Below are 72,089 nucleotides of genomic sequence, written 5' to 3'. Positions count from 1 at the left end.
CACCCCCTGCCCTCCGAGGTGTGAGTCCTAGAGCCAGGGCTGTCTTCATTAGCCCACTCCCTCTTCTTTTAGAAATGTAGAATCCTGAGTCAGAGGGGGGGAGTGACTTTCCCCAGCTCACAAAGCAGCACAGACTTCTGCCTGCAAATCTCCCTCCCTAAGGAACTGGGGTGACATGGAGGAGGCACAGGCCCTTAGAAGCCATGATCTTGAGCAAGTAATGTTGGCAAATTCTGAGACCTTTAGTTCTTTGATCTATAAGAGTAGGCACTGAGGTGTGCTAGTTGAGGGAAATAAGGTCTGTGACGTGCCCAGCCCTTGGCAGCCTCACTCGGGGATGTTCTTCTTCCTGGAGATGCTGCTGTGAGCTGCTGTGGCTACCTTTGGTCCTCCCTTGCCCCATCCCACCAGACCTCTGGATCCTCATCCCCACAGGGCTTGCTCTGTCCAATTCTCAGGGGCAGCCAGTGAAGGCAGAGTCCTGGTAGCACTGTCATTTTGGCTAGGCCACTGGACGCTTGGCCTTGGTTTTCCCATCTATGAAGTGGAGAGGGCCTTCCTGGTAGTGGCATTTGGGGTACTACTAGTGTCTCTATTGTAGGTGGCTGGGGAGTCTCCACAGTGTGTGGGAAACCCAAGGTGATGGGGAAGATCTACAGTAGCCTGGACGTAGCCTGGCCCATTCCAGACCACTGACAAACACCCTGATTTCCCATTGCCATAAGAGGAGCTTGGGAAAAGTGGAATGAAAACACATGTACGACTTCTGACCTCTGAGCCTGCATGATCAAGTTAAAATGATTATGACTTAAGTGTGTTTCACTCTCTGAACCTCACTTTGCTCTTCTCCCAACCCAGCTCAGCTATCTACTTTGTTAGCTTATTAGGTGAACTGAATAACACAGGAAAATAATTATCTTTTTTAAAATTGAAAAGGAGAAATGTAGGCAAAGACTTATGAGCAAGTGTCTTTATTAAAGAAAGGAGTGTTTATGGTTGGGGGAAATGCTTATGGTGCAAAATTAAGGGGAAAAAGAATATATATTTTAATTATTTGTAGGGTCATAATTTGGTACCGTGTTTCTCAACAGAGGTGCTACAGGCATTTTGAACAGAGCCTGTCTTCATTGGGTGGGATGTGCCAGCATCCCTGGCCATTGCCTAGTAGTGTGTCAGGAACAGTCCCTAATCATAGGACAAACAACCATGTTCCCAGCATTCTCACACCACATATACAACACATACACACCACACATACACCACATTTCTCACACACAGACACACACATACACAGACACAGACACACACACACACACACACACACACACAGACTGTTACTCCTTGAGGACAGAAACCCTGTCTTTCTTGTTTTAATATCCCAGCCTGTGGCCTGGGCAGGGCCAGGCGCCTGGTAGGTACCCCACTGCTGCCACCCTGGTCCTATAGACCATCATTTCTTGCCTGGACCTCCAGACAGGTTTCCAAGATCTCACCCTTTGTGCTATACTTTAGTCTCCACATAGCTGTCTGGGTGTTTGCTTTAAAGCAGGAGTCATGCCAGTTCCCTGCTCATTAATCTCGGTGCCTTCTTATTTATACCTAGAAAAGAGTCAAAACTCCCTACCTTGGCTCTCAGGCCCTGCATAATGTTGGCCCCTACTCCTCTCTGCTCATCTCCTACTACATCCCTCACCCACACCATCCCAGCCAGCAGGCCTCCTTCCTGCTTGAATATGCCAAGGCCATCACCACCTCAGGGCCTTCACCTTGGCTGCCTCCGTGGCCTTGCTTGCTCTCCCTGCTAACCTTGGCATGACTCATTTCTTTACATGTACAACTCAGCTGCTCCTCTGAGGAGTTTTACTTGATCATATGAGCTACAACAGGCAACCTGTAATAGCACATCTCCCTCTTTTACTTCCTTTACACCACTTCTTAGATCTAAAACAATTTGTCTTATTTACTTCATTTACCCTGTTGATGCCAAAAGCTCAGCTTCTCTGTACACCGGTGCTAAATCAAATCTCAGAGACAGAGTTTTGGATGAAGTAGAAAAGGATAGCTTTCTTACTTTGCCAGGCAAAGGGGGACACAGCAGGCTCCTGCCTCAAAAAACTGTGTGTCTACTTGGAGAGGATAGTGAGAAGTTTTAAAGTAATGGTTCAAAGAGGGCATGATCAGCTCTTAGACATTCTTCTGATGAGGTGGTTGTGAGGTAAGTAGGAGTCAGCATCATCGTCCTTCAGGTTTCAACTGGTCTGAGGTCTACATGCTTGTGGGAAGCATACCATTGTTAGTCATTAACTTCTCCCACCTGGAGGGGGGTCAGTATCAGAAAACAGCTCAAAGATATTGCTTTGTGTATCCGTTGATGGGGAGCCGGGACCTTGCCCCAAGGCTGCACTGTTGTTTCTCTTGAATGTTTCTCACTGGTCTCGCATCCCCTCCTTTCCCTAATTAACAACTGCTTGAATCTGCCCAGTGGAACTCAGAGAAGGTCATGGAGGCTGAATGAAGTCTATTTCCTGTAATCAAAGAAATGGGGGACACAGAAAGGCTTTGTGCCCAGGAGACCCACAGGCCCCTGCTCGGTATCCCTGTCTCCCCCAACTAAGAATGTTCCTGTGTATCATTAGTGTCTAAAAGATACTGAACACAAGGACAGAGGAATAAATGAGTGATTGGATGAGAGGGTGGATGGGTGAGGCGTAGGTGGGAGGATGAGTGGGTGGAAGGGAAGATGGGTGGGTGGGTGAAAGGATGGTAGACAGAGATAGATGGAGTGAGTGGAGACGGATCAGAAGATGGGTAAATGGGCAAATGGATGGAAGCGTGAGTGGATGAATGGGACATGAGGAAAGGGGAAAGATAGGAAAATGGATGGAGGAATTAGTGGATGGATGGAAAGGTTAATGATAGACACATGGAGAGTGGGTGGGATGGTTTGTGAAAGGGTAGGTAGGTTGGTGAATGGTTGCTAAGCACCACTGAGTGGCATGTGTTGGTGGGATTTGCCTTTTTCCTTTGTGGAATAGGAGAGGTGTGGTCTATTGCTATGAGGGAGGTGGAGGGAATAGGATGAGTTTGGAAAAGTTTGAGAAAAGGAGGAGGGTTTACTAGGCATAGGTAGAAGACTGAAACAGTGCTGAAGGCTCAGCTGTGCTGAGAAAACTCCATGTTGAAGTGGTGAACAGTAAGGCAGAGTAGCCTGTAGCTAAGCCACAGCACCCTTCACTGATTTCCTCCTTATCCTCTCAGCACCTCTGCTCGAACCCTTCCATCTCCAGGAGGTAAGGTGGGCTTCATTGAGAACAAGTTTTGTAATATATTATACGGACTTAGAAAAGGCAAGAACTTCTCCGTGCATGAGGACATGTTGTGTGCTGGGGACTTCTCGACAGGAAAGGTCATCTGCCAAGTGAGTAAGGTCATTTCTGTTCTTCCCTTGCCTGTTCTCAGGGCCTCAGTTTCCCTGGGAAAGGGGCTGTGTTGACTCTACTATCTTTGTGGAGATCACTGGGACTTCCCATTTCCTCCCTCCACATATCTTCCTGGGCTCCATTCCTTGGCAGTGTCCCCCAGGATAGCCCTTCCCTAAGCCCCTTGCACATAAGGGCATCTACTGGCAGCACCCTCAAACAGCATCTTTTTATGAGGCACACTTTGAAGTTTTTATTGAAGTATAACATACATACAAAATAATATATTCATGCTGTTTTCATAAGTTGGATGAACTTTCACATAGTGACACAACACATGACCAATACCCCAGAGATCCCACTCACACCTCCTTCCTATCACCAACACCCAACAGAAACCACCACCTTCACTTTTGACAACTTAGATTAGATTCTGAATATTCCATAAATAGAATTTATTTCCAGTTGTCAATCTTTCGTGTCTTTATATTTGTGAGATTCATCCAGACTCTTAAATGTAGTTATAGTTTGTTCAGTCTCATTGCTCTACAGGACTCTATTGTGTGAATTGAATTCTATGATCAGTTCTACTCTTGATGGGTATTTTAGAGGTTTCCAAGTTTTTCATTTCTTTTCACTTCCAAATGTTTTATCTTCTATTTCACAGAAGCCCTTGAGTAGAATTGTTGAATTAAAAGGTATGTGTATATTCAGCTTTGGCAGATATTTCCTAACATCTCCAAAGTGGTTGCACCATTTCCACTCATTCCAGCAGTGGATGAGAGTTTAATATTTATTTATTTTCCTTATTTTTTTTGGCTGTGTCATGTCTTCTTTCTTTTTTTAACATCTTTATTGGAGTATAATTGCTTTACAATGGTGTGTTAGTTTCTGCTTTATAACAAAGTGAATCAGTTATACATATACATATGTTCCCATATCTCTTCCCTCTTGCGTCTCCCTCCCTATCCCACACCTCTAGGTGGTCACAAAGCACCGAGCTGATCTCCCTGTGCTATGCGGCTGCTTCCCAATAGCTATCTATTTTACTTTTGGTAGTGTATATATGTCCATGCCACTCTCTCACTTTGTCACAGCTTACCCTTCCCCCTCCCCATATCCTCAAGTCCATTCTCTAGTAGGTCTGTGTCTTTATTCCAGTCTTGCCCCTAGGTTCTTCATGACCTTTTTTTTTTTTCTTAGATTCCATATATATGTGTTAGCATACGGTATTTGTTTTTCTCTTTCTGACTTACTTCACTCTGTATGACAGACTCTAGGTCCATCCGCCTCAGTACAAATAACTCAATTTTGTTTTATGGCTGAATAATATTCCATTGTATATATGTGCCACATCTTCTTTATCCATTCATCCGATGATGGACACTTAAGTTGCTTCCATGTCCTGGCTGTTGTAAATAGAGCTCTAATGAACATTTTGGTACATGTGTGTTGTGTCTTAGTTGCACCACAAGGGATCTTTGCTGAGGCATGTGGGATCTTTTGTTATGGTGCGCTGTCTGCTCCGGTTTCTTTCTGGTTGTGGTTCTCAGGCTTCCCTCTAGTCGTGTGTGGGCTTTCTCTCTCTAGCTGTTGTGCATGGCGCTCTGGAGTGCATGGGCTCTGTAGTTGTGGCATGCGGGTTCTCTTGAGTCGCACGAGCTCATTAGTTATGGCACGCTGGCTTAGTTGCCCTGCGGCATTTGGGATCTTAGTTCCTCAACCAGGGATTGAACCCTCATCCCCTACCTTGGAAGGCAGATTTTTTACCACTGGATCACCAGGGAAGTCCTGGATGAGAGTTTATATCCTCGCCAAAACTTAGCACTTTCCATCTTTTCTCATTTTGATAGCTTATGGTGGTTTGCAAGTCCCTGATGACAAGTTAAATATACTTTCATATGTTTATTGTCATTGGATATCTTCTCTAAAGTTTCCCTTCAAGATTTTCCCCCCTCTCACTTTTCTGTTGGGCAGTCTTCTTTTCCTTTAGGGGCTCTTTGTGTATTTTTACATATTCCAGGTATGAGTCCACTGTTGGATATTTGAATTGTAAACATTTCTTTCCTCTCTCTGTAATGCCCAATTTTAGAGGTGGGCAAACAGGCCCGGAGAGGGAAAGTAGCTACCCTAAAATAAGACAGCACAACCTGGTCCCCCGTATTCTGACTCCAAGCCTAACCTGACCTACACCATATCCACCTTAGGGCCCAGCCTCCCAAGCTGGCATCGTGTGCGGATCTCTTACATAGATGGCATTGTGGAGTGGAGGGGAGAGTATTAGGGTTCTGGAGTTAGAGACACTGCTCTGCCCTGAAGGTCTTTTCACCTTCCGAGCCCATGTCCTCATTCATAGTGTAGGATTCTTAGGCCTCCTTCATGGGACTGTTGAAAGGATGGTGTAGTGGGTTGGATAGTGTCCCCTAAATTTGTAACTATTTGGAATCTCAGAAAGTGACCTGATTTGGAAAAAGGTCTTTGCAGGTTTGATTAGCTAAGAATCTCGAGATGAGACCATTCTGAATTTAGAGTGGGCTGAGAGATAGACAGAGAGACACTTGATTTCAGACTTCTGGCTTCCAGAACTGTGAGAAGAGAAATTTCTGTTGTTTCTATAGTTACCCAGTTTGTGGTAATATGCTTTGGCACCCCAGGAAATGCACACAGGAGGGATAGGATGCACCTGGTCCTTGGGAAGGCCTCATGGACAGCTGTTTTCATGGCGGCCCAGTGGAGCTGCTGAGCCAGAGGGAAGAAGCTTGGCCACATGCCCACCTGGTAGGAGGTAGATACAGGTTTCTTGGTTCCCAGTCAAAAACCGATGGCTGTCTGGCCTGGCCCATCGTTCTCACAGAGTCAGCTGCACCAGCAGGTGAAATAAAGGGCTCAGACCCTCAAGTCCCCATCTAGCTGTCATGGTAGACCTCCCTTCCAGCCTGCAGAGGTCATGCCCATGGAGTTCAGGGCTGGAGCCCTTTGTCTGCTTGCCTGCTGACATCCATAGTGCCCCTTGACCCCACCCCCTCTCATTTATCCCCAGGCTGAGGACACCATTGAGCTGGACACCCAGGAGCCCCAGGACATGGCCCCTCCTGCCTCCCTTAGCCTTTCAGTCACCACAGCCTGTCTGAGAGGTTCCGTCTAGATTCATCTTCTGCCACATGCCTGCTCTGGTTCCCATCCTCCAACTGGGGGTCTCTTCTCTCCCTGAAGTGCACAGGGCACCCAGAAACAGGTCTTTGGAGAGACAGACCATAGGAGCACTCAGTGCTCAGATTGTGGGGCAGGACAGACCTTGTTCAAGTCTTCAGTCTGTCATTTACTGAGATTGTGACCTTAGATAACCCATGAAATTGGGTTGTCAACGGCCTCCACTTAATAAGGTCCTTATAGAAAATTCAGTACTCTGCCCGGCATTCTGTAGGTGCTTAACAACTGCTGGCTTTCAATCTCCTGGGCAGGTCTGCCTCCCTCTATCTGTATTGTACCTGTTCTTCTGGGCCTGTCTTAGACCTGTCCTCTCACCCAAGGTAGAATTCATTGCTCTGGCCCTGCCCAACACACACACACACACACACATACACACACACAAACACACACACACAGACACACGGTTTGCTGTGTGTCTTCAGTAGTGCAAAGTGCATCTCACTTTGCATGGGATACATTAGTGTTGGGGCTTCCTCTGCCTTCTGAGAGCTCCCCAGGGGCCAGGAGGCTATTGGAGCCCTTTCCCTCTCCCCCGGACTGGCCCAGAATCCATCATAATGTAGAAAACCACATGGCTTATCTGCATGAATCCCTGAGGCCTGGAGTGGACAGGGACCAGGCCTTCCCCTGGCCTTGAACAGCTTGGGGTGGGTACACTGTGGGGAGGGTCAAAGGCACACCAGCTAGGGAGCACAGAGGGGAAGAGCTGAGGTGATGATGGCACATTCCCAATCTCCAAGAAGACCCCGTGTATGACTTTCTTGGGTCTGCAGTGACAAATCACCTCAAAGTGGGTGGCTAAAACAACAGAACTTTATTCTCTTACATTTCTGGAGGTCAAAAGTATAACATCAAGGTGTCAGCCAGGCTGGTTCCTTCTGGAGACTCTAGGGGAGAATGTTTTCTTGCTTTTGCTAGCTTTTTCCAGGCCACCAGCATTCCTTGGCTCATGGCCCCTTCCTCTGTCCCCAAAGCACATCGCTCCTACCTCTGCTTCTGTCATCACATCTCCTCCTCTGACTCTGAACTCCTGCCTCCCTCTTTCTGCATGAGGACCTTTGTGATTACATTGGGTCCACCCAGATAATCCAGGATAGTCTTCCTATTTCAAGATGCTCAAGTCCGTCACAGCTGCAGATTCTCTTTTGCCACATAAGGTAACATAGCCGAAGGGTCCAGTGATGAGGATGGGCATCTTTGAGGGTTATTTTTGGCCAGCTACAGCATGTACCCTTCTCTCTCCTTCAAGCCGCCACTTCCCCCACCCCTCCCTCTCAGGTGGAGACCTTCTTATTTCACTGAGAACGCCAAATCAATCAATCAGACTAAAGCCCATTCATCTTGCCAGCCCTACTTTCCCCCACCCCAGTATCTTCCGTCTCTCCTGAGCCTCATGGCCCATCCCAGCCAGTCCGTCCTGGAGCTCTGGGTGCCCAGAAGCTCCCCCGCTCCACGTTTTCTGTCTCCCCCTTTCTTGGCTCCCGTGTAAACGTGCAACAGTCATCTCCCTCCTGCTATTTCCCAATTTGTCTGCCTTCCTTCCCCAAAAGACCCAGAGCAGCACAGAATCTAACCCACTCTACCCAGGAGTGTCGCCAATGTGTGACCAGAGCCACATGACCAACATCCCCAGGAGCCTGTCTTGTCAGAGCCACCGGTGGACCTGAGTCCTCCTCTCACTCAGCACTTCAGAAACTCTCACTCCCATTTCCTGGGCACCAGGACTAGCCAACTACTCTGCTCTACACCTGGTCCCCTCCCCTCCCACCTCTAAATGCCGGAGACCCCAGGGCTCCATGCTCAGCCTGCTGCCTCCCCTCTGCAGTTCCTCCCTGGTTGGTGAGAAAAGCTCAGATTTGAAAGGTCCTGTTGCCTCCTTCAACATATTGCCCCAAATCTGACTGTTTCTTACCGCCCTGACCCTCCCCATCAATAATCTCTCCTTCTCTCCTGTAGCTACCTCCCAACTGGTTCATTCTCCACACAGCACCAGAGTGATCCAGGTGCTAGACATAACCTAGTCAGTTCTCCATGGGGGTCAAATCTAACCTCCCACCATAAGGCCCTGTGACCCCATGTCCCATCTATCCCCCTTGATCCACACACATCACTGCTCTTCCTCCCCACCACCTGGCTCAACCCTCCTCTCCTCATCTGCATTTACTGCTCCCTCTTCTCCTGCATCAGAAAGTTAGGTTGTTTCTTGCCTGTAGTCTCAGCACAGGAAAGCTTTGTGCCTCCACCCTATGAAGTGCACTTCCCTTCCTGTCCTGTCCCTTCCATGGCTTGTTTCCACATATCACAGCTGACAATGGCAGGCTAATTGGCTTATTTACAAAAGCACCACAAAAGAGGAGCCTTGTCATTTCACTGCTGTGCCCAAAGGCAGAGGCTGCCCTGGATGCTTGATGTGCGTGTTGGACAGGTGAGTGGAGGAGCACCAAGCATGGCTATGGCCCCTGCTCCTCCACCCCCACCCCCAAGGATGGGACCTTCATTTTGGCTGATAAGTGAAGGGATTTCCAACCAGACTGTCCTGCCCTGACAGCATTTTAAGACTCCAGCAGCTTTCTGGGGACCACTGATCTTCTCCCCAAGCAAAACAGGCTGCCTCCACCATGCCTGGGTATGGGCATTTTCTGAAGTTGCTCAACCAAGAAGTTGAGAGAAAAATTAAAGGCCTAACTAAATGAAAGAAAAAGGAGGAGGAGCAAGCATCAGAAGCAGACTCAATTATGGCAGACATATTGGAATATTCAGACCACAAATATAAGATAACTATAATACTACGGACTCCAGTGGAAAACGTAAGCAACATGCAAGAACATATGGGTAATATAAGAAGAGAAATTTAAAAAATCTAAGAATTAAAAGTAAATGCTACAATGCAACATTGTAAATCAAATACACTTCAATATTTAAAAAAATTTTAAAAAGTAAATGCTAAAAATAAAAAGCACTGTAACCAGAATAAAGAATTCCTCTGATAGACCCATCTGTACACTGGACACAACCAAGAAGAGGATCCATGAACTTGAAGATATGCCAAAAGAAACTTCTAAAATGAAATGTGAAGAGAAAAGAGAATGAAAAAACACAACAATGTATCCAAGAATTGTGGGATAATTATAAAAGATGTAATATATGAGTAGTGGGAATACCAGAGGAGAAAAAAAGAGAAAAAGGGACATAAAAGATATTTGAAGTGATAATGACTGATAATTTTCCAAAACTAATAACAGCCATCAAACCACAGATACAGAGATCTCAGAGAGCAATAAACAAGATAAATACCAAAAATTCTACACTTAAGCATGTCATTTTCATACTGCAAAAAAAAAAAAATCAAAGATAAGGAGAAAATCGTGAAAGAAGCCAGAGGGGGGGAAAAAAACACTTTACCTGTAGAGGAGCAAGGAAAACAATTACATTGGATTTCTCTTCAGAAACTATGCAAGCAAGAAGAGAGTGGAGTAAAATATTTTATATGTTGAAATAAAGAAGCCACCACCATAGAATTCTGTATTCAGCAAAATTATCCTTCAAAAGCGGGAGAGAAATAGAGACTTTTTCAAATGAACAAAATTTAAGGTTTTTTTTTGCCAGTAGTCCTGCCTTGCAAGAAATGTTAAAAGAAGTTCTACATAGAGAAAGAAAATGATATATAACAGAAAATCAGATAAAGGAAGGAAGAATTTTGGAGAAAAAATAAGTGAAGGTAAAATACAAATGTTTATTTTTCTTATTCTTAATCAATCTAACAAACAGTTTGTTCAAAATAGTGATAATAACTATGTATTCAGTGATGGACTATAGCTTATGGATGAATGACAGTAATGTTATAAGGAACAGGAGGGAAGAATTGGGAATACTCTGGTACAAAGTAGTTGCACTACCCATGAAGCAGTATAATGTTATATGAAATTGAACTTAGATTAGTTGTAAATGTATAACACAAAATCAAGGATATCACTAAATGTTTATATATATATATATATATATATACACACACATATACACGAACTATTGAGAGGAGAAAAAATGGAGTCATAGAATGCTCAATTAAAATAAGAGAAGGGACCAGAGGGCAGACAGCAGAAGCAAGAAGAACTACAATCCTGCAGCCTATGGAACAAAAACCACATTCACAGAAAGATAGACAAGATGAAAGGGCAGAGGGCTATGTACCAGATGAAGGAACAAGATAAAAACCCCAGAAAAACAACTAAATGAAGGGGAGATAGGCAACTTCCCAGAAAAAGAATTCAGAATTATGATAGTGAAGATGATCCAGGACCTTGGAAAAAGAATGGAGGCAAAGATCGAGAAGATGCAAGAAATTTTTGACAAAGACTTAGAATACACTAGAGAGAATCAATAGCAGAATAAATGAGGGAGAAGAATGGATAAGTGACCTGGAAGACAGAAAGGTGGAATTCACTGCTGTGGAACAGAATAAAGAAAAAAAGAATGAAAAGAAATGGAGACAGACTAAGAGACCTCTGGGGCAACATTAAATGCAACAACATTCGCGTTATAGGGGTCCCAGAAGGAGAAGAGAGAGAGAAAGGACCTGAGAAAATGTTTGAAGAAGTAAGAGTTGAAAACTTCCCTAATATGGGAAAGGAAATAGCCACCCAAGTCCAGGAAGCACAGAGAGTCCCATACAGGATAAACCCAAGGAGAAACATGCCGAGACACATAGTAATCAAACTGGCAAGAATTAAAGACAAAGAAAAATTATTGAAAGCTTCAAAGGAAAAACTACTAATAACATACAAGGGAACTCCCATAAGGTTAACAGATGATTTCTCAGCAGAATCTCAACAAGCGAGAAGGGAATGGCATGACATATATTAAGTGATGAAAGGAAAGAACCTACAACCAAGATTACTTTACCTGACAAAGATCTCATTCAGATGCAATGGAGAAATCAAAAGCTTTACAGACAAGCAAAAGCTAAGAGAATTCAGCGCCACCAAACCAGCTCTACAGCAAATGCTAAAGGAACTTCTCTAAGTGGGAAACACAAGAGAAGAAAAGGGCCTACAAAGACAAACCAAAAACAATTAAGAAAATGGTAATAGGAACATACATATCGATAATTACCCTAAACGTGATGGGATTAAATGCTCCAACCAAAAGACACAGGATTGCTGAATGGATCCAAAAACAAGACCCATATATATGTTGTCTACAAGACACCCACTTCAGACCTAGGGACACATACAAACTGAAAGTGAGGGGTTGGAATAAGATATTCCATGCAAATGAAAATCAGAAGAACGCTAGAGTAGCAATACTCACATCAGATAAAATAGACTTTAAAAAAAGAATGTTACAAGAGACAAGGAAGGACACTACATAATGATAAAGGGATCAATCCAAGAAGAAGAAATAACAGTTATACATATATATGCACCCAACATAGGAGGACCTCAATGCATAAGGCAACTGATAAGAGCTCTAAAAGAGGAAATCGACACTAACAAAATAATAGTGGGGGATTTTAACACCTCACTTACACCAACGGACAGATCATCCAAAATGAAAATAAATAAGGAAACAGAGCTTTAAATGACACAATAGACAGGATAGACTTAATTGATATTTATAGGACATTCCATCCAAAAACAACAGAATACACTTTCTTCTCAAGGGTGCATGGAACATTCCCCATGATAGATCACATCTTGGGTCACAAATCAAGCCTCAGTAAATTTAAGAAAATTGAAATCATATCAAGCATCTTCTCTGACCACAACGCTATGTGATTAGAAATGAATTACATGGAAAAAAACGTAAAAAACACAAACACATGGAGGCTAAGCAATACGTTATTAAATAACCAAGAGATCACTGAAGAAATCAAAGAAGAAATCAAAAACTACCCAGGGACAAATGACAATGAAAACAAGATGATCCAAAACCTATGGGATGCAGCAAAAGCAGTTCTAAGAGGGAAGTTTATAGCTATACAAGCCTACCTCAACAAACAAGAAAAATCTCAAATAAACAATCTAACCTTACACCTAAAGGAACTAGAGAAAGAAGAACAAACAAAACCCAGAGTTACCAGAAGGAAAGAAGTCATAAAGGTCAAAGCAGAAATAAATGATAGAGAAACAAGAAAACAATAGCACAGATCAATAAAACTAAAAGCTGGTACTCTAAGAAGATAAACAAAATTGATAAACCATTAGCCAGACTCATCAAGAAAAAGAGGGAGAAAACTCAAATCAATAAAATTAGAAATGAAAAAGGAGAAGTTACAACAGAAACCGCAGAAATACACATCATCCTAAGAGACTACTACAAGCAACTGTATGCCAATAAAATGGACAACCCAGAAGAAATGGACAAATTGTTAGAAAGGTATAACCTTCCAAGGGTGAACCAGGAAGAAATAGAAAATATGAACAGATGAGTCACAAGTAATGATATTGAAACTGTGATTAAAAATCTTCCAACAAACAAAAGTCCAGGACCAGAAGGCGTCACAGGTGAATGCTATCAAACATTTAGAGAAGAGTTAACATCCAACCATCTCAAACTCTTCCAAAAATTTGCAGAGGAAGGAACACTCCTAATCTCATTCTATGAGGCCACCATCACCCTGATACCAAAACCAGACAAAGATACTACAAAAAAAGAAAATTACAGACCAATATCACTGATGAATACAGATGCAAAAATCCTCAACGAAATACTAGCAAACAGAATCCAACACCACATTAAAAGGATCATACACCATGATCAAGTGGGATTCATCCCAGGGATGCAAGGATTCCTCAATATATGCAAATCAATCAATGTGATACACCATATTAACAAATTGAAGAATAAAAACCATGTGATCATCTCAGTAGATGCAGAGAAAGCTTCTGACAAAATTCTACACCGATTTATGATAAAAAATCTCCAGAAAATGGGAATAGAGGGAACATACCTCAACATAATAAAGCCCATATACGAGAAACCCACCGCAAACATCATTCTCAATGGTGAAAACCTGAAAGCATTTCCTCTAAGATCAGGAACAAGGCAGGGATGTCCACTCTCACCACGATTATTCAACACAGTTTTGGAAGTCCTAGCCACGGCAATCAGGGAAGAAAAAGAAATAAAAGGAATAGAAATTGGAAAAGAAGAAGTAAAACTGTCACTGTTTGCAGATGGCATGATACTATACATAGAGACTCCTAAAGATGCCACCGGAAAACTATTAGAGCTCATCAATGAATTTGGTAAAGTTTCAGGATACAAAATTAATGCACAGATATCTCTTGCATTCCTATACACTAATGATGAAAAATCTGAAGGAGAAATTAAGGAAACACTCCCATTTACCATTGCAACAAAAAGAATAAAATACCTAGGAATAAACCTACCTAGGGAGACAAAAGAGCTGTATGCAGAAAAGTATAAGACACTGATGAAAGAAATTACAGATGATACCAACAGATGGAGAGATATACCATGGTCTTGGATTGGAAGAATCGATACTGTGAAAATGACTATAACACCCAAAGCAATCTACAGATGCAATGCAATCCCTATCAATTTACCAATGGCATTTTTTACAGAACTAGAACAAAAAACTTAAAATGTGTATGGAGACACAAAAGACCACAAACAGACAAAGCAGTGTGCAGGGAAAAAAACGGAGCTGGAGGAATCAGACTCCCTGACTTCAGTCTATACTACAAAGCTACAGTAATCAAGACAATATGGTACCAGCACAAAAACAGAAACATAGATCAATGGAACAAGATAGAAAGCCCAGAGATAAACCCATGCACCTATAGTCAACTAATCTATGACAAAGGAGGCAAGGATATACAACAGAGAAAAGACAGTCTCTTCAATAAGTGGTGCTGGGAAAACTGGAGAGCTACATGTAAAAGAGTGAAATTAGAACACTCCCTTACACCATACACAAAAATAAACTCTAAATGTATTAGAGACCTAAATGTAAGACCGGACACTATAAAACTCAGGGAGGAAAACATAGGAAGAACACACTTTGACATAAATCACAGCAAGATCTTTTTTGATCCACCTCTTAAAGTAATGGAAATAAAAACAAAAATAAACAAATGGGATCTAATGAAACTTCAAAGCTTTTGCACCACAAAGGAAACCATAAACAAGATGAAAAGACAACCCTCAGAATGGGAGAAAATATTTGCAAAAGAATCAACGGACAAAAGGTTAATCTCCAAAATATATAAACAGCTCATGCAGCTCAATATTAAAAAAACAAACAACCCAATCCAAAAATGGGCAGATGACCTAAATAGACATTTCTCCAAAGAAGACATACAAATGGGCAAGAAGCACATGAAAAGCTGCTCAACATCACTAATTACTAGAGAAATGCAAATCAAAACTACAATGAGGTATCACCTCACACCAGTTAGAATGGGCATCATCAGAAAATCTACAAACAACAAATGCTGGAGAGAGTGTGGAGAAAAGGGAACCCTCTTGCATGGTTGGTGGGAATGTAAATTGATACAGCCACTATGGAGAACAGTATGGAGGTTCCTTAAAAAACTAAAACTAGAATTACCATATGATCCAGCAATCCCACTCCTGGGCATATACACAGAGAAAACCATAAGTCAAAAAGACACATGCAGCCCAATGTTCATTGCAGCACTGTTTACATTAGCCAGGTCATGGAAGCAACCTAAATGCCCATCTACAGACAAATGGATAAAGAACATGTGGTACATATATACAATGGAATATTACTCAGCCATAAAAAGGAGCGATATTGGGTCATTTGTTGAGACATGGTTGGATCTAGAGACTGTCATACAGGGTAAGTCAAAAAGAGAAAAACAGATATCGTATATTAAACGCATATATGTGGAACCTAGAAAAATGGTACAGATGAACCGGTTTGCAGGGCAGAAATTGAGACACAGATGTAGAGAACAAGCCTATGGACACCAAGGGGCAAAAGCGGCGGGGGGGTGGGGGTGGGAGTGTGATGAATTGGGCTATTGGGATTGACATGTGTACACTGATGTGTATTAAGTTGATGACTAATAAGAATCTGCTGTATAAAAAAATAAAATAAAATTCAAAAAGAACCCCATGGATTATTTAGAAGTGTGTATCTTAATTTCCAGACGTTTGGAGGCTCTCTACTTCTCACTCTCATTTTTATACAATTTAAAAGTTAGACTTTGGACACAGTGGAATAAAATGCAATTATGTTTGTTTAGTTACTTTATAGAGGTCCTTCAAATATCACTGAACTGAAGTTTTGAAATATTAATTTTACATAGTAGTTCTCAGTCTTTTGCACATGTAACCATAAGTGAATTCCCAAAAAATATGTAACCCTGGCTGCTGGAGTCATGTTTATCAGGGGAAGTTCACAGACACAGGAATAGTGGGGAGTTTGTGGGTCCCCACTGCACACTTTTTTCTGGGCCAGCACACAGGTATCCAGTAGGGATCCAGGGTCCAGGAGAGGGACCCAAACTTTGGGCTCTGGTGCTTTATGTGTCCATGAAGTCTTGAGGAAGGCTGGCCTTCCTCCTACAGGGAGGCAGTCTTGAACAAGTTAGCCCTGTCCTCTCACTACTTCAACAGCCATAATTTTCATTACTCCCTCTTGGTCTCCAACCCCACTCAGACAAAAGCATAGTTTTTCATGGGGTTGCCAACCTTTTATTTTTCAAACATTATCAACATCATTTCATAAAAGGAAGGACATTCGAACCCCAATTAACTAAGAAGCACATATTGCAGAATAAGCTCGTTTGCCCTAAAACAAGACCCTTAGCTATTTCCATGGACCATCCTTGATTTCTCCATTATGCTGCTGAGTAATGCAAAGCTGGTGCTCAAGAACACCTTGGATGATGGTGTGCTATCAACAGCTGCCGTGAAAGAAAGAAGCTGGTACCCTCGGTGGCTATATGGGCAGAGGAGTTGAGGAGACAGTAGGTGATGGCTCTGTGCTGTCAGTGACGGCTGTCCTCTGCCCGCACCCCTTTTAATCCCTTTGTATCCCTACCACCTGAGGAATGAAGGCAGGGATGAATTACTGGCAGAATTGCCCTGTCTGATAAGAGGGTCACCTGCAAGCCAGAGGGCCCAAATCCTCCCTGGAACACATCACTCCCTACCCACCACTTAACAATTCCCTTCAAACAAAGGTGCAAATTTGTAATAGCTGTACCGTTAAGATATGCAGTCTATGATTCGGAAAACTGTGACTCCTTTCAATTTTCCTTTTGGAAAATTGTGCCCTGTTCTTGGAGAAACATGGCATTTTGTAGGGAGAACCCAGGCCAGGTGGCCAAACTCTCTGTCAAGTCTGTTTCTTCAGCCAATACTTTGATTTCAAGTGAGGGTGTTGGAGATGAGTGCACCTTCACCATGATAGCCTTTCCCTGGTATCACTGGCCAAGGTTCCCTTTGGTGTATATTACATACAAAACGTTGCCCAGCACCTGCCTTGCTGCTGCTCTTGGGATTAGGCACCTCCTTTGCACACTCTGTGGTTGGTGGTCCTTTCTCTGATTCTGTGAATGTGTCACTTGTTAAACTATTATTTCTTGAGGCCTGTAAACTATTATTTCTTGATGTCTGTGCAAGTTTCAATTCTGCAATTTCTATTTTGTTCTTCTTACAGGTTGAAAAACACTAGTGAAATTCCTCATCTTACAATCTATGCTCCTTAACATTAACCCTAGTCTTCTTAAAGTCCTTGGTCTTGCTCTCTCAAAGGCTTCCTGGGGCTTGATTCCAGTGGGCTGGTGACGTGGACACCACTGAGCTTGACAACATGTCCTACTCCACCCAAGCCTGGAGATCTCCGGTGTCTGGGGGAAAAGGCAGGGGCCGTGAGACAGGAGACAAGAATGGAGGTAAATTCAGGGGTAAAGCCCAGGGAAGAGTCCATATGTCAGTTGCAGGTCAGCTATGTGCCCTCTGTCTGAGAAGATGCCCCTCAGCTTGGGATGACCAGCTGCTCTCAGAGAGAGCGAGGCTCCTGGGCCTGGCTTCTCATGTGATACTGGGCAGATCCTATGCACAGAGGCTGTGGCCTGCAGGGGTCGTCTATCAGCACCTCTGCAGGAGTGAGGGGCCAAAGGGGGCCATGGGCAACCTCTCCCAGGAGAAGTCACCTGTCCTGCGGCTGGGGCATCAGTCCCTCAGACCCACACCATCTACCTTTCTACCTGGGTTCCAAGCCCAGCAAGGCACAATCCTGACTTCCCCAGTGTAGGATTTCCCCAGTGTGTGACAAGCCAGGCTGTGGCCACCTACTCCAAGGGTATAGGTCAGCAGGGCAAAGCCCATCACTGCTCCCTGGTGAGGCAACTACAACAGAAAGGTGAGCTTTTGAGAGCAAGGGTCAGGTGTCAGGGAGGAGAGGCAGAAACCCAGAAGGGACCCATCGCCTGAGGCCACATCCTTGTCCACCTCTGTGGGGTCAGTCAGCCTCCAGTGTCTGCTCTGAGGTCACAAGACCCCACAGTACTGGCCATCACAACCACCTGCCTCAGAACAAAACAAGAGGGCACGAGAGCAGGAGGCCCATATGAAAAGTGTGGTCCGTTGAGGAGGTGCTCCCTGGGCCAAGTGACAAGACATGGCTTCTCATGGCACAGCTGCCCCCAGACTCAGCATAAATGTCTGGGCTGTGAGCCCATTGATTCTGGAAAGGGTACCAGCACAAGGTGAACAGATGCTCCATACTTTGAGCCAGGCAAGCCAGGAGCCAAGCACTGACAATCAGCCTGCATTACACCCTCATGTTTCACAGGGCAGGAGCCTGGGGGCGGGGATGGGGCCTGCCCTGAGGTCACAGCAGAGAAGGTTTGCTGCTGGAGGGCCATACACAGGACAGCTGTATAGAATGTGATCAAAGGCTCTCTGGTGCTTCATGCCATTCAAAACCAGGGGCTCTTAAACAGCCCGAGGGTAAGATACCGCCAAATCCTTGCTGAAATTTCTGAGTCCATCCTCAGATCCCAAATTTTGCACAGATTGCCAAAAGTTCCATGGACTTCTGATCAAGGACCCCATTCATCTGGACTGCTCAGTGCACAGCAAGATTGCCAGGACAGGGCCTAGGGATCTTGCCCATACAACCGTCCCTGACATTTGCTCCTGGAGAACCACCTGCCCAGCTACCGACATCTCCTCCTTCCCTCTAATCAGGCTAAATGCAACTGGGAGAAAGGCAACACAAAAGGAGGCAAATGTGGAAAAATAAACCCGACAGTGCTGTCTCCCCCAGCCAAGACTAACAGTCCATGAGTCTACCCACTGCACTCACCTGAAAGCCCCCACACATCACCAGGAGCACAGAGAGCACACAGGCCATCAGATACACCTGACCTCAATTTCCTCCTGAGAGAGCACTCAGGGACCTCCCTGGGATTTGGAGGTGTCAACAATTCACTGCATTGTGGCTTATGCCACAGAGCAATTTTGAACAAGGATTATAGTACCAGTAAACTTTAAGCACTGCTTTAAGTCCAATCACTTTACGTTTAAAGAGAGAGGAATTGGGACTTCCCTGGTGGTGCAGTGGTTGGGAATCCACCTGCCAATGCAGGGGACATGGGTTTGATCCCTGGTCTGGAAAGATCCCACATGCCGCCGAGCAACTAAGCCCGTGCTCCACAATTACTGAGCCTGTGCTCTAAAGCCCACGAACTACGACTACTGAGTCCGTGTGCCACGACTACTGACGCTCGTGCGCCTAGAGCCCGTGCTCCTCAACAAGAGAAGCCACCACAATGAGAAGCCTGCTCACCGCAACTAGAGAAAGCCTGCGCACAGCAACGAAGACCCAACGCACCTAAAAACAAATAAATAAATTAATGAATTTAAAAAAAGAGAGAGAGGAATGGAATATTTTAAACAGAGACATATGAGCCCTTTAAAGGGCAAAAAAATGTTGCTTGCAGCTTTTCAAATGGGAAAGGAAACAAAAAATGACTGGGTTTGCTGTTTTTCTTGAATTTTTCTAGTACTAGCACTAGATAATATTGATGATCTTCATGCTTGATCACAAACAACATGATGCTGTAATATTCAAACTGTTGGTGAAACTTTTTTAATCTCATGATTTACTCTGGAACAATTGTGTTGACATAGGTACTGATGGTGCAAAAGCAAAGGTGGCAGAAGTGCTGGCACCTTAACCCAAATCAAGGAGTGGCACCAAACTGTACTACTTGGGCTTCTATTCACTATCATATACTTGTATTAACAGTGCCAGTTCCAGTTAAGAATGTTCTGTCTTCAACAGTAAAAATGATTTATGTTAGTAAATCTTGACCATTGAAATTGAATATTTTATAGTATATGATGAAATTCAACATACAAACATCACACATCTGTGTATCAAAGTGAATGGGAAAAAGTTAGATCAGATACTGATAAAGAGGAAGTGGATGACATGGATAATAGATGTGAAAAATTAGCTAAAATGTAGCACAGAAAAGAAATGGTCAGAAATTATGAATGAGAAGTTTATGGACCTAGAGTCTGCTGGTGGCTTGATTTTGGACTTTGCATCCTCCAGAACTGTGAGAAATAAACGCCTGTTGTTTAAGCCACCCAGTCTGTGGTAGTTTATTATAGTCCCTTGAGCTAAGACATATTTTGGTACCAAGAAGTAGCAAATACCTAAATATGTGAAAGTGGCCTTGGAATTGGATGGTTGGTAAAGGCTGAAAGAGATTTGAAGTGCATGCTAAAAAAAAGCTGAGATCACCATAAAGGCCTTTTAGCCCTTACCTATTAAAAGTGATTCTGGCGATGGCTCAGAAAGAAAAGAGGCACACTGGAGAGAAAATCTCCATCTTTGTAGAGAATACAGAAATAATCATGAACAGATAGAAATATGGACGTTAAAGGCTATTCTGGTGAGGTCTTAAACAGAAATGAGGAACACGTTATTAGAAATTGGAGGAGAGGCAATTCTTATTATAAAGTGGCAAAGAACTCGACTGAACTGTGTTTTAGTGTTTTTTGGAAGGTAGACCTTGTGAGTGATTAAACTGAATATTCATCTGAGGAGATCTCTGAACAAAGTTTGGAAGAAGTAGCTTGGTTCCTCATCACCGCTCACAGTAAAACACATCAGGAGAGAGAGAAATTGAAGACCAAATTGTTAAGCAAAATGAAATCAGAACTTAGAGATTTAGAAACTTCTCAGCCTATCCATATTTGAAAGTGAGAAAGCTTGTTCTGAAGAAAACTCGAAGGGTGTAGCAGGAGTGTTATTAATTTAATTAGTCATCTCAGCAGAGGCCAGGAATAGAGAAGGATTAAACCAGCAGGGACACTGCCAGTTTGAACTACCAGGGGACAGAGAAAGCCAGGCAGAATGAGGGAAGGCTGTCAGAATTCTTGGATTCTACAGAATGGGAGACTAGAGCAATTCGGCTGTGAATGTGTACTCCTCTTGAAGAAAAGGGAAGAAAGACCCCAAAGGTGATTCCGAGGTCATTGGGTCTGTCAATCCCACCACAGGCCCAGGGGGCCTCAGTTTCAAAATGTGATATTGTCGCCCTCACAGAGAGTCATGGTGTAGGTGGAGGCCCTACAGAGAGCTGCAGTGTGGGTGGCACCCTACCAAGCTGAAGGAGTGGGGCTGCCCCACCGAGCTGTGGGGATGATGTTTCCACCCCAGCGGGACTGGGGGGCAAAGCATCAAACCAAAGAGGCTTACTCTCATACCTTAAGATCTAATGGGATTGGCCTTGCTAGGCTTTGGACTTGCTTGGAAACTGTCACCTCTTCCTTCTTTCCTATTTCTTCCTTTTCGAGTAGGGATGTCTATTATATGCCAGTCCCACCATCGTATTTGGAAACACTTAACTTGTCTTGGTCACAGATTTACAACTACAGAGGAATTTTGCCTCAGGATGAATACTACCTCCAGTCTCACCCATATATGATTTAGATGGTGTTTAGCTCAGACTTTGGACTTTAAATTTTACAGTTGATGTTGGAATGAGTTAAGGCTTTTGAGGCTGTTGGGATAGAATGAATGTATTTTGTATACAATAAGGAAATGAATTTTGGGTACCAGGGGCAGAATGCTATGGACGTATATCCCCCCCACCAATTCTTACGTTGAAGCCCTAACCTTCAATGTATTTGGGGATAGGGCCTTTGGGAGGTAATTAGGTCATGGGAATGGAGCTTTCATAATGGGTGTAGTGCCCTTAGAAGAAAAGACACAAGAGAGATCCCTCTTTCTCTCTGCCACGTGAGGACACAGTAAGACAACCATCTGAAAAGTAGGAAGAGAGCTCTCACCAGGAACTGAATTATGGCACCTTGATCTTGGCCTTCCAACCTTCAGAACTGTTAAGAAATTACATCTGTTTTTCAAGCCACCAGGTCTATGGCATTTTGTTATAGCCGTCCAAGCTGATGAAGACATAGAGAATATATATAAGATGGTCTAATATACATATATCCAGGGTTCTAGAAGTAGAGACAGGAGAGAATGAGTAGAAGTAACATTTGAAAAAGATAATATTATGTTCTGGATGAGATGAAGAATGTGTATTATCAGTTAGTGAAGCAAAATAGATTACATGGAGGATAAATTTTTTTAATCTGAAACTAATCACACATCAAGAAACTGGAGAACACAAAAGACAAAAGACAAACTTAAAAAAAATAATTAGCAAAGAAACTGATCACCCACCATGAAACAGTGTACTGATGGCATAATTTGAAAAAACTGTAACAAAAGCCATATTCGATGGAATAAATATTCAAAGTTCTGAAAGGAAAAGCTTTTCCTCTGGAATTGATTACCCTGTCACATTATAATTTATAAAAGTTCACCAACAAGGGAACTGATAAATTATTTTTAATGTATGCATACAATGCAAAATTATAAATAATTAAAAAATTAAAGAACATCTAATATATCAATTTGTCTTAAAGTAAGAATATTAAAAGAAGAAGCCAAAGGCAATATGATTTACATGACACCATATATAACCAAAAATATTATTATTATACATAATTTTGATTATCTACAGCTGTGCTGAAAGCATAAACATTTTTATAATATGGATACATACCAAGTTCTTGATGGTGGCTATCTTTCTCATTGTTGGTGAGAGTGTAAAATGGGACAACCCTTACGGAAAACAATATGAAGTTTCCTCAAAAAATTAAAAATATAACTACCATGTGATCCAGCAGTACCACTTCTGGATTTGTATCCAAAAGAATTCAAAGCAGGATCTCAAACAGATATTTCCACACCCACATTCATCATAACATTATCCAAAATACCCAAGATGTAAAGAAACCCAAATGTCCATCAACAGATGAACGGATAATGGGGCCTATAAATGCAATGAAATATTTCCTTCCTTGAAATAAAAGGAAACCATGTCTCATGCTACAACGTGGATAAACCTCTAAGACATTATGCTAAGTGAAATAATCCACTCATAAAAGGACATATCATAGCCACTCACATGAAGTATCTACAGTAGTTAAAATCATAGAAACATACAAAGGTGATTGTCAAGATCTCAGGGAGGAGGAGGGAGAATTAGGGAGTCTTTGCTGTCTCAACCCCGCCTGGGTCCTGGGGAAGGAATCAGAACTCAGAAGCAGGAGAAGAGGCTTTGGCCAGCAGGGAAGGGGGGTGAGGCCCAGGGCGGGTTCACAAAGGATCAGAGCATCTGAGTGCATTAGGAGGAAGGGGCTTCAGAGGTGGGCCAGCACAGGCTATGATGGGGGCTAAGCAGACTGGGAGGGGGGGCAGTTCGGGGAGACAGCAGGGGTCTGCTCCCTGCCCCTCATTGTTTGCTTGTCTCACCCTTATGAGTGGGTCATTTCCCCTACTCTGATGATTCGAAGTCTCTGCCGGCACCCACAGGAGGATGACTGAGGCCTCCACACTCCTCAGCATGGATCCCAGCTCCCACCCAGATCTGGGGCCACAGACACCTCTCCCCCACCACTGCTGCCCCTGTGAGCAAGCTGTTCTTGTGAAATGCGGTCATAGTTTGTTAGGAGGAACTGTTTTATATGGGAATACAAATCAGTGTTGATACCAGTACATACACATGTCCAGCCATGGGTGGAAAGGGAAGGGACAGTATAGTTCTGGGGTGTCTTTGCACACCCATAGGCCCCTAAGGCCAGTCCCCACAGCCACAGCCAGATGGGTCCTCCTCCCTCAGTTGAATGAGATGCTGCTGCACAGAAATCCCACAAGTTCCACAAAGGGGCCCAACTGTCATTACCCTTATACACACCTTTCACGGGTGCCCCATGAATTTCCCCGCACCCATTCCCCTTGTTGCATCCTCATTGGGATTAAGAGGCAGCTGCGTCCACCACTCTCCACATTGCAATAATCCCAGTGGGAGTAGAGGATGCTCCCACTACGACGAGGCAGACAGTCCTGTCCCCATGGCCAAGACTTTTCCTCTCTGGTCACTCCCCCCACACAGGAGACCCTGGATGAGTGGAGGGTCATCCCAGCGCCGTCACCTGGCCACTTCAGGGAAGCAGAGAGAAGCTCCATAATGACAAGGGCTGTCTCCAGGCTCCATCCTAGAAACTGGTGAGTGTCCAGAGGGCTGAAAGGAACAAAAGCAGCTCTGCCTCCCCAGAAGGTTCTGGGATGCAGAAGATGGTACAGATGCCCCAGAAGGCCCCTAGCCAAGCAGGCTTTAGATAAGGGGATGATGAGGGGGTCCCTGGGGAAAGTGAGAGCTGTGTGTTCCCAGGGGCAGCCTGAGGAGTCCTTGTCTATGTGGAGGAAAGGTTTGGCCACCTGTAGATCCAGAGCTCCTGTGGCCTCCCTCATCCTTCCTTCCTCTCAGGATCACTCTCTGTGGAGCAACTCAACATGAACAAGATGACAGTGGCCTGAGAGCATTTCCCACCAAAACTATCTTTATTCACAATTTATATACATCACTCCAAAGGTCCTGCTCCCACCCACACCTGGCCACACCCACCTCTCCCACCTCCCTAACCTCCCACAATCCCGCTCCCTCTCCCCACCCTGGTGGTCCTGCCCTCCCTCCCTTCCCCCCACATCATCTAGGATCCGCACTGGGATGACAAGGAGCCCCTAGGCTCCCCTGGGAGCCGCCCTGGAGGGCCGGCCCAGCTGTTCCCTACTGCCTGCAGTGCTTCTTCTCCTCTTCTTACTCTTCTCTGTGACACACAGGTCACGCTTTCTCTTTCTCGGCTGTGAGGGGAGAGCCGGCCCCAGAGCCAAGGCTGGCCTCCCAGACACCGGAGGCCAGCCCCGGGGATGGGCAGCTTCTCAGCAGCGGCTGGGTGTCCAAACAGAGCCCGCTTCCTCGACTTGGGAGCAGCTGGTGGAGCTGGGCTGGGGCCTCTTCTCTGAGGGGAGGGGGCGTGGGGAGCACTCTGGGCCCCCCAACCTCCAGGGGAGGCCAGGCCTGAGGCATGGGCAGGACTCTGGGACACCCAGCAGGGAGCCGAAGAGGAAGGCCAGGCTGGGGAGCTCCTCCTCGTCCTCACCGGCCCCGTCCCTGGGCCCTCAGGCCTCCCGAACAGGAGAGGCCTCTCTGAGCATAGATGCATCCCTGGGTCCCCGTAGAGGGCCAGCGTGCCTTTGACCCTGGGGAGAGGATGGAGAGACCTCCTGACGTCCTCGAGAGGAAACAAAGGCTTTGGGCCTGCACAGGCCAGTGTCTCTTTGGATGAGCCTACAAGGAGCCTCAGAATCAATCTCTGGTGGGCAGGCTTCATCACTGACCCCTAGATGGGGGTCTTGGTCGTGCCTCTGGGCACCTTGGCCGGCGTCGGACTCAGAAGGACTTGAGCCCATTCCGGGTGCACTGTGACTCGGGGCTGCCCGCACACCCTCATCCTCTTTCAAGGCCAGGAGTTGTTTCTGCACCAGCTGGTAGGAGGGAGGAGGACAGTGACGGACAGTGACTCCAGAACTCGAATCCAAATACAGACACTGTGACATTCCTGCCATCCTCCTGCACCTTATTCCCAGCTTTGTGCCCTTCCCTCCCCTCCTGGCTCCCCATCCTCTCCTTCCTTTCACCCTGCACTGCACCCACCCCGGAACGGGCCCTTCCCCATGCCAGGCCTCCCAGGCAGGGGAGGGATGGACAGCGCCAGGTGGCCCTCCAGTTCTGGGGCCCTACCTCTCCCCTGTTCACTGGGGTCCCTCCGTGCCCTGGTCTTCCTGGGTGTCCCTTGTGTCCCCTGTTCTACCGGGGATCCCTCCCTCCTCTGGCCCCCCTGGGTCATCTGGGTTCCCCTGTCCCCTGGATCACCTGGGGTCCCCCTCCTGTGGGGTCCCCTGGCTCCCTGAGTGTCCCTCTCCCTCCTCTGGCTCATTTCTTCGGGGGTGAGCCCTTCCTCCTGCTCCAGCTCCTCTGCTAGGGCCAAGAGATCCAGCTGTGGGTCTGGAGAAAGCAATTCTGCCAGGAATCGAGGGTGAATGACTGCCTCCACCTCGGACAGAAAGAAGAGGCTGTGAGCATCCTTGGCCAAGAGTAGCCTGTGAGACAAGAAGACCTGGAGGGAAAGTGAAAAGCAGAGACCCACCCCACTCTCCTCCACAAGGCGGGGATGGTCAGCACACACACACACATACACGCACATACACACACAAACATGCACATACACAGTCACATACAAAAGAGCACATATACAGAGGCACATACACAGACACACAAAGGCATACACACAAAGAGGCACAAACATGTACACACATACATCTGCGTAAACCTCCCCTAACACCAGGCTCAGGAACAAGGAGCTGAGCTTAAGTCTCAATGGCCTGAGCAGAACCAGATCTTGGGTGCTGAGTGTTCCATGCCCTGGCATCTTGTAGACCCCAGGCTCCATGCCTATCCTACCTTGGTGACAAAGTCCTCCTGGGAACACAGCTTGTCAATGTAGCTCAAGAGGCCCGGGTCCGAGTAGGTGCCGTCCTCTTCCTGCTTCAGCTCATTTCCGTCCTCTCCACCTTCTGCATCTGACTCGCCTGTGGCTGAGTGGACGGGCCCCACCAGTGCCTCCATGATGTCCATATACTCCCTCACAGCCTCAGGGGGAATCTCCTTGGGTGCCTTGGGCTCTGGGGGCCGCTGGGACCTGTGTGGCTTTGGGCGGGAGGGCTGGGCCCTGGGGCTGGACATCCTGGGAACACAGGCTGAGACAGAGCAGGAGGAAGGGAAGGAAGGTGAGGGACTCCCGGTCCACCTCCTGACCACCAAGCGCACGTTGGTGAGGGCATTGCTTGGGGGACATTGATTTGGGTGTGGGTGGGGTCAGGACCACCTGAAGCCTCATGCACTGTTGGAGAGGGGAGGTAAGGGGGGCATCTAAGAGAGTCACAAGTAAGGAAGTGGGGAACCTCCAATTTTCTAGGGGTCTGCCCATCAAGCCCACTTCCTAGGCAGACTTTGTGTGGGGTCCTTTGACAGGGAGGTGTGAGAGGAGTTACAAAACTGACCAAGTCAATACCCCATAGTGACAAAGGGCAGCTGAGACCCCACGCCCCCACCTCCTGCCTCGGTGGCTGTTTTGGTTGAAAGACCAATGCCCCTGTCTTGAAGGAAAAGGATCCACGTGGGGACAGTGGCCAACCCTAGGCCCCTGTTACCTGTGCCTTCAACTCCAGTGGGAACCTGGGTGCCTGGCTGAAGGCCCACTTTCGGGGCTGGGGGCCCCCGAGGATCCAGCTTCGGTGGGGCTGGAGGAGGCAGGTCCTGCGCGCACTGCATCCACTGCCACTTCTGAATCTGCATCTCCTCCTCGGCCTCAAATTCCATGAACCTGGGGGGTGACGGAGGCACAGGCCACCCTGAGCAAAAGGCCTGGGTTCTGGAGCCCAACAAAGGCAGCCAAGAATGAGGGATTGGGAGAGGATATGCCTTGAGGCTGTCAAGGCCCTGTGAGGTGCTGTTCACAGCAGAGAGCTGCTCCTGGAACTGATACAAGATCTGGGACCCTTCCTGCCTCACCAGCACTGGAGGGCATTCAACAGCATAGACCCAGGTCGCTGAATTGAACCAGGTCAATGGGACACGTGGCTGACCCAGGGGGCACCCTCCTCATGCCCCCCGACCCCACTCATAACCACATGAAGGGCTGACAGCCAGAGGCTGGAACAGGCATGTGTTCCCCACAGGGGTCCTTGCCCGAATCCAGAACCCTGGGCTGGGACTGAGAGTCCTGGAACATAGATCTGGAGACAGGGCTCAGGAGAGGCTGGACGATGTGGATGCTGAGCTTAGAGGAGAGGTCTTCCTTTCCTCTGAGAGGCGCTCTTTTGTTTGGTTTTGTTTCTTAAACCAAGGGGATTACCATGGAGCAAACACTGGAGGGGCTAGTGACCCTTGGGTTGATGACAGCTGGCTTTCCCAGCCTCTTCAGGGATGCCAGGGTACCCACTCAGGCCACTTTTCATGAGGAGAGGGGGTCCCAAATCTATGTCAGTGGCCGCCAGCCACCCACCACTAAAGAAGCAGCAGGCTGGCGGGTGGAGCTCTTTCTCCGGCCCAGCCCATATGGCCGGAGTTGGACCCCTACTGGACTCACAGCTTCACCCTGCCCCGTCCTGAGACCTTCATGTCAAGGCAAGGGTAGGTCAAAATCAGGGGAGGGCAGAGCTCCTGGTGGAGGAAGGACAGAAGACCCAAACCCTCAAGGTGAGGGAGGGGTTTCTGGAGGACAGTAGGGCCTCTGGGCTGTGGGGCCCCTGTTCTGGGTGACAGCCCTCCTCCTTTGTCCTCTCTGATGAGCACCCCCACGGCCAGACCCTGCCCTCACCCACTCGCCTCACCCTCCACGCAGCCCCTGGGCCCGGGACGCTGACTCACTTTTCCACCATCTCGTAGTAGATCATCCGGTCAAAGTTGCTTCTGCGCTGCCATTCCTGCACGGCCCTGCACAGTGCCCCCTCCAGCATCATGGTGGGCTTCAGGCGGGCCACGGATCGAAGCACTGGGCTGTAAGACCTTGGCGTCAGTCTCCGTGCCCAGCCCAGCCCCCACCTGCCTGACCCCACCGGCCAATGTGGACCACACATCACTCAACACAGCATGACTGAGCAGCAGGAGGGTGAGAGGCAGGGGTCTGGGAGGGCAAAGACAAGCCTTCCCGGCCACTGCTGTCACCGCCTCACACTCACCGAGGATGACCATCCACTCCCAGGCTACAGCTGGGACACTGTGCCTTGGGGAGCTCTTTTCCTTTTCAAGGCTGCGAGTCTTCTGCCCAGTCCTCTGAGTGAAGTGTGATTGTCCCCTTTTTACGAGGGACCGGAGGTTTAGGATGGAAATGCCTGCCAGGCTCACAGCTCTAGTGGGAGAGAGCCCACGCCCTTAGGAGAGCTCTACCATCACCCTGTTCCTAGTGGAATTCTCCACAACAATGAAGTCGAGGCGTGCATTAAGTGCTCTCCTGGGCCCCGCGCTCCTCCCCCTCCTCCGAAGTGACTTCCCCCGGCCACGTACATCAAGTCCTGTATGAAAGGAGACGGCACCACAGGAGACTGCGGCATCCACTCCTTGGCTCCTCACCTTACAGCACGACCCTCTCTGACTGCAAGTCTTCAGTCCATATTACCATGAGAATCATGGAAGAGCAAGTTGGCTAGACTCTCAGGGTGGTGGGGTCAGTTGAGAAAAGGCACATTTCAGTCATGATGTCATGGACTGGCAGGCTTGTGCCTTCCAGTGACCGACAATGTGCCTTCTCATAGCATGGACATCGCCCTCAGACCTTGCTTCCAGTATCCCTAGAAACCTAACCTGCGAGTCCATCCCCAGTTCCTCTTTATCTAAAAGCTCCAATAAGCTCACGACCCCCTGAGTGTTCACTCACATGAGAAAGCAGGAAAGAGCTTCTGCATCAGGACTCTGGGGAAGGTGTCTCCAGGCCAGTTGTTTGAGGCGCTGCCAACGTCGGAAGTTACTGTACATGCTCTGGGGGTTAGAGCAGTCACCGTGCGAGGCGTAGGACTGGTTGGTGGCCAGGCTGCCCTCCCTGGAAGTGCCATGTGGCCAAGGCCCATAGTTCACTGGGCAAATGATAGGGGCCAGCTGGGCAGCTAGTGGTGGAGCTTGAGGAGGAAAGCCTGGGGTCCAGCTTCCCTTGCCAGCCTGAGTAACTCCAACAGCTGGAGCAGTCACAATGGTCTCCATCACAGGGGTTGCTAAGAATATGGGTGCAGGACATGCAGCACTCCTGCTGAGGGCCCCTGGAGTGCTCCAGGTGAGGGGGCCCTGAGTAACGATAAAGGTCTGAGTCTGGGGGGCCTCCACTGGACTCCCTTGTGACCTGACTTGGACAGTGAGGTTGCAAGCCCCAGGGGCACTGGGTCCACGGCCACCATTAGCCACCAAAGGCGTCGTGGGGAATCAACCTGTCATCCTTGCTGCCATCCTTTCTCCATAGCCAGGGAAATTCCTCTTGATCCACCTCCAATGACCCCTCCTCCCCAGTGCAGTCTCAGGTTTCTTCAGGCTCCCCAGTCTCCCCAGATGAAATGTGCTTGTGTTCAGTGCTCTCTTCTCCCTCTACTTCAGTCCAACTATGTGCCCACAGTGAAGTGTCACGTGTGAACCCGAAGGATGTGAGAGATGGCAGGGTCTCTGAGAACACACCCCCAGCCTATAGGCTTACCTCCTTCTGAAGCCATCCTGCAGGCTTGGGCATGGACTACTGCTGCCTGGTAGCCTCAATGAGAAAAGTCAAGACCAGGACCCAGAGAGTGACCTGCTTTAGCAGTTGCTCAGGATCCAAGTAAAGGAGGGACAAGTTTGAATCTAAATAGGAGAATGTGGGCTGAAACATTCTGCAGTGGGGGAGGGGCAGAGGGCACGTGGGTCTTGGTGGGGTGGGGTGGGGGGACATTTCACGAGGGCTCTGGCAGGTAGGCAAGAACCAGAAGTTCCTTCCACCTCACACAGTGGCAACACAATTGGCGTGTGCCTCTTTAGGCAGTTTATAAACTGGTTTTTTGATTCACGGCACCGACGTTGGACGTGACGGTCCCTTCCTTTCACGTCTTTATCCATCAACCTAGTTTTGTGTCCCTCAACACACTCTGCTTCCTACCTGGCTCTTGACTTACTTCAACAGAGACTAGACTTTCTGAACAAAATACCCAAGTGTTAGTCTGATAAACACTTGGGTATTTATGGCCACATGGAACTGAGTATTTGAAATTAGGATTGTCTCAGCAGATCCAGTGTCTTTGACTGCTGTATGTACATCACTCCTAAGGAAGTGGTCCTTGTGCTCCAACCAACATCCAGCAGGACCAGCCTTACTAATGATCCTTTGTGTTGGAAAGCCCCCGTCCATCAAAAAACTGTCATGCAACCCCCATGTCCAAGAACAGAATTCACTAAATGTCTTTCTCATAGTATTCCATGGCTGTTAAAGATTTAGTTTTTTACCTTTTAAATGATCTTAGTATAATATTTTAAGCGAGTAACACCTTCTCATGGTTCAAAATTAAATTGTGCAAAATGGAATATGCAGTGGCGAGTCCTCCTCCCACCTCTTTCCCCTGTCAACCCAATCCTCTTTCCTGGAGGAAACCAGTGTTATCTGTTTCATTAAAATCTTTCCAGAGATGTGCCATGCAACTAAAAATGAAGGCAATCTATTTTCATTTTTAAAAATGCCTTCATTGTTTTTTCTAGTTGAAAATTCATATATGTTCCAATATATCTGAGGATATTTCCAATGATTGTCTTTGTACGGGTATCGTGGCTCCTCTGTTTCTGCACTAGATTCCTAGAACAAGAATTTCTACAGTCCCTTAAATTTCAAAGTACCTGAAAGAATAGGGTGGCTCGATCTAGCAAAGAAAAATAACAAATGCCTAACTGAATTTGGTTTTTGAACTTCACGTAAACAATGAATTTGTTTTTAGTATAACTGTGTCCCACGCAATATTTTGGACATACTTTTACTGCAAATTCTTTTCCTGTTTATCTGAAATTTACATTGAACTTGAAATCTGTATTTTATCTGGCAACACTACCAAAAAAGTATAACATACCAAGCTATTATTAGTTACTCATCCTTATGAGAAAGAGAACTTGGAGTAAAGAGACTCAAGTGTGCATCCTGGCTCCAACACAAAACACAATTGTAAACATACACAAAATCTGTAGGCTCTTCAGATGAAATGGATTTGGAAGAGCCATCATATAGCATTGAACGTCTTGGCTTAGTAGGGGTAAGGACAGAAGTAAGGAACAAGAAGGCGGAGAATCTTCTCTTTCCTTATGTTAAAGGGACTAAACATCCTAGAGCCCTGGTTTTTCTAGGTGTTAAAAATCCACTACCCATGAAATGGATGTGCACCTTGAGACAATGCCAAGAGTTCATCTACCAATTTCCAATCCCCATTCATACAAACCCACTTCCAACTAAATCCTAGCCTGCAAGCCCTGCTTACAAGTTTGTTAATTTCCTGTCTGCATTACATACCCTTGCTCTTTAGAATCTAGGCCTCATCATTGCATATGGTCCCATCTGCATGGGAATCATGGTAGCATTCCTTTTAAAAAACTTGTTTGATTATTTTTTTCATATTGAGAATCCATGTCAGTCAGTTTACCACTATCAAAATGATATGAAAGAGTATTTGTGTTTTGTGTTGTGAGAAGAGAGGACTGTTAGGAAACTTGTCAAGGGAGATGAAGGGTGAAAACCTCAGAGGATTGCAACCCAATCTCTTGGGAGACGAGATTCACTGACTGCTGTAGCAGCAGTAGAACTCCTACTGATTGTGGGGTGTTGGGGAGGGAAACAGAGGTTTAGAAGGACTGTTCCACAGTGTGAAAAAGACTCCTGCTGGTGCTTAAGAAGTTCCTTGCCCCTTGTCAGGAGAAATTGACTCAGAAGAAGATGAGAAGATAAGGTGAGAATATTTCAAGCAACATCATGGTGAACTTTATATCTAAAGAAACTCCTGTTGGGGACTGAACAAAATAATAAACAATTTGGGAATATCACTCAGTACTGGAGCTTTTATAATGAAGGAAAACTTAAATGATTTTCAACCAATAACTTCATACTAGAGGGATGGTGAGGCAAAATATTGTACCCAGGCACTCGAGAAAGGCAGGCTTCCTTGTTGCTTCCTCCCCTTGTTCAGTCATTGAACCAATTATTTACAAGATTCTCACTCATAATTCTGATACAGTATTTGAAGGAGTCTTCTCAAGGCCACTGATACAAAAATTGCACTGTGCAAAAATTAGCCAGTTCCAATTCTGCAATCACTTTTGTAATACTTCAAAATCCTACACCCCAGAGACAGAGATAATCAAATTAGCCCAAATGTAATTTGGGAAGACCAGTCACAGAAGGGAGTATCTAAAATTCCTTTGGATCATGATCTCTGACTATTCCTGCACAGAGGTTGGGGGCAGGCATTGACTACTGAGAAAAAACATCTTTGGATATGCATCACAAGCCTCAGAAGACAGTTCATTTCCACTCAATCACGAAACATTAAAGAAACGAAGAGATACCATGTTTGTGTCTTTTCAAGTCTGTGCACTTGGAGGCGCATAGTGCTATTAGGTGTGAGGGGTCTTCAGAGGCATCCTGTTAAGTGAGAAATGCTCTAATCTTGAAATTGACCAGAGACAGGATCTGATGATTGAAGTTTCTTTGGGAAGTATTAAAAAAATCAGGTCAGTAAGTTGATCCCACTATTTTTGTTGTTGTTGTTGTTTTTATTGCCAACTGAAATTCTGCAAGATATTACAAAAAAGGAAGGAGGGAAAGTAAAATTGTTCCCATATTACCTGCTGTGTTGAAATTGGCCCAGATTGTCAACTCTTTCTCAAAGTTATTAAAAAAAAGACAAAACTGTACAAAGGAAACACCTGTGAATCAACATTTATTGAAAAACCTCCATGTATTTAATACACTAAGAAAAAAAATTCTATTAGGGTAAATGCGTTTGGAAAAAACTCTAGGAACGGAGTCAGGAGACAGTATCTTAAGAGTGTTTCCCAGGTCTGAAATTCTTTCCTAGAATTGTTCTTTAATGGAAACTTCAGGCTTGCTAGGAAAAAGGACCTACTGGTTTTTGAAAGGCATAAACAAGAACCAAGGAACTGCTGTCCAAAGGGCATAAAAGCACTTGTCCCAACTTGAGGCTACTGTGCTTAGAGTGGAGCTCTACAGAACTCTTTGTATCTAAGTGCATGGGTTTCACGTGTGCAATATAAAAATCACGAGTGCACATCTCACAAGAGCTGGTTTTAAGAAGAGGCCGTCACGAAGGTTCCCGGCGAGGAGCGTCGCCTGAGAAGTTCCGCAGCGTGCCCGACCCTTCACTTCTCTCCTCTCCTGCAGAACTTCTGGAACAAATGCCCGCGCGCCCCGTGCCTGCACGCCTGCGCACGCCCACTGGGGCGGGGCTCTCGGGCACGCGGACCGCCGTCCTCCAACGGCTCCCGGCATCTGTTGGGGCAGTTTGCTCCCGAAGACAGGAGCGCATGCGCGAGCGCGGAGGGCGGGGCCCCAACGGCCGTCGGGGGGGCGGGGTCTCTCATGGCGGCCTCTAGAGTCAATTATAGGAATCCTGAGGTAAGGGGTACGGGGACTTTTCACCCCTCAGGTGTCACTGCTATGTGCTGTTGTTCACCCTGTGGGTTATTTGTGCCCTTGTCTGTGTAAGGAGACTCCCCTCACGCCCCCATAGAGCTCGATTCCCTTGAGGTGTTTACCCCAGGGTTACTGGCACCACTGGGGAGCTGGCTGCATGAAGGGTTCAGTGATTGCGGGGCCTATAGTGCGGGGTAAATAGTGTGTGCGAGCTATTAAACAGGTGCAGTTCTAGTCTGCACGTTCTGAAGAGTACAAAAGCTAGAGGGAAGTTCTTGCGAGTTGAAAACCCTCATCTGGTTCCAAAGGTGTAGCTCAGGTCACTGGAATATGAGTGAAGATCTAGCGAACATCCTCATAGCTTTACTAGTAACTTTTTTTTTTTTTTCGGTATGCGGGCCTCTCACTGCTGTGGCCTCTCCCGTTGCGGAGCACAGGCCCCGGACGTGCAGGCTCAGCGGCCATGGCTCACGGACCCAGGCACTCCGCGGCATGTGGGATCTTCCAGGACCGGGGCACGAACCCGTGTCCCCTGCATCGGCAGGCGGACTCTCAACCACTGCGCCACCAGGGAAGCCCACTAGTAACTTTTTAACATAAAAATATCAATCAACACTTATGTTCAAACTGTACTCTTTTGTCAATGAGAGGAGTAAATTTGCTGAATGTAACAATAAGCATTTATTCGTAGTCTGATACTCTCAAATCACGACGGAATTGCAAGCATAGGTTGGCTGGTGATGCAAGAGTTCAGCAAAAATCAACGAAAGCATTAGGTAAGAATCAATTCGGTATATAGAATTTACAGTGAAGAGTAGTGTACATTTTATGTTATTTGTAAATTATGTGCACACATCTATTATATCATTAAAATTAATTATATGGTATATATCTCCACACTTCTCTAGGGAGTGCTGATTCAGGTTATTAAGGCTTTGCTTCATAACACACCATGGCAGGTGCGTATGGGGCTTAAGGTAGTTTATGTTTGTATTCTGGGGTCGTGAAAGTACTGTGTGGGTGTGTTTGTAGTGTGAATTATATATATGTGCGTTTGTGGCTTGTTGGAGTTCAGTGTCTGTATTTAAGGATATTAAGAAGTTACATCCTTGTTTTTGGCAGTTGGGGAGTTGTGGGTGTTTATGTGTATCTGGAAGTGTCATGTTGTATATGTGTATTTGTAGATCTTCCAGGGATTGTAGGACCTCATGGGCAGTGGGTGGTTTTATGTATATCATTATTTGGGAGCCTATTGGGAATGTGTTTCCATGAATTCCTGGCGTGAGGTTTATTTGTGTATTTATGGAGTTGGTGAGAATCTGAGTAGTGTATTTGTATTTGTGGGTTGGTGATGTCTGTGTGGATATTTGGGGTTAAGTGGAAGACATGAGTGTGTTGTTGTGAGAGTGGATGTATCTGAGTTTATGTAGAGGGTTTGAGATGTAATTCAGATGTACTCTAGTTGTTCGGGTTATGTATTTGTACTGTAAGACTTTGGGAATGTGCGTTTATGTGTGTTTTCTCCCAGCATGTTAGAAATGCGTGTCTGATGGTGGGCTTTGAAGGGTTAGCTGCATGTACATAGTGGAAAAGTTGGAAAAAGTACTTGTGTTTATTATTTTTGGTGTAGGGTCGTGTGTTTTGCTTATTTTTGAAACGTAGAGGGATCATTTGTATCTCTTCAGGGCATGCTGTATTATGTGCGTTTCTTTTGGTGGTTTTCAGGAATTGTGTGTTTTGGGGTGTGTGAGGGAAGGTGTATGACTGTTTTATGGGACTGGTGGTATAATGTATATGTGCATATGAATGTGTTGTGTGGTGTGGGTTTATATGAATCTGTATTCTGGAAGTAGGTGGTGTTATTTCAGTGTGAGTATTTGGGAGTGTGGGATTATGTATATGCAGATAGTGTGAAGCCTCATGTCTGTTTTTGGTTATAGGTTGGTATGTTTCCATATTTGTAGTATGCTGAGTAATTGGGGGTATATTTGGGGCTTGTGGTGAGAAACATGTATGTTGAGTTTGTGTGTGTATTCAAAGAGCGTAGCAGATTAGATGAATATTTTCTAGAGTATGTGTTTGCATTTTTCCTGGGGGTTATTTGTATCTGGAAGTAAGTATTTTTGTGTTGATATAGTAACGGAGTTATGTGTATACAGGAGAATGGGAGAATTTATTTGTACTGGAAGTATATGATGTGGTTCTAAGTAAGTATTTAGGGGTATGGAGGTTTAAGATGTGTAATTTGGGATTTGGAAGGGGTTTTATGTGTATTTATATATGATATGCTGGAGATGTGTCCATGTCTTAGGAGTGTGTACTGGTTTGTGTGTATATCCATCAGGGCATGGGTGAATTCATAGGGTTTGAGGTAGTCAGAAATGGTCACAGTGGTTTCCTGGAATGCTGGGATTTTTGTGTTTGGAAATGTTTGGGGATTGTGGTGGTAATGTTGGATTCTGGAAATGTAAGGATGATGTATAGTGTTTTGGGGGATATATATATTTAGAGATTGGGAATATTTGCTGGTGTGTGTGTCCATGTGTGTGGGGGGGTCATGAGTGTATGTAGCTACAGTTGAGGGATTGCTGGTGTTTTTGTGTCTTTTATGTATCTGAGCATGAGGGGTGTATGTTCATGGTTAGTTTATGAGAGTGTGCATAAGGGCTTTGTGTGTGTATTAAAGCATTCAGGGATCCTCTTTGTGTCATTTCTGGAATGTACTGGTTGAAGAACTTGGTGGAGTTGCTTATATGTGTGTTTTCAATGTTTGTGGGATGGTCCTCTATATATTTGGCAAGTTTGGTTGTTTTGTGCCTGTGTGTGTGTCTTTAGGTTCATGGGGCTTATGGGGTGTGTATTCTGAGATACGGGAGAGGTTCAGTGTGTGTATTTGGAAACAGAGAGGCTGTGTAGGTTTGTGTGTTCAGGAATTGTGGAGTATATGTATTTTGGGACTATGGGATTGTGTGTGGGTATTTTTTGGGTGGTTCATGAAACAACTGTATACTTGGTGTTTTTTGAGAGCCTATGTATCTACAGGTTATTTGTTGTGAATATACGGGTAGTGTGTTGGTTGCATATGTTGGTATTTGAGCACATTCAAGGTGAGTGGTTTTGTGTAAAAATAAGGTAGTGAGAGGTGTTTTGTATGTACATTCAGGTTTCAGGTAGCAGTTGTATGGGTGTGTTTAGTGTATATTAAAGATTGTATGTTCTGAGATATGTTCTGGAGATATGTAGTGTGGTTTTGTATATCTGGGGTGAGAGTTCAGGGTGTTACTCAGGGTGCAGTCAGACTGTGTGCACATATTCACATGAAAGGGGATGGGGTGCACTGGAACTGGCTCATACTAGCTTGGTATAGTCAATGGTGCATATCTCTTCCCAGCTCTGTGATGTCAGGTTGAAATTAGTCATGCTGAGAATAGTTACACCAGGTAAGTTGTGAAGCTCCGTAAATCAAAGCTTTCCTACCTACCCTTGGAAAGCATTTTATTAAGCATTCATCAGCATTTATCACTGGTGAGTGTGTGCGTGTGTGTGTGTGTGTGTGTGAAGCAAGAATATTCAGGCATCAGTGCGTACGTGTATGGGAGACTCTGAGAATTTTGAGTGGGGCATTCAGGGGTTGTGGGCCTTTGTATGTGTGCCTTGACCCTGGTCGATCAAGTTGGTACATTCTTTTTTTTTTTTCCTTGCCCATGTACTTTTAATGTTACAAGTACATTTTGTTTCAATTCTGACATATTATTTTATGTTATAATTGATATATATTATTTACAATAAATGTAACAAAATTTTCTTTTATTACTTTATTTGGTTTTTAGATTCTGTTTTGTTCTAAGTACTCTTTATATGTATACCTGTTACAATGCCCTTAATTTTCATTTTTCTTAAAAAATCTTTTGCTATCTAGTCTGTCAGTTTTAAATGGTACTCATTGACACTCATATATACAACAGTCAGTTACCTTTTTCAAATTTCACTCTTCTCCCTCTCTTCTCCTCCCATTTTTAATGGAATTCTTTCCACATAGTCAGAACATGTAACAATTAAACACTATTCTCTCACCCATTACCCTACTCTTGTGTTAGTATTTGATTTACAATTAAATATATTAAATAATCACCAGCAATCATTTACCAAGGTTTCCTCAGTGTGTGCTGTTTACATGAGTTCATCCTATAGTAGATTCCTCATGAATGACTCACCTGCACAATAGTCCCTGGGTTCTTGCACAGTCGAAACTGTTTACTTATAGACTTGATACGTTAAAGGCAGCTTGGCTGAATATAAAAACCTTGGGTAACTTTTGTTCTATGGAATATTTTGAAAATGCTGTTCCACTGTTGCTTTGTATTGTATGTGGCTCTTGAGAGGCTGGTGCTAGACTAATATTCTTCTCATTATAGGTAATTTGATTATTTTGTTTAGAGGACCTGATGATTTTTTTCCTTAGAGTTGTTTTACTAACATATTTCTCAAAGTGATTTGTTTTTGAATCATTTTCCCAGGTACAAGGTAGGCCCTCTCAACATGTAAATTTAAGTTATCTTTTATTTCCAGATAGTTTTCTTGCCTTACAGATTTAAATATCAATATTTATTTCTGTTGTATTTCTTTTTCTTTTCTAGTAACTCGAATTATATAAAGATCAGATTTTTTTTTCTTGCCTGCCTGGCATTTCATCCACTTTCTCCTTAAACTTTTTTACTCTTTTAAAAATTTCTCAGATGTACTCTCTTTGTTGTCTTCCTGCCTTTCCTCAAAGTCCCTTATTAAAATTTTATTCCAATCTGTACTCTCTTGGGCACCCTATAATTTTCTCTTCCTTCCCTGGTGGACTTTGTCTTTTTCTTCAATTCCTTTTCTGAACTTGATTGACTTTCATTGAATTTTTTGTGTGTTTTGTCCTTTTTTGTCATTAGTTTTTAAAATTGCTGATTCAATGCATGCATTCAATGTTAAAAAACTTACTGTTTTAAAACTAATTGCTTGTTTATGAATACTTAATTCAATTTAGAAGTTTGTTACAGTATTCTGCTCCCTTATTAATTTTTGGAAAGAATATCTATCACAGGAAATATTTTAATTTTAATTTTCTATTTACTTTTTGTATACTTTATGTTGAATTGAGTTAATTTTTTTTCAGTCCTAGGCCTTTTGTTGATAATTTTCCCGGCGTTAGAGTGCCCTTTTCTAACAGTATTTTAAAATGCATTTAAAATTTTTGATTATGTTGGTAACGGTTGGGATGGTGGCAGAAAGAGAGGAGAGGTGGCGTGCCATGTTTGTCTTTGGTTTCTGTAGGATCCTTAACTTTTACTTCTTCCTTCTTTCTTTTCACTGCCACCACTTCTCCATTTGGCAGATTCTCCCCCCAGAAGCAATGCATTCCAAAGGCTAATACCTATAGTTCTGCTTACTTTCAAGCCCAATTATTATAGCTGATGCCAGGAATTGACAATTCTTCAACTTGTGTTTAGCATTTTGACACTTACTGTTGTAATTTCACTTTCTGGAAGTGATTTTGTCTATCTTTATCTGCATCTTCTGTTCCACTCTTCTTTTTCACAGAATCTCTTAAGTTCACCTTCACTCATTCTTCATGCCTGTAGACTTTTACCAGCCATGATGATACCGACCAGGGTTCTTGGCCTTCCTCAATAAATAGAAATTGACTAGAGGCCAGACAAGAAATTCAGGCAAGGCTTTATTGGGGCCCCTGCTGCAGCAGTGGGGAGCCAGAACAAGTTACAGCTTCCCTTGCTCACTTGGTGGGGGGGGGGGTAAGTGAGCTGGTTCTTTATATGGGGTGAGCGTAGGGGGTGTCCAGGGGTTGGGCCAGAGGGGTGGCTTAAGTGTTTTGTCCACCCCTCTGGTGGTGTTGAGTGCAGGGGGCGTGTTCAGTACCCTGCTTTTGCTCCGGACACCCTGTTTATTTGCTCCCAGGTCTTCAGAAGTGACAGTAGGGAGGTTTTTTGTTCTTTTTGTATCTTTTGTCCATAATTTGTCCCAACTGCGCATGCACTCAGTTATTTTTAGTCCCTTATAGTTTCTTTGTACTTTTTTGCTTGAGGAGAGGTTTGTCCAGGTGCAAGCATTGCAGCACTGCAGCAAAAGGTCCCAGGTCCCTGGCCTGTCTCAATGAGAGCCTGTTGAAATTTGTTTTTCATTTCTCTACTTGTAAATAATTAGAAGTTCATGGTATTCTCTGCACCCTAGTATATCTAAAGCATGGCCAATAGTAATTTTATTAGTGTTCTTTATTTGTGTTGTTTTACTTGTCATTGTTGATCTTCTGGTTTGGAAGGTTGACGAGATTCAGATTCAGGTGGTCACCATTACAATCTGTAGCTGGACACTTTCCCAGGTAAGGTTTTAAACAAGAAAATGGCAGTTTTAGAAGCTGAGCAGAGGCACTACTGCAGGATTGAAAGAGTGGAACTGGGGATCGCAGTAATTGTTCTGGTTGGTGAAGTGACTCACACTAAGAAAGTGGCAGTGGAATTTAGAAGTGAGGATGGATTCAAATTGCACTCAAAACAATAAGGACTAATTGTCAATTTCTTAAATAAATTGTCTCGGGACTTCCCTGGTGGTCCAGTGGTTAAGACTCTACGCTCCCAATACAGGGGGCCCAGGTTCGATCCCTGGTCAGGGAACTAGATCCCACATGCCGAAACTAAAAGATTCCCACATGCCGAAACTAAAAGATTCCCACATGCCACAACTAAAGATCCTGCATGCCGCAACGAAGATCCTGCACACAGCAACTAAGACCTGGCACAGCCAAACAAACAAACAAATAAATAAATATTTAAAAAATAAATTTCTCTTTTTAAAAAATTGTAATGTATGGACTAAATTTTCTATTCATTGATAGCAAAATAATCAGTTCATGGGTTAAGATAGCCTCCTGCCAATGCACAGTAAAGATACCCACTGGTCATTGACCTTCAGGAAAATTCCAAAGGAAGCATTATATATTTTTTTATTGAAGTATAGTTGATTTACAATGTTGTGTTAGTTTCAGGTGTACAGCAAAGTGATTCTTTTCAGATTCTTTTCCCTTACAGGTTAGTACAAAATATTGATTATAGTTCCCTGTGCTATACGGTAGGTCCTTGTAGATTATCTATTATATATATGGTAGTGTGTATATGTTAATTCTGAACTCCTAATTTATACCTCCCCTCCTTTCCCTTCTGGTTCCATAAGTTTGTTTTCTATGTCTGTGGATCTATTTCTGTTTCATAAATAAGTTCATTTGTATCTTTTTTTTTAGATTCCACATATAAGTGATATCAAATGATATTTATCTTTCTCTGTTTGACTTACTTCACTTAGTATGATAATCTCTTGGTCCATCCATGTTGCTGCAAATGGCATTATTTCATTCTCTTTTTATGACTGAGTAATATTCCATTGCATATAAATAGCACATCTTCTTTATCCATTCATCTGTTGATGGACACTTACGTTGTTTCCATGTCTTGGTATTGTTAATAGTGCCACTATGAACATTGGAGTGCATGTATCTTTTCAAATTAGACTTTTCTCTGGATATATGCCCAGGAGTGGGATTACAGGATCACATGGTAACTCTATTTTTAGAGTTGGTCCATTCTCTAGGGCCAAAGAATACCAATAAATGTTGGTGATTTCTGGCCCCTCTTCATGCAGATGGGTTCAGGGTGTCTGTACCTAGGCAGGTTCACACTCCTTCAGCATTTGTGTGGTCCTGGCATATGGGTCTTGAGATGAGTGAGCCTGGTGGACAAACGGCCATGTAGAGCAGCAGCAGTGTATTAATCAAGTTTTCATTTTCTGTATTTTGTGATGTTTTGACATCTTAAAAAGCTGTCTGGCCAGGGAGAGACTGCCCCACACTGGGCTAGCAAAGGGCTCTCTGGGAGCTTGTCTTTCATATGCAAATCAACCAACCAATCTGGAGTCTAGAGCCTCAATTACCCTGTTTATCTAACTTACACACTAAGCCAATATTTCCCCTGACCTAAAATGTCCCAGGGTCAGGTACCAGGCAACTAGAGACCACACCTATAGCCTAAAACCCACCAGAATTATTCAAACTAAGCAATCCTAAATTTTTTACTCTGCCCTCCCTTACATTTTCTGTCAAAATTCCAATAAACACTCTGGCATAGGCTTTCTCCTTGTTCCTGCTTGTGCCTCGTGACCAAACCTGGTACTTACCCACTAGCCCTGTGTGGTGTTGCATGTCCCCTTCTTTCAGGAAATGTAACTAATGAGTTTCAGAGGCATTGGATTCTCTGTATCATCACTTGGTCACCTCCATAAATTAAATCCTGGACATAATTTTAGAACAGTTGGCACAGTGAGCAGAATGACTCAAGTGTTCAATGGAGGGGCCTACCTCTGGGCTGCTCTTGGCTTTCTAACTGATTTTACCACACAGCAAGTTCTGCCTAAGAAGGTACTGTTAGTTCCTGGTGCGTTTGCACTTTGGCTGCTGCCACTTTGTGCTGTGTCTACCATATGCTGTATTCCAACTTAAATTGTTATAGGATCTTGAAGCAGTAGTCCTTAAGGTCCTTCTCAGCTCCTTCTGTAGCTTAAAGGTGCTATAGTATAGGTCTGAAAGGACTATAATTCACTAGTTGGCACCTTAGCCAGGACAGATTCATCTCATCAGTCTCTTTTTGTCTGAGATCAACATACCTGCTTTTTAGACTGGTGACCTTAGGAGTGACTAGAATAACTAGTTAATATACAAGGCAGAGGCTACTCCCAAAAGTGAGTGAGGAGAGGCTTCCTCCAATAGACTGTGTTGGGATGCCAGTCTGATCAACTAAGCCAACAATGGTGGACTGCAGTTTTGTTTTGTATTCCATATTCATTGAGAAATAATTAACATATAACATTGAGTGAGTTTAAGGTATACAGTGTGATGATTTGCTACAAATACATAATTGCAAAATGATTACCACAGTAGGGTTAGTTAACTTTTCCATTCCTTCACACAGTTACTTTTGTGTGTGTGTGGTTAAGCCATTTAAGATCTACTCTCTTAGCAACTTTGAAGTATATAATACAGTATAGTTAACTGTAGTCACCATGCTGTATGTTAGATGCCCAGAACTTATTCATCTTATAACTGGAAGTTTCCACCATTTGATCAACATGTCCCCATTTCCCCCAATTCCTAGACCTTGGCAACTACCATCCTACTCTGTTTATGTGAGTTTCAGCTTTGTTACATTCCATGTATAAGTGATAGCACACAGTATTTGTCTTTCTGATTTATTTCACGTAGCATAATGCCCTCATGGTCAATCCATGTTGCTCAAAAGGCAAGATTTCATTCTTTTTCTTGGCTAAATAATATTCCATTGTGTGTATATCTATATATGTAGATATATTTGTCACATCTTCTTTAACCATTCTTCTGTTGATGGACACTAAGGTTGTTTCCATATCTTGTGTATTGTGAATAATGCTTCAGTGAATATGGGAGTGCAGATATTTCTTTGAGATAGTAATTTTATTCCATTTCCTTTGGCTATATACCCAGAAGTGGGATTCCTGGATCATACGGTAGCTCTCTTTTTAATTTTTTGAGCATACTGTTTTGCATAATGGCTGCACCAATTTACATTCCCACCAACAGTGTACAGGCATTCCTTTCCTCCACTTTTATCTTTTGTCTTTTTTATGATAGCCATTCTAATAGGTTTGAAGTGATATCTTATTGTGGTTTTGATTTGTGTTTCATTAATGATTGTTGATGTTGAGCATCTGTTCATACACCTGTTGGTCATTTATATGTGTTCTTCGGAAAACTGTCTATTTAGATCGTCTGTCCATTTTTTAATTGAATTGCTTGGATTTTTTGCTGTTGAGTTAAATGAATTTCTTATGTAGTTTGGATATTAACCCCTTATTAGTTTGTTTACAAATATTACTCTCAGTCCATGTGTTGTCTTTTCATTTTGTGAATTGTTTCTTTGCTGTACAGGTTTTTAGTTTGATGTAGTCCCATTTTTTAATTTTTGCTTTTGCTGTTTGTGCTTTTGATGTCATATCCAAAAAATCACTAAGACAAATGTCAAGGAGCTTCTACCCTATGTTCTCTTCTAGGAGTTTTACAGTTTCAGGTCTTATGTTTATGTCTTTAATCTATTTTAAGTTAATTTTTGTGAGTGGTGTAAATTAAGAGTCCAGCTTCATCTTCTACATGTGATATCCAGTTTTCCTAACACCATTATTTGAAGAGACTATCCTTTCCCCAGTAAGTATGCTTGGCTCCCTTGTCAAATAATAATTGACTGTATATGTGTGGGTTTATTTCTGGGCTGTCTACTCTGTTCCATTGTTTTATGTGTCTGTTTTTATGCCATACTCTTTGATTACTATAACTTTGTAATAAGGTTTGAAAACAGGAAGTGTGGTAACTCCAGCTTTGTTTATTCTTTGTCAAGATTGCTTTGGTTTGTTGTGGTCTTTGTGGTTCCATTCGAATCTTAGGATTGTTTTTTCTATTTACGTGAAAAATGCCATTGGAATTTTGATAGGAATGACATTGAATCTGTAGATGGCCTTGGGTAGTGTGGATATTTTAACAATGTTAATTCTGATCCATGAACATGGGGTATCTTTCCATTTATTTGTGTCTTTGTCAAATTCTTTCATCAAGGTCTCATAGTTTGCAGTGTACAGATCTTTTGCCTCCTTGGTTAAATTTGTTCCTAAGTATTTAATTGTTTTGGATGCTATTATAAATAAGATTGTTTTCTTTATTTCTTTTTCAGATATTTGGTTGCTAGTGTATAGAAATGAAATTGATATCTGGATGTTGATTTTTGTATCCTGGAACTTCACTGAATTTTAAAAATTAGTGCTAACAGTTTTTGATGGAGTCTTCAGGATTTTCTATCTATGAGACCATAAATCTGAAAATAGTTTTACTCCTTTCTTTCTGATTTGCATGCCTTTTATTTCTTATTTTTGCCTAACTTCTCTGGTTGGGACTTCTGGTATCATGTTGAATATGTGTGGTGCCACTCTGGGTACCCTTGTCTTGTTTCCTTGTTTCTGATCTTGGAGGAAAAGCTTTCACCCTTTCACTCTTGAGTGTGATTTTAGCTATAGGATTGTTGAATATTACCTGTATTCTATAATCAATTTGTGAAGTTTTTTTTTTTATCATGAAAGGATATTTTGTTTCATCAAATGCTTTCCCCATCTATTGCAGTGATTATATTTTTATCTTTCATTTTATTAGTGTGGTGTATCACATTTATTGATTTGCATATGTTGAACCATCCTTGCAGCACAGGGATAAATTCCACTTGATCATGGTGTATGATCCTTTTAATGTGCTGTTCAATTTTTTTCTATTGTTTTTCTGGTCTCTATTTCATTTGATTCTGCTCTGATTTTTGTTGTTTCCTTTCCTCTGCTAACTTTGGATGTAGCTTGTTCTTTTCTTTAAATTTTTTGATGTGTGAAGTTAGGTTATTTGAGATATTTATTTTTTCTTAACGTAGTCATATATTGTTACAAACTTCTGTTAGAACTGCTTTTGCTGCTTCCCATAAGTTTTAGTGTGTTGTGTTTCCATTTTCATTTGTTTTAAGATATTTCATTTCTGTTTTGATTTGTTCTTTGACCCACTGGTTGTTGAGGAGTGTGCTGTTTAATTTCCACATATTTCTGAGGTTTTCAGTTTTTCTCCTGTTAATTGATTTCTAGTTTCATACCATCATGGTTTGAAAAGTTGTTCGGTACCAATTCAGTCTTCTTAAACTTGCTGAGAATTGTTTTGTGAGCTAGCATATGATCTATCCTGGAGAATGTTCCTTGTGCACTGGAGAAGAATATGTATTCCACTGCTCTTGGATGGAATATTCTGCATATGTCTGTTAGGTCCATTTGGCCTAAAGTATAGTTTGAGTCCAGTGTTTCCTTATTGATTTTCTGTCTATATGGTCTGTTCATTGTTAAAAGTGGGATAGTAAAGTCTTCTACTATTATTGTATTGTTGTCTATTTCTGCCTTCTTCACTGTTAATATATTTGGGTGCTCCAATGTTGGGTGCATATGAATTTACTATTGTTATATTCTCTTGGTGAGTCAACCCCTTTATCATTATGTAATGATCTTCTTTGTCTCTTGTTACAGTGTTTGAGTTAAAGTCTCTTTGTCAAAGATGCAGACATAGAGGATGGACTTGAGGACATGGGGAGGGGGAACGGTAAGCTGGGAAGAAGTGAGAGAGTGGCATGGACATATATACACTACCAAATGTAAAATAGATAGCTAGTGGGAAGCAGGAACATAGCACAGAGAGATCAGCTCAGTGCTTTGTGTCCATCTAGAGGGGTGGGCTAAGGGGGGGTGGGAGGGAGATGCAAGAGGGAGGAGATCTGGAGATGTATGTATATGTATAGCTGATTCACTTTGTTATACAGCAGAAACTACCACACCATTATAAAGCAATTATACTCCAATAAAAATGTTAAAAAGTTAAATAAAGTTTGTCTGATATAACTATCCATGGTCTCATGTTGTTTGCATTTTCAGGAAATATTTTTTTCCCCTTCACTTTCAGTCTGTATGTGTCTTTGAACCTGAAGTGAGTTTTCTGTAGGGAGCATTTCGTTGGATCTTTTTTTAAAAAAATCCAGCTCCTCTGCCTTTTGACTGGAGAATTTAATCCATTTATATTTAAAATAACTGTTGATGGGTAAGGACTTACTAATGCCATCTTATTAATATTTTTCTGACTCTTGTAGTTCCATTGTTCTTTCTTCCTCTCTTGCTTTCTTTGTGAATTTATGCTTTTCTGTAATGTAAGCTTTGATTCTTTTCTCTTTAACTGTTATGTATCTATTGTAGGTTTTTGCTATGTGGTTACCATGAACCTTACATAAAACATAGATGTAACAGTTTATTTTAAGTTGATGACAACTTAACTTCAATTGCATACAAAAATGCTACCCTTTTACTCCCCCACCCCACATTTTATGTTTTTGATGGCAAATTTTACCTCTTTGTATATTGTATATTTTTACAAATTATTATTATTGTCATTTTTAATAATTTTATCCTTTAACCTTTATACTAAAGTTATTAACACAACACTGTATTACAGTATTACAATATTCTGAATTTGTCTATATACATACCTTTACCCAGAATGTTTTATATTTTCATACGTTCTCATGTTAGTAATTACCATCATTTCCTTTCAGCTTGAAGAAATCCTATCAGCATTTTTTGTGAGGCAGGTCTAGTGTAGAATAGCTCCCTCAGCTTTTGTTTGAGAACAAACATCTCTTCTTTATTTTTGAAAGATAGCTTTGCTGGGTAAACTTCTTTGGCAGTGTTTCTCTTTCTGCGCTTTGAATTTTTCATCCCACTCTCTCCTCGCTTGCAAGGTTTCCACTGAGTATCCACTGATAGACTTACTGGGGGTTCCTTTATTATGTGAGGGTTTGTTTTTCTCTTGACAGTTTTAAAAATTCTCTCTTTGTCTTTGATTTTACACAGTTTTTTAATAGTCTGTCTTTGAGAAGATCATTTTGGGTTGATATTTGGTGTTGATCTATTAGCTTCATGAACTTGTATGTCCAGATTGGGAAGTTATCAGCCATTCTTTCTTTCTTTTTTGGCTTAAAAGAGCAGAAATTTATTTTCTCACAGTTTTGGAGGCCAGAAGTCCAAAATCAAGGTGTTTGCAGGGCCATGATCTCTCCAGAGACTCTAGAAAAGATTCCTTTCCTTGCAATTTCCAACTTCAGCGAATGGCTGTTGGCATTCCTTGGCTTGTGGCTGCTCACTCCAATCTCTGCCTCCATTTTCACATGGTCTTTCTCCTCCTTTCTGTCGGTGTCTTCTCCTCTTATTATAAGGACACTTGTCATTAGATTTCGGGCCCACCTGGATAATCTAGAATGATTGCAAATAAGTTTTTGATATAATTACATATGCAAAGACCCTTTTCCAAAATAATGTCACACTAACAGGTTCCAGGGATTAGAACATGGACATATTCAGTGGGGGCACCATTTAATTCATTATACCCAATATGAGGTGCCCTTCCAAGTGGCAGGGAAGCATTTGTCACCAACACATTGAACTTTCCTACAGGTGCCCACATCCTATTCTCAAACTTGCCAAGTACCCAGATGGGTTTCTGTGATGCCTGCAAACCCAGACAGGATGCAGAGTGGGACCCAGACACAGCTTTGTTTCATGTTAGCTTTCAGTGATGTCTCTTTTTTTCTTTCTTTTTTTTTTAAACTTTCTTTCTTTTTTTTTCTTTTTTTTTTTGTGTGTGTGGTACGTGGGCCTCTCACTGTTGTGGCCTCTCCTGTTGCGGAGCACAGGCTCCGGACATGCAGGCTCAGCAGCCATGGCTCATGGGCCCAGCCGCTCCGCAGCATGTGGGACCTTCCTGGACCAGGGCACGAACCCGTGTCCCCTGCATCGGCAGGCGGACTCTCAACCACTGCGCCACCAGAGAAGCCCTAACCTTTCTTTTTTATTGAGTTAAAATATATCTAACATAAAGTTTACCATATTAATAATTTGTAAGCATTCAGTTCAGTGGTACTAAATACATTCACATTGTTGTGCAGCCATCTCCACCATCCATCCTTATAACTCTTTTCATTGTAAATCTGAAACTGTATACCTATTAAACAACTCAACTTCTCCATTCCCCCAGCCTCTGGCAACCACCATTATATGTTCTGTCTTTTTGATTTTGACTACTGTAAATGCCTCATATCACTGGACTTATACAGTTTTTGTCTTTTTGTTCCTGGTTTATTTCACTTAACATAATGTATTCAAGGTTTGACTATGTTGTAGCATATTGCAGAATTTCCTTCCTAAAAATGAAGTTTTTAGAATAAAACAATGAAATATTCCATTGTAAGTATATACCACATCTTGCTTATTCATTCATCATTTGATGGGCACTTGAGTTACATCCATGTTTTAAATAATATGAATAATGCTGCTAGGAATGTGAGTGTACAAATATCTCTTCAAGACCCTACTTTGTTTTTGGTATATATCCAGAAGTGGAATTTCTAGGTAATATGGTAATTCTACTTTTAATTTATTAAGGAACCTCCATACTTTTTTCCATTGTAGCTGTAGCTGTACCATTTTAAATTCCCACTGACAGTGCACAAGCATGCCAAATTCACCACATCATTGTCAGTACTAACTGTTTTCTAAGAAGTCATTACCAAATCAAATATCATGAAGCTTTTGTCTTGTGTTTTCTTCTAAGAGTTTTGTTGTTTTAGGTCTTATATTTATGTCATTGATCCATTTTGAGTCAATTCTGTATATGGTGTAAGGTAAGGATCAAATGTCATTCTTTTCTATGCAGATATCCATTTTCGACAGCACCATTTGTTGGAAAGACTACCCTTTAGAGTTGAGGAAGATGGCGGAAGAGTAAGACAGAGATCACCTTCCTCCTCACAGATACATCGGAAATACATCTACACGTAGAACTGCTCCTATAGAACACCCACTGAATGCTGACCTCAGCAGAAGACCTCAGACCTCCCAAAAGGCAAGAAACTCCCCACGTACTTGGGTAGGGCAAAAGAAAAAACAGACACCAAAGAATAGGGATGGGACCTGCACCAGTGGGAGGGAGCTGTGAAGGAGGAAAGGTTTCCATACACTAGGCAGCCCCTTCGCGGGTGGAGACTGCAGGTGGCGGAGGGGGGAAGCTTCAGAGCTGCGGAGGAGAGCACAGCAACAGGGATGCGGAGGGCAAAGTAGAGAGATTTCTGCACAGAGGATCGGTGCCGACCAGCAGTCACCAGCCCGAGACACTCGTCTGCTCACCCACCGGGGCGGGTGGGGGCTGGGAGCTGAGGCTCCGGCTTCAGCCGGATCGCAGGGAGAGGACTGGGGTTGGCAGCGTGAACACAGCCTGAAGGGGTAAGTGCACCACGGCTAGCAGGGAGGGAGTCTGGGAAAAAGTCTGCACCTGCCGAAGAGGCAAGAGACTTTCTCTTCCCTCTTTGTTTCCCGGTGCTCGAGGAGAGGTAATTAAGAGAGCTGCTTAAAGGAGCTCCAGAGATGGGCACGAGCCGCGGTAACAGCGCGGACACCCGCGGTAACAGCGCGCACCCCAGAAACAGGCAGGAGATGCTAAGGCTGCTGCTGCCACCAAGAAGCCTGTGTGCAAGCACAGGTCACTATCCACACCTCCCCTCCCGCGAGCCTGTGCAGCCTGCCACTGCCAGGGTCCTGTGATCCAGGGACAACTTCCCCGGGAGAGCGCACGGCGTGCCTCAGGCTGCTGCAACGTCACACTGGCCTCTGCCGCCGCAGGCTCGCCCAGCATCCGTACCCCTCCCACCCCCGGCCTGAGTGAGCCAGAGCCCGCGAATCAGCTGTTCAACCCTGTCCTGTCGGAGCGAAGAACAGATGCCCTCAGGCCACCTACATGCAGAGGTGGGGCCAAATCAAAAGCTGAACCCCGGGAGCTGTGCGAACAAAGAAGAGAAAGAGAAATCCCTCCCAGCAGCCTCAGGAGCAGCAGATTAAATCTCCACAGTCAACTTGATGTACCCTGCATCTGTGGAATACCTGAATAGACAACAAATCATCCCAAATTGAGGAGGTGGAGTTTGGGAGCAAGATAGATTATTTTTCCCCCTTTTCCTTTTTGTGAGTGTGTATGTGTATGCTTCTGTGTAAGATTTTGTCTGTATGGCTTTTCATTCACCATTTGCCCTAGGGTTCTGTCAGTCCGTTTTCTTTTTATTTTTCAAAAAATTTTTTTCTTAATAATTATTTTTTATTTTAATAACTTTATTTTATTTTATCCTCTTTCTTTCTTTCTATTTTTTCTCCCTTTTATTCTGAGCCATGTGGATGAAAGGCTCTTGGTGCTCCTGTGCCTCTGAGGTGGGAGAGCCAACTTCAGCTGATTTCAGGTCCACAAGAGACCTCCCAGCTCCACGTAATGTCAAACGGCGAAAATCTCCCAGAGATCTCCACCTCAACACAAACACCCAGCTTCACTCAATGACCAGCAAGCTACAGTGCTGGACACCCTATGCCAAACAACTACCAAGACAGTAAGACAACCCTGCCCTAGCAGAGACGCTGCTTAAAATCATAAGAAGGCCACAGACACCCCAAAACATACCACCAGATGTGGACCTGCCCACCAGAAAGATAAGATCCAGCCTTATCCACCAGAACACAGGCACTAATCCCCTCCACCAGGAAGCCTACACAACCCACTGAACCAACCTTAGCCACTGGGGACAGACACCTAAAACAACAGGAACTACGAACCTGCAGCCTGCAAAAAGGAGACCCCAAACACAGTAAGATAAGCAAAATGAGAAGACAGAAAAACACACAGCAGATGAAGGAGCAAGGTAAAAACCCACCAGACCTATCAAATGAAGAGGAAATAGGCAGTCTACCTGAAAAAACATTCAGAATAATGATAGTAAAGGTGACCCAAAATCTTAGAAATAGAATAGAGAAAATGCAAGAAACATTTAACAAGGACCTAGAAGAACTAAAGAGGAAACAAGCAACAATGAACAACACAATAAATGAAATTAAAAATACTTTAGAAGGGATCAATAGCAGAATAACTGAGGCAGAAGAATGGATAAGTGACCTGGAAGATAAAGTAGTGGAAATAACTAGTGCAGAGCAGAATAAAGAAAAAAGAATGAAAAGAACTGAGGACAGTCTCAGAGACCTCTGCGAAAACATTAAATGCACCAACATTCGAATTATAGGGGTCACAGAAGAAGAAGAGGAAAAGAAAGGGACTGAGAAAATATTTGAAGAGATTATAGTTGAAAACTTCCTTAATATGGGAAAGGAAATAGTTAATCAAGTCCAGGAAGCACAGAGAGTCCCATACAGGATAAATCCAAGGAGAAACATGCCAAGACACATATTAATCAAACTATCAAAAATTAAATACAAAGAAAACATATTAAAAGCAGCAAAGGAAAAGCAACAAATAACACACAAGGGAATCCCCATAAGGTTAACAGCTGATCTTTCAGCAGAAACTCTGCAAGCCAGAAGGGAGTGGCAGGACATATTTAAAGTGATGAAGGAGAAAAACCTGCAACCAAGATTACTCTACCCAGCAAGGATCTCATTCAGATTTGATGGAGAAATTAAGACCTTTACAGACAAGCAAAAGCTGAGAGAGTTCAGCACCACCAAAACAGCTTTACAACAAATACTAAAGGAACTTCTCTAGGCAAGAAACACAAGAGAAGGAAAAGACCCACAATAACAAACCCAAAACAATTAAGAAAATGGGAATAGGAACATACATATCGATAATTACCTTAAATGTAAATGGATTAAATGCTCCCACCAACAGACACAGAGTGGCTGAATGGATACAAAACAAGACCCATATATATGCCGTCTACAAGAGACCCACTTCAGACCTAGGGACACATACAGACTTAAAGTGAGGGGATGGCAAAAGATATTCCATGCAAATGGAAATCAAAAGAAAGCTGGAGTAGCAATTCTCATATCAGACAAAATAGACTTTAAAATAAAGATTATTAGAAGAGACAAAGAAGGACACTCCATAATGATCAAGGGATCGATCCAAGAAGAAGATATAACAATTGTAAATATTTCTGCACCCAACATAGGAGCATCTCAATACATAAGGCAAATACTAAGAGCCATAAAAGGGGAAATCGACAGTAACACAATCATAGTAGGGGACTTTAACACCCCACTTTGACCAATGGACAGATCATCCAAAATGAAAATAAATAAGGAAACACAAGCTTTAAATGATACATTAAACGAGATGGACTTAATTGATATTTATAGGACATTCCATCCAAAAACAACAGAATACACATTTTTCTCAAGTGCTCATGGAACATTCTCCAGGATAGATCATATCTTGGGTCACAAATCAAGCCTTGGTAAATTTAAGAAAATTGAAATCATATCAAGTATCTTTTCTGACTACAACACTATGAGACTAGATATCAATTACAGGTAAAGATCTGTAAAAAATACAAACACATGGAGGCTAAACAATACACTACTTAATAACCAAGTGATCACTGAAGAAATCAAAGAGGAAATCAAAAAATACCTAGAAACAAATGACAATGGAGACACGACGACCCAAAACCTATGGGATGCGGCAAAAGCAGTTCTAAGTGGGAAGTTTATAGCAATACAATCCTACCTTAAGAAACAGGAAACATCTCAAATAAACAACCTAACCTTGCACCTAAAGCAGTTAGAGAACAAAGAACAAAACATCCCCAAAGTTAGCAGAAGGGAAGAAATCATAAAGATCAGATCACAAATAAATGAAAAAGAAATGAAGGAAACAATAGCAAAGATCAATAAAACTAAAAGCTGGTTCTTTGAGCAGATAAACAAAATAGATAAACCATTAGCCAGACTCATCACAAAAAAAAGGGAGAAGACTCAAATCAATAGAATTAGAAATGAAAAAGGAGAAGTAACAACTGACACTGCAGAAATACAAAGGATCGTGAGAGATTACTACAAGCAACTTTATGCCAATAAAATGGACAACCTGGAAGAAAGGAACTAATTCTTAGAAATGCACCACCTGCCAAGACTGAACCAGGAAGAAATAGAAAATATGAACAGACCAATCACAAGCACTGAAATTGAAACTGTGATTTAAAATCTTCCAACAAACAAAAGCCCAGGGCCAGATGGCTTCACAGGCGAATTCTGTCAAACATTTAGAGAAGAGCTAACACCTATGCTTCTCAAACTCTTCCAAAATATAGCAGAGGGAGGAACACTCCCAAACTCATTCTAAGAGGCCACCATCACCCTGATACCAAAACCAGTCAAAGATGTCACAAAGAAAGAAAACTACAGGCCAATATCACTGATGAACATAGATGCAAAAATCCTCAACAAAATACTAGCAAACAGAATCCAACAGCACATTAAAAGGATCATACACCATGATCAAGTGGGGTTTATTCCAGGAATGCAAGGATTCTTCAACATACGCAAATCAATCAACGTGATACACCATATTAACCAATTGAAGGAGAAAAACCTTATGATCATCTCAATAGATGCAGAGAAAGCTTTCGACAAAATTCAACACCCCAAAATAAAAAAATTCAACACCCATTTATGATAAAAACCCTGCAGAATGTAGGCATAGAGGGAACTTTCCTCAATATGATAAAGGCCATATATGACAAACCCACAGCCAACATCGTCCTCAATGGTGAAAAACTGAAAGCATTTCCACTAAGATCAGGAACAAGACAAGGTTGCCCACTCTCAGCACTATTACTCAACATAGTTTTGGAAGTTTTTGCCACAGCAATCAGAAAAGAAAAAGAAATAAAAGGAATCCAAATCAGAAGAGAAGTAAAGCTGTCACTGTTTGCAGATGACATGATAGTATACATAGAGAATCCCAAAGATGCTACCAGAAAACTGCTAGAGCTAATCAATGAATTTGGCAAAGTAGCAGGATACATACTCTCTTGATTAATGTAGCTTTGTAGTATAGTCTGAAGTCGGGGAATCTGATTCCTCCAGCTCCATTTTTCTTTCTCAAGATTGCTTTGGCTATTCGGGGTCTTTTGTGTTTCCATATAATTAAAAAATTTTTTGCTCTAGTTCTGTGAAAAATGCCAATGGTAGTTTGATAGGGATTGCACTGAATCTGTAGATTGCCTTGGGTAGTTCATATCATCTTACCTCATGTGCCTACTTATCTCTAAGTGAGTCCTGCACACTGTATTTGAAAAGAGAGGCCTTGGGAGTTGTTAACCTTCTCCAGAAAGGATTTTCATTTACTCCCACCCAGTAACTGGGCAGCCAGTGCAGGGACTGTTTACTTTCAGACCACCCTCACTCTTAGGTTGCAACTTGATAACCCACCCCAATGTAAGAGGATTCACAGGGCTCCATTCCTTGGTGGCCCTGCAGTCCAACTTTTGTCTACTTGGCTATTAAAGCTCTGCTCAGCCCCTTAGCTTTGTAGTAAACATCTCCAGGGCAAAAGCAGCCCCATTTTTAGGCTCAGCACTTTGATTTCTGCCATCTTCTGAATCTTGGCCTAGAAACCGTTTGCTCTTTTTAGCTCTCTTACTTGATATATTTTCTAATTTTTCTAATTGTCCTTCACTGACAAGTATGTGTGAATCATGTGCTCTTCCATTCCCAAGACAGAACCTTAGTGGATTCCTCTTCATCTATACAATATATTCTCAAATTGCTCTGGAGATGTTAATTACACTTATTCCAAAGTCTTCTTTAAACAACTAGAGTTGTTTATGTGAAATCTGTTTCATCAGGTTTTACCTTTTTGTTTACGAGCTTAGTTCTTTTACAGAATTAGTTCTGTTTACATATGAAACTGTTCCCGGATGTCTGCTCATCTTGATATTTGCGATGCCAGTTTGCCCATGCTTTCAAAGACCTCCTTCCCTCCAGGAGGAGGATACTGCCCCCAGGTGAGAGCCACTCCCTCAATCTGCCAGCTAACACCCACTTTTGCCATTTCTCTCTGGCCAAATGCTCCCTCCCAATGCCCAAGAATCACCTCTAAAACAAATGTCCTGGCAACAGAAGGCCTTCATCATCTGGAGCAAATGCTTGCATTCTGTCGAATATGCCTCAGTTTTCCTTTCAGTTGGGCCCTTGTGGAGACTTGAAAAGGGGGAAAGAAGGGTGAGAATGCAGTAGTGAGAAGGAACTGCAAGGAGAAGAAAGACTATGAGTAGGACCAGGAGACAGGAAAGCAGGGGCCCGTGGACAAGAAAACACAGGCAGCCCACAGGGCTGGACCTCTGAGAGGGTGAGAGGCTGCAGAGATGGGGCCAGGGAACAGGCTGTGGCACACTAGAGCCAAAGGGGGATGAGGAGTCTGCCCTCCATGTGGCAGGCAAGGAGGAGCTTGGGGGACTGAGCAGAATTACTTGGTCACTTGGTCTGCCATGTGGAGGGCCTGGCTTGAAGTGCCACCTGGCACAGCGGTCTGGTGCCAGGTCCACAGACCCTGGGAAACAGCAGAGGTTCCTGAGAGCTGGGTCACTCACCAGCAGGCGGGGGCCTTCCGGAAAGTCACAGGCCTCCAATGAAGACGAGTATGTAGGCAGGCAGGAGGCTTGCTTACACCCGTTCTCTGCTTTCCATACTTTGATCAGTCCCCGCTCATCCACGGTGACAGCCAGTTGCAGCCGAGGGTAAGTCACCAAATTCACCAAAGCTGCAGGCTGTAGAGGGCTCGACAGAGCTCCGTGCCCTAGGCAACAACAAAATTAACGTAACAACTCACATAGGGCCCATTTATTTCCTAAATGCTTATTATTTTCATTCATTTGACCATCACCCAGTGCACACAGGGGATGTGCAGGTGTAAAGGATGTGATCCCCATCCTCACAGGCTGCACAGCATGGTAGGGAACACAACACAGGAGCAATGTTCTACCACAGAGGAGACAGGTGTGTCCTGGAGGAGAGCAGTGGCTGAGCATGGGTGTTGAGACTGCCTGGGGTTGGTGCCATTGCAGGGGGACTGAGGGTGGGGTCCTTCATGTGCACTGGGCACAGGATGTCTGAAGCACTCCCAGTGGTTACCTATGGCTCAACTAAAGAAGGCTGGGCAGGGAGGCAGGACCCAACACTACCCACCCTGACCAGGATCTGGGCTGTGCTTGGGACCCAGGCTGTGCTGGGGACCTGGGCTGTACTCAGGACCTGGGCTGTGCAGGGCTGCATAAAGAGAATTTCCACGTGGAGCATCTCACTTGGTCCCCAAGGAACCCAGGTTTACAGATAAGCTAATTCAGCCTTGTAGTTGTAAACAGTTTTTGTTGCATATCTACAACTGCCCTGCTCAGAACATGCCCTTCCCAGTGGTGTGCCCAGCAGTGCCACCGCGGGCCAGGCCTGGCGAAGGCCCATGCCCTGTCACGGCCATTAGCACAGAGGAAAATGACTGGTCCGAGATGGGCTGATTCCCAGATACATGGTCTCTCCCACGATTCTGAAAGCTAGAACAGCGAGGTAAGAGCCCGGGTCCAGCAGGCCCACAGCACATTAGGACAGGGCATCAGAGAACCAATCCTCTAATTGCTGTTTCTGAGTTTCTCAGAGTTGCCACATGGGGTTTGTTTCCAATTTGGAGTTATTATGGTTCTTTTTCTATCAGGTGTTATCACGTTAGCATGATCTTTTTCCAATCATGATATCCCAGTATTCTTCCATTCTTTTCTTTCTTCCCCCTCACATCAGCAAATCAACAGTTGATTTCTGTTGCTTAAACAGCTAACAAGACTATTACTAGTAGGGACTCAGCACCGGTGACTGGCTCATGTCAAGTAGGTCTCGGAGAATACACATTATTCGCCAGTGGCTAGTAGTATGGAAGTGGGTAAAGAAGCAGTGAAACTCCCCTTCCCATTTCAGAATAGGAAGTAGCAACCAGGGAAACAGAGTTCAGAAACAGGCTACATACTGCATGACTCCAACAAAATGATTGAGCTTTTTAAAAATAAAATAAGATTGGAGATGTGTTCACAAAGAGGATTAAGATTGGGAAGCCAGGCAGAATAGGTGCCGAGGGGTCTAGCCCTGTCTAACAGTCCCACACTGTGACCAATGGACCACACTAGAGTTCAACAAACCATGGCCTGCAGCCAAACCCAGCCCACTGACCATTTTTGTATTTTCGTTAAAAAAAAAATCAAAGAATATTTCATGACACATGAAAAAAACAAGAAACTCACATGTGAGTGTCCATAAGTACAGTTTTATTGGAACACAGCCACTCCCTTTTTGTTTACTTGTATACAGCTGCTTCTGCATTTCAGCCACATAGTTAAGTAGTTGCAACAGGACCACGTGGTCTGCAAAGCCTGAAATATTTGCTCTCTGGCCCTTTACAGAAAAGGTCTGCCACCCCAGCACCAAAGCTCTTTATGTTCAAGTCAAGACCTTTTTGTTTTGGCAACTATGGAACCTCCCAGCCTTCAGGTCTTCTTCCTGCCCGAGAGCCCCTCATCTAAGCCTGTGTGGTCTCATGTCCACAGCATAAGGTGGGTCAGGGCAACCCAACTGCAATGAAACAGAAACCAGCCACCTGCACCCATCAGTCACCAGAAACCTTCACTCGAAATTATAATGTCAAACATCACAATGTATATGAGGAAAATAAAGCACGTGGAAGAGGAAAAAAACATAAACAAATGAAAAAACTGACCATGGAGGAAAGACATATGAGGCAAATAACTGTATCCTTTAAACAACAAAAAAGAGCAATCAGAGAATATGAAAATGGATAGGAAAGCTTTTAACAATTAGTACCAACCAAGTTATCGAGGCTTTAACACTTAAGTTTGCAAGTGGGGTGAGTAAAAGCTGCATTATCTGGGCAAAACCACCCAGAGGCTGGCATTGGCTCCAATGTGGACAGCACAGAACTGGGCATGGCAGCTGTCAATCCCCTTGCATAAACAGCCTCCATCAGGCACTGCAAAAATGCCCATCTCCCTGAGGCAGGACAGCAGAAAGTCAAGGGCATTTGCGATCAATCAGACTCAAGTCTGAAGTGTGACCTGGCACAGCGACTGAGCCTCCTGCAGCTCAGATTTCTCATCTGTACAATAGGGCTCCCACTCCTCACCTCACAAGTTGGCTGTGATGGTAAAGAATAAAGGCAAAGGGCCTTGCTAAGACTGAGGACATAGCAGGATCTGGTCACTTCTCATCCTGGCTCCCTCCTGGACAGCTCACCTCTTGCAGATCCCAGGCACACACGGTGCCATCTGACGACACGGCGCACACCATGGACTTCTCCCGCCCATCAAACCAGTACTCTTTGGTTGAGATGTAGGCCAGCTCATCTATCTGTCCTGAAAGAGAACACAGACTTGCCTTAAGCACAAACATGGATGCCTGGGATGTGAACATTCAACTTAGTGAAGGGGAGGCAGGCAAGTCATTCCTTTTCTCTCTCAGGAGCATGACAGGTGCTGATTCTGGGGACAGTGGTGGACAGAAAGAGCTGGGACTTCAGACGTACAATTTGGGTATCATGCCTAGGACTGCTTACCACCCACCAGCCATGTTACTGTGAACAACACTTACAACATCCTTATCTCTTAGTTTCTGTTTCTTTCTACTCTGAAATAGATGTAATGATCTCTGTTAGGATCAAATGATAACAGAGGTATAGAACATAGCAGAGTATGTCCTCATTGTGTGGCATTTTCCAACTAATTTGCTGAAAAACCAAATCCCTGGAGATCTGACCAGGGAAAGAGTGGGAATGCACAGTTACCACCTTCCCCACCCCATACCTTTGTGCCCAGCAATGGCTTTGCAGATAAAGTCCTTCTCTGGCCACCCAGATTCCATTTGGAACTCCAGCTTGGATCAGCAGAGATAGTACTGTTTCCATGTCTGTGTGCCCAGGGTCATCTGGGAGGCTTTACAGGAGGACCAGCGTCTCAGACACAGCTGCCTGAAACAAAGACCCCACAGTCCCAGGCAGAACAGGAGTCATTAGAAGGTGTTTTGGCATCAGTAGGCCTAGCTTTGATTCCCAGCTTCACCATCTACTAGCTTGGACAACTCACTTTGCCTATGTAGGCCTCAGTTTCCTCCACCGTTAAATGGGGATAATGATATGACACTGAATTAGTGCTCACCACATGTCAGGAATAGGTGCTTTTTGTGTTTCCAGTCAATCTATATAACAACCCCATGAAGTAGGTCCTCATCTCCATTTTAGATATGAGAGAGGGGTTAAACAACTAACCTAGGGTCATGCAGCCTTGGTCATGCAACTGGAACTCAAGAGTCTGCATTTTTTTGAAGCCTCCAACTATTGTTGAACTTCAATTTTGTCAGCCCTTCATGCATTTTGTTGCTTTGTTATTAGGTCCGTATACATTTATAATTTTTTAGATCTTCTTGATGGATTGATCTGTTTATTATTATAAAATATCCTTCTTTGTCCCTAGTAACACTTTTTGTCTTAAAGTCTATTTTGTCTGTTATTAGCATAGTCATTCTAGCTCTCTCTTGGTTGCTGTTTGCATGGTATATGTTTCCATTCTATTATTTTCAACCTGTATCTTTGAATCTAAAATGTGTCTATTGTAAAGAGCATATACTTGGATATTTTTAATCCCTTCTGCCAATCTCTGCCTTTTCATTGGAGTGTTTAATCCATATATATTTAATACAACTGATAAGATAGGATTTACATATGTCATTTTGCTTATTTCTATGCATTTTTCCTTCTATTCCTCTGGTTCTTTTGTATTAAGTATTTTCTTGTGTCCTATTCCCTTGTCATTTCTTCAACTGTATATTCTTTTAATTCTTAGTGGTTGCCTTGGGGATTACCGGATAAAATCTTAATTTATGACAATCTAGTTTTGATTAATATCAAGTTAATAGTATCAAAAAACTTAGCTCCTGTATAGCTCCATTTTATGCCCCTCTCATTCATGCTGTTATTGTCATACAAATTACTTCTTCATACATTATGTACCCAATGGAGAGTCACAATTATTGTTTTATGCAGTTGTCCTTTAAATCACGTAGGAAAAAAGGAGTTACAAACAATTCATTTATTTTGCCTTTTATATACACCCATGTAGTTACTTTACTGGTGCTACTTCTTCACGTGGATTCAAGTTCCTGTCTAATGTCCTTTCATATCAATCTGAAAGACTCTCTTTAGTATTTTTTGTAGGGTACGTCTACTAGCAACAAATTCTTAGAGCTTTTGTTAATCTGGGAATGTCTTAATTTTCTCCTTCATTTTGCTAGATATAGAATTCTTGATGACAATCTTTTTCTTCCCACACCTTCAATACATCAGCCCACTCCTTTTTGGGCTCCATGGTTTTTTATGAGAAATCAACCATTAATCTCATTGGGGTTGTCCTGTACATGATGAGTTGCTTCTCTCTTGATGCTTTCAAGATTCTGTCTTTGGCTTTCAAGTTGGATTATAAAGTGTCTTGAAATGGAACTCCTTTGACTTTATCCTACTTGCAGCTCACTGAGCTTCTGGATGTGCAAATTAACATTTTTCATCAAATTTGGGAAGTTTTCAGCCATATCTTTAAATACTTTCTACTTTCTTTCTCCTCTCATCTGGAACTCCCTATTATTTGTTGCTTGCATGCTTGATGGTATCCCACAGGTCTCTTAGGCACTATTCATTTTTCTTCATCTTTAGCTTCATTGCGTTCCTCAGACTGGATAATCTCAACTGACCTATATTCCAGTTTACTGATTCTTTCTTCTGCCTGCTCAAATCTGCTCTTGAATTTTTAATTTGATATTGTACTTTCCTACTCCATAATTTCTGTTTAGTTTTTATAATTTCTCTTTATTAATATTCTCTATTAATGAGACACTGTTCTCATACTTCCCTTTAGTTCTTTTCACATGGTTTCCTCTAGTTCTTTGCACATACTGAAATAGTTGATTTAAAGTCTTTGTCTAGTAAGTCTGATGCCTGGGCTTCCTTGGGGACAGTCTCTATTGTTTGCTTTGTTTCCTGCATATTAGCCACACTTTATATCTTTGCATGACTTATAACTTCTGTTGAAAACTGAACATTTTAAATAACATAATGTAGAACTCTGGAAATCTGATTCCACCCCACCCCTGTTTTATTATAGCCGTTATTATTTTTTGTTTGTTTAGTGGAGTAACTCTGAAAAGTTTCTGAACTCTGAAAGTCTGTATTCTTTGTTATGTAGGGCCACTTATGTCTCTGTTCAGTTAAATTAATGTGCAGTAATGAGAGAACAAAGATTTCATAAATTTCTGGAACCACTAAATTTCCTAGTCATTGCCAAACGCTCTATGTGCAGGTTGGGGCATGTGTTCAACACTCAGCCAGGCAGTTGACTTCTCTGTCTTAGTCTTCACTTCCTGCTTCCACGGAACCTCAAGGTTAACCAGAGGTAAAAGTTTAGAGCCCTTTTATATCTTCCCTGAGTTAGCACACAGTCCTGCATAAGCACTTGGCCTTCTAGATTCCTAGGAATGTGTTGGAGCTTTCCAAAACCCCTAAGGACATCACATTCCCAGTTTTCCTTTTAAACTCTTTGGTTGGCCTATTGTTTCCTTAACTATCATTCATCAACTCTGATTAAAGACTAATTAAAAAGTTAATCAGGGCTTCCCTGGTGGTGCAGTGGTTGAGAGTCTGCCTGCCAATGCAGGGGACATGGGTTCATGCCCCGGTCCGGGAAGATCCCACATGCCGCGGAGCAGCTGGGCCTGTGAGCCATGGCCGCTGAGCCTGCGTGTCCGGAGCCTGTGCTCCACAACAGGAGGGGCCACAACAGTGAAAGGCCTGTGTACCGCAAAAAAAAAAAAAAAAAAAAAAAAAAGTTAATCAATTCTCTTTAGTTGTCTTGACAGATGCCCCAAGGTAAAGGTTTTTCACATTGGGTAAACTTCAAGCAAGGTAAAATAAAGACAGCTTACATGTGAGCTCTTCCAGGAAACACCAGACAGGTTGAACAATGACAATTCTCTGGGAATAAGGCCTTGAAGAATCTCTAATCCCATTCTTACCCTTCCAGTGACTGCAGCTCCTGGTTTCACTGTGATTGTGAACTGTTGGTATTCAAGGCTAACACAAAGCTGGAAGGTTGTTATGGGAACAGAGTAAGTGAACACTTGCTGCTCTTACTGAGAATAAGCCATTTTTTTCTTGAATAAACACTTCCCAGACTACTGTAAGTCTCTGGTTAATTTCCAGAGTTCTGTAAAAGTTGATTTTGACAATTTATGCCAGTTTTCTCATTGCTTTTGTGGAACAGAAAATTTTCAGAAGTCATTAATCCACCATTTTCCAAGAGTCTGCATCCTTAACTTGTATGTATCAATAACTACTGACAATTCTATGATAGCAACTCGCTTATAAGGCTGTTGAAGATAAAACATTAGCTCATCCACACTATGGAGAATACTGAATCCCCACCTAGTCTGTGGACCCCAAAGTGAGTGAGACATGGCCCTTGCCCTACGAGTACTCTCAAATGGTGGTTAGGAGGATAAGTAAAACTAAAATTCTGGAGAGAAATGCTAAGTTTCAGAAGGGGCAGCCTATAGTGCCATGGAAGTAAAGCACAAGGAGAGTGAACATCTGGGAGAGGATTAGGGAGGCCCCATGGACAAAGGCTTTCAAAATTTACAGTCACCAGAGTTGATACAGCATCAGAGGACTCCAGTCATATCTCACAGAGGAGAAAAATGAGGCTGGGTGGGAAATAAGTAGCTCACAGCCCATGGTCCCAATAAGTACAATGCAAAGAGTTTCTCTCCATTCAAAGCCTGTACACTCACTGAGCACCTATGTGTCAGGCTCTGTAGTAGGCACTAGTGACCTCTAACACACTGGGAAGGATCCAGTGCTTATGTCGGATATGGGTTTTCCTGTCCTCACTGAAACCCTGTTCCTTCTACCAGAAGTAGCATACTCACAGCCTGCAGGCAGAATGGGCAACCAGATTACCTTGTCTGGCCTGCATAGGATTGGCCTACTTGAACTAGCTGTCAATACTTAAAAATCAAGAGATTTCACATACAAATTAGGTAAAAGAAGAAGATCTCTAGCTATACTGAAATCAAATTCTCACCTGGAAAAATTTATCTGGGGCCACACAGAACGGTACTCCTCAGACAAGAATGAGCTTTCAGGGAATTCCCTGGTGGTCCAGTGGTTAGGACTCTGTGCTTTCACTGATGAGGGCCTGGGTTCGATCCCTGGTTGGGGAGCTAGGATCCTGCAAGCCGCATGGCACAGCCAAAAAAAAAAGAATGAGCTTTCAGCTCCACCATGGCCTTCACCATCCCTTTTATCTCTTGGACTAAGAGGCTGAGTATCAGCTGCCTCACATCATCATTCTTATGTTGTTGACTTTCTTTTAGTTGAAATAAACAGAAAGGGAAATTTCTTGTACCCATATCTCAACCTAAACAGTGTGAAAATAAAAGCTAGACTAAGAAGATAATGTGGTTTAAAAAAAAAGGGGGATAACATTTCTTTGTGGAAGTGAAATCTATTTCTACATATTTAAGGCCATTATACATCAAACCATAAGTAGGAACCATAACCAATATTCAGAAGAAATAAAACCAAGTGATTTGACCAAAAAAAGGCAGACTGTCAACAAGGCTGAAGTGTGCACATGAGTAAAGTATGAGATAAGCCTCTGAAATACAAGGATGTATCAAGTGAAAAAACACCATGGCACCAAAACCTTTCAGAAAGCAATTAACAGCAGAACAATCTACTGTACACAAACAAAAAATATATATATATATATTTTGCTTAAACAAAAGCAAATATTTGCAATTTTACTTTTAACCAAAAATCTAACGCATAGTGTGTTAAAGAGATGGCAGAATTTAAAAGGTCATGAAGCATTTTAAAGAAGTAACTTGCAGTGTTTTAAATTAGAATTATAGAGTACATATTAAAAACATATGACCGGTTAACCATGTTCATTACTGTGCCCGTAAGAGTTTCTATGGGCCTGGAGAGTTTTGGGGCCTAGTACCCATGACAGATATAACATTAGAAATGACACGTGCATGTGACGATGCTCCTGGAATGCTGTTGCAGTTGTCCTAGTTCCAGAAACATAAACCCAGTGTTTTTTATATAAACATAGGTCAAGGATACCATACCAAAGAATGACTGTAGGCTAAAAAGAGTTTAGCACCAAAAACTATAAAATAGTAATGAACCGAAAACCCATTCATGACTTGGCTTGCAGACAGCTGAAGAATCGGCTTGAGGAACCTGGAGGTACACACAATATGGTAACACATGCATACATGTGGGGGTTAGGTGATAAGCTGCTCAAGAGATTTTATGAACTGCTGAAAGAAATATATTACTTATGTTACTCAAAGGGAAATTCCTACCCCAGCTTATCAGTAAAGATGAGAACAAAGACTAGGGTTTAGGGTTGGCATCCTACCCATTTCAACTGTGAGAATTGCCCTCCAAGGGCTTCCACAAATAGTTACACCAATCTATGAGTCAACTCATTTATTTCTAGTGACACAGTGTCTTTGAGAATCACATTTGGCAAGACATTCTCTTGTCCACTTATCTACAGAGAAATCAATTTCCAGAATTGAATGTTCTATGTAGAGTACATTCCCCAAATTGTAGCGATAAAGACTGAAATCCAGTAAAAGTTCCCTTACTTTAAAATTGACTAGAGATTAACATCATTTTTCTAATTAGTATGATTAGCAATAAAAAAATGAATAAAAAGCAACAAACAGAACAGTGCTGTATGATACTGAAAACTAAATATGGCAAGATTGGCATTCCACAATTCTCAAATTTATCAATTCACAGTTATTATAAAAATAAAAACCATCAAGCAAAGATTCCCTCCATGTTTGGAGGAAACTTCATGTGAACAGTTGTTTTCCATAAGGAAAGACTAAAACTAAATGTAGCTCCTAGTTGATAGTCAAGGCTATATAGTCTCTCCTATATACTACAAGAGGCAGAAGATCTGACACTTACCCCTTGGGACAAAAGAAAAGATGTCAGGTTCCAAAGGAGGAATGAACAGAAAAGAAAAATTTAATAATTTAATTATTAAAATATTTTTTATTTTCTACTTTTAATTTTTTGAATTTTATTTAAGTTCTAATATCAAACACGCTTATATAACTATGTTGTTACACCAAAGTTGAAATCAAATAAAAGTGGTTCATTTGTCTATTGATTTTTTCTATCAGCCAGCTGCATTCAAGTTGCTGTACATTTCTGCCCCTGAGTTTGGCACCCCCACCTACATCAACCTCCAGTTGATTAACAAAATCGCTTATATTTCAATACACTATAAAAAAAGTCTCACACCCCCATCTAGGGAGGAGTTTCCTGCTGGTAAGGGCTGTGGATTGTCCCTTCTTGTCTACTTAGCAGAAACGCAGTGAGTGCTGAAAAGTACACCCCTCTCTCCTTTGAGGGATACTCTCCTGAGCAGGCCTGGCTCTTCCTCCACTCACCTCCACAGTTCCTTGGTCCTTGAAGCCTCATTCCAGACCTAGAAGAGTATCTGGTCAGTCAACATGCAATTAGTGCCTAGCCTGCCAGGCCCTGTGGAGGGGACAGAGAGCTAAATGAGACCCAGTGCTTGCACTCAAGAACACTCACCGTGGGGAGTTAGAGACAAATTCAGACAATCAAATAAAACACACCAAATAATGAATGACAAAGGAGAGAATGACCAACTCAGTTGGAGCCAAGGGGTTCAGAAGTAATTACTGATCAACTCCTGAAGGATGAGCAGTTATCCTCTAAGAAAATGGCTGAAGTATTTCAGGGAGAGAAAGATCCACTTGGGCAAAGATTCAGAAGTATGAAAAAGATGATGAGTAAGTTGCCTTAATCAGAACATAGAGAAAGGAGCTGGAGACAGGCTTAGACCAACTCTTGGAAGTCAGAAGGGCAAAAACAGTGAGAACTGTGAATGGAAAAGTGGCAAGTCAAACTGTGTTTTAGGCTGCTATGAGAAGGAAGGATTTGGAGACTTCCCTGGTGGTCCAATGGTTAAGAATCCGCCTTCCAATGCAGGGGGCACAGGTTGGATACCTGGTCGGGGAACTAAGATCCCACATGCTGGGGCAACTAAGCCCATGAGCGCTCTAGAGCCTGTGTGCCACAACTAGACAGCCCGTGCACCGCAATGGAAGATCCCACGTGCCACAACAAAGATCCTGTGTGCTGCAAATAAGACCCGATGCAGCAAAATAAATAAATAGTTTTTTAAAAAAAAGACTCTGAGCTTCCACTGTAAGGGGCATGGGTTGGATCCCTGGTTGGGGAAGTAAGATCCTGTAAGCCACGTGGTAGGGCCAATTAAAAAAAAAAAAGAGAGAGAGAGAAGGAAGGACTGGAAACGAGGGCAGAGCAGCAGGACCCATAAGAAGGCTGCTGCAATGGAGTAAATTAAGGCTCTGGCTAAAGGGATGTCCCAGAGATGCCAAGGTGAAGGAACAGAACTGCTACCTGGGGAGGGCACACAGGCCCTATTCCCACAAACTGCTCTCTGCAGAAGTATCTGGAAGAGATTCAGGTGGCCCTGGGAAGGGATCAGAGTACCCTGCCTCCCCCTCGCTCAGGCCCACACCTGCATCCTGGAACTTCTTGGCCTCTCCAGCTGGGCCACCCTGGATTCTGGGGCCTATACAGCTTCAGTAGAAACCACTCTGGAGCTTTCTGTGGCCCAGACCTACTGAGGGTCCCATCCAGATACGTGGCTTTCCAGGCCCTGGCAGAAATAACAACCACCCTGTCTGAGCCCAGGTTCCTACTTCCACAGCCCTCACTCACCCGAAATCAAAGTTTCTCAGTCCTTAAGAAATCTTTTTGGCTAGTAGGAATGTAAAGTTGATATTTTGCAATAATCAAACCAAGTAAGAAGATTTCCGCATTCTGTTTTTCTATAGTTCCCGGTTCAAAACCCAATTGAGGTGTTCTTACTTCCCTAACATAAAATTATAGTATGTAATATAGCCTGCAAAATGGGTATTACCCACCTTGGAGAATGCCTCTGTTAGATGCTGATCTTCATGATGACACTGTGAGGCAGGGTTTATTGACCTCATTTTACCTAACAGGGAAACCAGAACCTGGAGAAGTTGCTGCTATCAAAGGGTAAATGGCACCTCCCTTTCAAAATCTGCTGGGAGACTACCTGGGTGACCTCAGCCAATGCACTCACGGCATGATACTTTCCCTATTGGTAAAAATGGGGATAACAACGCAGTATTTTACTTGATACATTTAAGTTATAATTACACAATTCAGGTAAGGGTCTGTTTATTAATCTTTTTGTAAAATGATATAATAATGTATTTTAAAAGTAAAGAAATTCATTTACTCAACAAACATTTACTTAGAGTACACGAAATATCAAGCCATACGCTGAGTGTATACACACAGTGATCATACAGTGGTTATACACACAGCGATGCAAGAGACAAAAGAATGAGTCTAGCGGGGGTCGGGGGTGGGGGGGAAGCAAACATTTAACAAGTACAGTATGTGATCATTTAGTTACAGTTGTGCTGCGTAAGAGCACAGAGGAGGAAGAGCTCGGAACACAACAGGGGCAGAAGCGCTGATCAGACTAATGCACTAAACAGGCACTTAGGGCGCACAGCCAGTACAGTTCGACTGGCTGGGAAGGGACAGGCGGAGTCCGCAGGAGGAGGTGCCACTCACGGGGAGAGCACGGCTTTCCAGGCAGGCCTCAGAAGGGAAATTCCAGAATATTCCAGAAGAGGTGGGGATCCCTAGGCCAATCTTAGGGGTGAACCCTGTTCACAGGTGCCCGGTGCAAGCCAACCGCGCAGGAGCTCTGGACACACCGACAGACGGAGGGACGGAGGGACGGAGGGATAAGAGGCTTTCAGAGAGACCCCTTCATAGGTCGCCGAGGTCGCCACCCCGGGGGCCAAAAGCGCCCTCTGCAGATCGCGGATTCCGGGCCGTCCGACGCCCCCTCCCAGATTTGGGAAACTGAGGCTCCGAGGGGACGGGCCGACCGTGGACACGCCAGTGTCCACGAGCCCAGCCCTGCCTCCCGCCTGGGACAGGACGCGCTACCCTGTCCACCTGGGCGACGCAGAGCATGTCTCGGGCCTCCAAAAACACATGCAGCAGCTCGTGCAAACCCATCTGCGGCTCCACAGCGCCCGCCCCCATGGCTGCCTGGGTCGGGCTACACCTTTGCTGCGCTTCCGCCCCCGCAGGCCGAGCCCCGCCCGCTCGCTTAATCCTCGCCCAGCCTCCGCGCTTCCTTTCGGAACACCCACTTCTACTAATCCGCTCACCAGCCCCACTTCTACTTGGCCTCAGACTGGCTTCTGCCCTTGTCCTGACATTCGCTGAGACCCTTGCCCACCCCCTTATACTGACATTCATCCTCGTTCTGACCTTCGCCCTGACCCTCACGCGGGACCTTGTGGTGCCCCTGAACCCAGCACCTTCCGAGCCCTTGCCCTGGTGGCGGCCCTTATCCAGACCTTGACCCTCTTCCTCAACCTCGCCCTAATCATCACCCTTGACTTCATTAGCATCTGACATCTACCATACTCCTGTTCCTACCCTCACCTGACCCTGACTCACCCTAGTACACACCTTCATCCTGAGCTTTGCCCTAGCCCCGACCCTGGCCTTCACAATCACATTCAGAATGACCCTCAGCCTCCGTCTTACACTGGCACTGGCCTTTGCCCAAGCCCTGGCCCTAACCTGATACCTCCCTCATCATGGCTCCTGCCCAGGCTCTCACCCTACCTAGCCTTAGCCCCGACCCTGGTTTTGGTCGTGGCCCTGGCCAAGATCAGATCAGAGTTAGTGTAAGGGTGAAGGTCACGATCAAGCTCAATGTCACAGCAGCCAGGGTCACAGTCAGGATGAGGGTAAGATCAGGGACAGAGTGATTAAGATCAGAATCAGAGTGAGGGTGAGTGTCCAATTCAAGGTAAAATTCTATGTCAGGTTAAGGATCAAGATAAGAGAATGGTCAGGGTCATGGTGTCAGAATCAGGTTCAAGGACAAGGTCAGTATAAGGGAAATTTTAGATCCAGGGTTCGGTTCAAGATCAGTGTGAGAGCCAAGGTTAGGATCAGGTTGAGGCTCCATTAGAGAGGATCAGTGAGAGGATGAATGTCAGGATTAGGATGACGGTTATTGTCAGGGTGAAAGTAAGATTGAAAGTTGGATTCAAGTTGACAGTGGATGTCCAGTTCCGTGTAGGATTCAGGGTCAAGGTGAGGGTGAGGTTGATGTTCAAGATTAGAGTCAGTGCCAGGTTCAGGGTCAAGATCAATGTGAGGTAATGTCAGGGTCAGGATGAGCATGATGTTCATTGTGAAGGTCAAGGTCAATTAAAAGTCAAGGTGGGTTCCCTTTCTATTGCTGCTGGAAGGAATTAAGTCCTCCTCCTCCAACTCTCCCTCCCCCCAACCCCATTACATTGGCCCAATCTGCATAATCCAGGATACTCTTTCCATCTCAAAGTCTGTACCCTTAAATCACATTTGCAAAGTCCCTTTTGTGTGTAAGGCAACGTATTCACAGGTTAGGACATGGGCATCTTTGGGGGGGGCACATTATTCTGCTTACCACAGAGGGTCAGAGTTTGGTTTATAGTCAAAATCAAGTTCAAGGTTAAGTTTCAAAGTGAGGCTGGGTCAAGATGAAGGTGACGATCAGGCTGAGGATGAGTCATCATAATAATGAAAGTCAGTGTCAGTGTGAAGTTCAATTTCAGGGTCAGGGTCTAGATCAGGTTCAAGGTCATGATGGGATTAGGGTGTCAACGGTGACAGCCAAGTGTGAGTCCATGTTCTGTGTGAGGCTCAGCATTAGGATGAGGACCCAGGTCAGGGTGAAATGGAGGTCTACGTCAAGATGAGTGTCAGGATCAGGATCATGGTCAGGCTTGGGGTGCAGACTAGTTTCAGGTTGAGTGTACAGTGTAGTTCAGCATCAAGGCACAAGTTCAAGGGCAGGGTGGGTCAGTATGATGGTCCTTGTCAAGGTGAGGATTCAGTCTAGGGGCAGAGTGAAGTTGAGGGTCAGAATCAGATTGAAGGTGGTGAGTATCTCATTTATCACAGTATTCACAATCAGTGTGAGAGAAGCTGTCATTGTCAAAGGTAAGTCAAGTTCAGGGCAAGTGTGAGGGACATGTTAACGATCAGGATCATAATGAGCATCAAGGTAAGAGGAATGTCAATTAGAGAGTCAGGGTTAAGGTGAAGATGAGAGCCAAGTTCATGGACAAGGTTTAGTTCTAAGTCAAACGGGGTCAGAGTTTGGGTGAGGGTCAGAGTCAATGCCAAGATCAAAGCCAGGCATGGGTGGGGAAGGGGCTGGCAAAGAATTGAGGGTGAGAGTCAGTGTCTATGTCAGGGTCAGGGTGATAGGGTCAGGTTAAGTGTAAGGTTTATGGTCAAGGTGAGGGTCAATGTCAGGGTGGAGTAAGCTTTAGTCTTTGTGAGTGGAACTGGCTGAGGGTCAGTGGTCAGGGTTTGGGTACAGACTTGCATTCATACGGAGGTAAGAGACACCAGAAACTGAGCTAGACTGAAGCTTAGAATCTACAGATGTGGCTGGACAAACAGGCAAAGGCCAGATCCTTAAAACACCTCTAAACACATATGAGACACTCAGACTCTTCCCTGAAAGCAACAACTGGAGTTTACTGTGCTTTGCCCTCTAAGAGCTTGGAGGGCAGTGACTGTGGCACTGTTAGTCACCTCTGTGACTGCAGTGCTTATAGAATTCTATCCACATGAGCACAAAATGAATATTTTAAGAAGATTGCTAAGAATAAGTTTCTCTGATTTATCTGTTTTTATCTATCTGTGAACCAATACCACATTGCTTATTTATTACAGCCCTATGATAGTCTTGGTATCTGATAGGGTAAGTCCTTTCATCATTTTTTTTTGCCTTTTCTTCTGCTTCTGCCTCTTAACCCGTTCATTTCCACATATATTTTAGAATTGGCTTACCAAATTATTTAATAAGAAAAACAAGAGCCAGTTCAGATTGTATTGGGATTTACTGAATTAACAAATGAGTTCCAGGAATGTCTGTCTTCTTATTTGCCCAGTATCTCTGAGTAAAGAGGAGGCCCATGTGGTCCAGGCTCACCCGTATCCTGAGGGTGATGTTGGTAAACCAGCTTAAGGTGTGGAGGGTCACTTATTGGGTCCCC

General features: G+C 43.6%; 2 protein-coding genes and 1 pseudogene across 6 annotated transcripts in view; all 3 read right to left on the bottom strand.

The window, feature by feature from the left end:
* Positions 1-24,716: 24,716 nt before the first annotated feature.
* Positions 24,717-30,037, bottom strand: LOC111167660 (NUT family member 2G-like; annotated as a pseudogene).
* Positions 30,038-30,433: 396 nt separating this feature from the next.
* Positions 30,434-69,075, bottom strand: FBXW12 (F-box and WD repeat domain containing 12). The gene is given in 6 exon segments (XM_022560681.3): positions 30,434-48,200; positions 56,372-56,568; positions 59,063-59,188; positions 59,636-59,799; positions 66,357-66,394; positions 68,962-69,075. Coding segments are annotated over 6 exon segments (810 nt in total). The 5' UTR covers positions 69,061-69,075; the 3' UTR covers positions 30,434-48,014.
* Positions 69,076-71,914: 2,839 nt separating this feature from the next.
* The window catches only part of CDK20 (cyclin dependent kinase 20), a 7,743-nt gene continuing 7,568 nt past the window's right edge, over positions 71,915-72,089 (bottom strand). For all 5 annotated transcript variants that reach the window (XM_089912933.1, XM_030760198.2, XM_089912931.1 and 2 more), the window contains one exon: positions 71,915-72,089. This exon is cut by the window's right edge and continues 821 nt beyond it. The gene's annotated coding sequence lies outside the window, so the exon portion shown is untranslated.

This window comes from Delphinapterus leucas, chromosome 6 (assembly GCF_059928025.1).
Source record: "Delphinapterus leucas isolate spDelLeu-1000000601 "Yukka" chromosome 6, BTC_Dleu_Yukka2, whole genome shotgun sequence".
Taxonomy (NCBI): Eukaryota; Metazoa; Chordata; class Mammalia; order Artiodactyla; family Monodontidae; genus Delphinapterus; species Delphinapterus leucas.
The sequence above is the reverse complement of the archived record's forward strand: the minus strand, read 5'-3'. Positions and strand labels throughout refer to the sequence as shown.